Below are 72,089 nucleotides of genomic sequence, written 5' to 3' on the forward strand. Positions count from 1 at the left end.
CACCCTTCATGTCGACAACGTGCAAATCAAATTCCTGTAGCAAGAGAACCCATCTGATAAGTCTAGGTTTAGCGTCCTTCTTCTCCATGAGGTACTTAATAGCAGCGTGATTAGTGTGAATAGTGACTTTGGAATCAACTATGTAAGACCTGAACTTTTCACATGCAAACACGACTGCTAAAAATTCCTTTTCCGTAGTGGCATAGTTTCTTTGGGCACTCTTGAGAGTTTTACTAGCATAGTGAATAACATTCAACTTCTTATCAACTCTTTGCCCTAGGACAACACCAACAGCATAATCACTAGCATCACACATGATTTCAAAAGGTAAGTTCCAATCAGGTGATTGAACAATAGGTGTAGTTATCAAGGCCTTCTTAAGTATTTCGAAGGCTTCCTCACAATCATCGTCAAAAACAAAAGGAATATCCTTTTGCAAGAGATTGGTAAGAGGCCTAGAAATCTTAGAGAAGTCTTTAATGAACCTTCTATAGAAACCAGCATGACCAAGGAAACTTCTTATACCTTTGATATTTGTGGGGTATGGCATTTTCTCGGTCGCATCAACCTTATCCCTATCGACTTCAATACCTCTTTCAGAAATTTTATGTCCTAAGACAATGCCTTCATTAACCATAAAGTGGCACTTCTCCCAATTCAAGACAAGATTGGTGTCCTTACATCTCTACAAGACCCGATCAAGGTTGCTGAGGCAATCATCAAAGGAAGACCCGTAAACGGAGAAGTCATCCATGAAAACCTCAACAATATTTTCACAAAAGTCAGAGAATATAGCCATCATACATCTTTGAAAGGTGGCAGGTGCATTACATAAGCCAAAAGGCATACATATATAAGCAAAGGTACCGAAAGGGTACGTGAAAGTGGTTTTCTCCTCATCAGATTGTGCAACTAGTATTTGGGAGAAACCAGAATAACCGTCTAGAAAGCGGAAGTGTGTGTGTTTAGACAGTCTTTCTAGCATTTGGTCGATAAAAGGCAAAGGTTAATGATCTTTCCTCGTGGCTTTATTCAATTTCCTAAAATCGATCACCATCCTATAGCCAGTAATAATCCTATGTGGGATCAATTCATCCTTATCATTAGGGACAACGGTAATGCCTCCCTTCTTAGGGACGCAATGCACCAGACTCACCCAATCACTATGAGCAACATGATAGATAATACCTGCTTCCAGGAGCTTTAGTATTTATTTTTCTCACTACTTCTTTCCTCTTAGGATTTAATCTTCTTTGATGATCAACAACTGGTTTGGAATCAGGATCAGTTTTAATCTTGTGCTGGCATGGAGTGGGACTAATGCCCTTAAGATCATCAAGAGTATATCCAATAGCAACATGGTGCTTCCTCAGAGTTTTTAGTAACTTCTTTTCTTCATGCTCTGAGAGGCTAGCACTAATTATAGCAGGATATATCTCTTTTTCATAAAGATGAGCATACTTAAGAGTATCAGGCAACTGTTTAAGCTCGAACACAGGATCGCCCTTTGGTGGGGTTGGATCCCCAAGCAGTTCAACAGGCAAATTATTCTTGAGGATAGGATATTGTTCTAAGACAACTCTATCTATCTCATCCCTTTCATCCATATGCATATAATTTTCATGCTCAAGCAAGTATTGCTCTAAAGGATCAGTAGGAGGCACGCCAATAGAAGCTAAGGCAATAGTTTCATCCTTACTAGGCAACTCTTTTCATGAGGTTGTCTACCAAACTTGGAGAAATTGAACTCATATGACACACCTTCAAAGCCAACACTGACAGTTTGCTTCTCACAGTCAATATGAGCATTGACGATATTGAGGAAGGGTCTGCCAAATATGATGGGACAAAGGCTATCTTGTGTGGTAGCAAGAACGAGGAAATCATCAGGATACTTCGTTTTACCACACAAGACTTCAACATCCCTAACAATTCCCACAGGGCAGATAGTATCTCTATTGGCAAGCTGAATAGTGACATCAATAGGTTCTATATCAACATGTGCAATCTCGTCTTTAATTTCATCATATAAGGATTGAGGTATTGCACTAACACTAGCACCCACATCACATAAACCATGATAACAATGATCTCCTATCTTAACAGAAACAACAGGAGTGGCAACAATACGCCTTTGTTTATCTCTAGCGTGAGGTTTAGCAATTCTAGCAGTATCTTCACAGAAGTGAATATTATGTCCCTCAACATCATTGGACAGGAGTTCTTTGATAATAGCAATGCTAGGTTCAACTCTAATTTCCTCAGGGGGTGTAGGTGTTCTAATGTAGCCTCTACGTATCACAGTTGAAGCTTTAGAAGATCCTTTGTCCTAACAGGGAAAGGTGGTTTCTCAATGTAAGCACTGGGAACAATAGGATCATTATAGGCAATGACTTTCTCTTCAACTGGATTGGGTTGAACTACATTGACTTCTAAAGGACGATGATATTTAGACCAGTTCTCTTTGGGGAGATTAATATGAGCACCAAATGATTCACACAATGAAGCTACTATCTCAGGGTCAAGTCCATACTTAGCGCTAAAATCACAAAAGGTAATTGTTTCAAGAAAGGATTTAACGCAATCAAACTTGAATTCATACCTGACTCCTTACCTTCATCAAGCTCCCAATCTTCAGAGTTGCGTTTAATTCTCTCCAATAAATTTCATTTGAAGTCAATATCTCTCTTCATAAAAGAACCGGTACAAGAAGTGTCAAGCATGGTGTGATCATCATGAGAAAGCCGAGCATAGAAGTTCTGAATGATAATTTCTCTCGAGAGCTCATGGTTGGGGCATGAATATAACATTGATTTAAGCCTCCCCAAGCTTGAGCGATGCTTTCTCTGTCACGAGGCCAAAAATTATAAATATAATTCCGATCACGATGTACTAAATGCATAGGATAATTTTTTTGATGAAATTCCAATTTCAACCGATTGTAGTTCCATGATCGAGTATCATCACATAGCCTATACCATGTCAACGCCTTATCCCTCAAAGATAAGGGAAAGACCTTATTCTTGACCTCATCCTCGGGAAAACTGCAAGCTTAAATAAACCACAAACTTCATCTACATAGATTAGATGCAAGTCTGGATGTGATGTTCCATCTCCTGTAAAAGGATTAGCCAGCAGTTTCTCAAGCATACCCGAAGGGAATTCAAAGCAAATATTTTCAGTAGGTGCAGCAGGTTGAGGAGCAACTCTTTGTGCTTCCGTTCGAGATGAAGATACCCCGAACAAGCCCCTCAAAGGATTAGTTTCCATAGTGACAAGTGACAATAAATTTCCGCACACTATATGAATGTTTCCTTACCAAGTTCCACTTACCAAAGGCGCATCACTCCCCGGCAACGGTGCCAAAAAAGAGTCTTGATGACCCACAAGTATAGGGGATCTATCGTAGTCCTTTCGATAAGTAAGAGTGTCGAACCCAACGAGAAGTAGAAGGGTGTGACAAGTGGTTTTCAGCAAGGTAATATCTGCATACACTGAAATTATCGGTAACAAGTAGTTGTGTGGTGAGATGATTCGTAGCAAGCAACAAGTAACAAAAGTAAGCCTGGACAAAGTCTTATAGGAGGAAAAACACTCCCGAGGACACACGGGAATTTATGTCATGCTAGTTTTCATCATGTTCATATGATTCGTGTTTGTTACTTTGATAGTTTGATATGTGGGTGGACCGGCGCTTGGGTACTGCCCTTACTTGTACAATCATACCACTTATGATTAACCCCTCTCGCAAGCATCTGCAACTACGAAAGAAGAATTAAGATAAAGTCTAACCATAGCATTAAACCAGTGGATCCAAATCAGCCCCTTACGAAGCAACACATAAACTAGGGTTTAAGCTTCTGTCACTTTAGCAACCCATCATCTACTTACTACTTCCCAATGCCTTCCTCTAGGCCCAAATAATGGTGAAGTGTTATGTAGTCGACGTTCACATAACACCACTAGAAGAAAAAACAACATACAACACATCAAATTATCGAACGAATACCAAATTCACATGACTACTATTAGCATGACTTATCCCATGTCCTCAGGAACAAAAGTGAAATGACGTGGATGTCGCCTAGAGGGGGGTGAATAGGCACTTTAAAATAATTACGGTTTAGGCTTGAACAAATGCGGAATAAAACTAACGTTTAATTTGTCAAGCACAAAAGCTACAACAACTAGGCTCACCTATGTGCACCAACAACTTATGCTAAGCAAGATAAACAACTAAGTGATAGCAAGATATATGACAATAAACAATATGGCTATCACAAAGTAAAGTGCATAAGTAAAGGGTTCGTGTAAGAGATAACCGAGGCACACGGAGACGATGATGTATCCCGAAGTTCACACCCTTGCGGATGCTAATCTCCGTTGGAGCGGTGTGGAGGCACAATGCTCCCCAAGATGCCACTAAGGCCACCGTAATCTCCTCACGCCCTCGCACAATGCAAGATGTCATGATTCCACTAAGGGACACTTGAGGGCGGTCACCGAACCCGTACAAATGGCAACCCTTGGGGGCGGTCACCGAACCCGTACACGTGGCAACCCTTGGGGGCGATTACCGGTACCCGTACAAATTGCTCGGGGCAACCTCCACAACCTAATTGGAGACCCCGACGCTTGCCCGGAGCTTTACACCACAATGATTGAGCTCCAAGACACCACCAAGCTTCTAGGACGCCAAAGCATCCATGAAGAACAAACTCTAGGGTACTAAGTACCAAAAGGTAATAAGCTTCTCAAACTTCACTTCCATGTATCACCGTGGAGAACTCAAACCGATGCAACGAATGCAATGGCAAGAACACACGAAGTGGTCAAGTCCCTCACACTCAAATCCCTCCACAACAACAAAAGCTATGGAGAAATATGAGAGGAAGAACAAGGAGCTCACCAAGAACTCCAAGATCTAGATCCAAGGGGTTCCCCTCACATAGAGGAGAAAGTGATTGGTGGAGATGTGGACCTAGATATCCTCTCTCTTTTCTCTCAAGAACAAGTAAGAATCATTGGAGGGATTGAGAGTGAGCAAGCTCTAAGAAGGTCAACAATGAGGGAAGAACACGAGCTCAACGGATAGATAAGGCCAAGGGGGAAGAAGACCCCCTTTATATAGTGGGGGAAGGAATCAGACCGTCACCCCCATTTACAGCCCGAACCAGTGGTACTAAAGTCCTGGAGCGGTACTACCGCTAGGCCAGTGGTACTACCGCCAGCTCTAGCGGTACTACCGCTAGGGCCAGCAGTACTACCGCCAGCACTAGCGGTAGTACCGCTAGGTCCAGCGGTACTACCGCTCGCCACTGAAACAGCCATAACTTTCGCATACGAGCTCCGAATCGAGCAAACTCAAGCTTGTTGGATTCAGGAAATCTTAAAACCATGCAGATATGAAAATGCCAATGATATAGAGATGTGAGACCTCTATGAATGAAGAACCGGCAAAAACTCCAACATCGAAAACATCATAGTAGATGCATATGGACTCCGTTTTCGATGAACTCGAGCTTGTCATGAAGATGACCATAAGCTCTAAAACTCACAAAGAGAAACACCAAATAAGAACCAAGAAGTATGATGGAAGGATGGAACTGGTTTGAGCTCTCAACGAACGATACGATTGAGCTACTCACTTGAGAGCCCCCCTTGACAGAACGACAATCTATCCTAAAACAGAAAACCTATCAAGGGCAAACCTATACCTTGCACCTCGTCCTCTTGAGCTAGATGATGATGACCTTGGCTTCCTCAAGATGGACCACCTTTCTTGATTGCGTTGGCTTGATGAAGACTAATTGATTGCTCCCCCATACTCACTATGGGCGAGCCACTCTTCAACATATCTTCATAAGTCCATTGCCACCACAATGGACGGCAAGCTTCAAGCATGATATATTCGTACTGATCCACTTGAACTTGCACGCCGCAATCTTGATGACGATCACCACTTGACGTCATCCTTCATGGTTTATATGAGATATTCCTTTTGATGCAAGCCCATGGAAACACACCTAACCCCCCACATAGAACTCTCACGAAGACCACGGGTTAGTACACAAACACGTAATGGACAATGCTTACCATACCATGGGATCACTTGATCCCTCTTGGTACATCTTGTACGCTTTGTGTGTTCATTATCTTGATTTACTCTTTGTCTGAGATCTTTATCAACCTTGTGTCTCTAAGACCATTCTTTGGATAATGCCTTGAATACCATCTTGGTCATCATATAAACTCCTTGAACCCAACAGATGGACTTCAAGAAGTGCCTATGGACAAATCCTATAAATGTAACTTAAGGCAACCATTAGTCCATAGGAATTGTCATCAATTACCAAAACCACACATGGAGATATTGCTCTAACAAAAAGTAACTACTCACAAAGCATAATCATATTCATGACCAGAGAGGTAATGAGTATCATCAAGGATATGAACATAAACTCTTCCACCAAATAATCCAACTAGCATCAACTACAAAGAGTAATTAACACTACTAGCAACCTTACAAGTACCAATCGGAGTCGCGAGACGGAGTTTGGTTACAAGAGATGAACTAGGGTTTGGAGATGAGATGGTGCTGATGAAGATGTTGATGGTGACGAGTCCCCTCCGATGAGAGGAGTGTTGCTGATGACGATGGCGACGATTTCTCCCTCTGGGAGGGAAGTTTCCCCGACAGGATCGTCGTGCCGGAGCTCTAGATTGGTTGTGCTCAAGTTCCGCCTCCTGGCGGCGGCGAATCCTCCGAAAAGCCTCTTCCTGAATTTTTTCGGAACGAAGCCCTTCACATAGCAGAAGAGGGGAGCCAGTGGGCCAGCAGGAAGCCCACAAGCCCCCTAGGCGCGGCCAGGGGGTGGTCGCGCCTAGCAGGCTTGTGGCCACCTGCTGGCGCCCCTCTGGCACTTCTTCGGCCCAGTATTTTTTATATATTCCCAAAAAAATCCACGTTGATTTTCACGGCTTTTGGAGTTGCGCATAATAGGCATCTCAAACTTGCTCCTTTTTCAGGCCAGAATTCCAGGTGCCGGCATTCTCCCTCTTCATGTAAACCTTGAAAAATAAGAGAGAAAAGGCATAAGTATTGTACCATGAAGTGAAATAACAGTCCAAAAAGCAATAAATATCAACATGAAAGCATGATGCAAAATGGACGTATCAATACGTCTACAACGTATCTATAATTTTTGATGGTTCCATGCTATTATCATGTCAACTTTGGATGTTTTATATGCTATTTTATATCATTTTTGGTACTAACCTATTAACTCAGTGCCAAGTGCCAGTTTCTGTTTTTTTTCGTGTTTTTGACATTTTTCAAAAAAGAATATTAAACAGAGTCCAAACGGAATAAAACCCGCGGGATGATTTTTTCTATAACACAAGATACGCAGGAGACTTGAGAACCAAGGCAGGAGACCTCATGGGAGGTCACAAGCCCCCTAGGCACGCCCTAGGGGGGCGCACCTGGCAGGCTTGTTGGCCCCACGTGGCTCCTTTGCCCTACCTCTTTCGCTTCTAAATTCTCTAAAATCCCGAAATCAAAGAAGAGAGCCACGAAAATACTTTTCCGCCGCCGCAAGCCTCTGTCTCCGCAAGATCCCATCTGGGGACCGTTCTGGTGCCCTGTCGGAGGGGGATTCGGACACGGAGGGCTTCTTCATCAACACCATTGCCTCTCTGATGATGCGTGAGTAGTTCACCACAGACCTTCGGGTCCATAGCTAGTAGCTAGATAGCTTCTTATCTCTATTGGATCTTCAATACAAAGTTCTTCATGATCTTCATGGGGATCTATCCGATGTAACTTTATTTTGCGGTGTGTTTGTAGAGATCCGATAAATTGTGGATTTATGATCAGATTATCTATGAATATTATTTGAGTCTCCTCTAATCTCTTATATGCATGATTTCGTATCCTTGTAATTCTCTTCGAGTTATTGGTTTTGTTTGGCCAACTTGATCTATAATTCTTGCAATGGGAGAAGTGCTTGGTTTTGGGTTATACCGTGCGGTGTCCTCACCTAGTGACAGAAAGGGTAGCGAGGCACGCATCATGTTGTTGCCATCATAGCTTCGACAATATGATCGGTAAAGGCTTTGTTTTGGCTATAAGTGTGTGGAGAGTTTAACATGGATTGCATTAAAGAAATGCATTCAAACAATAAGCAACTACCATAATTGAATTCCTTGAAATCCACGGTAGTAATTTCATTACTACTCAAAGTTTTAACATCTTCTACTCCACTTTCAATGCTTTTAGCATCAAGATAGATGGACTCTGAATCGTTGGGGCACTTTTCAACCAAAGTGGATTCATATCCAGCCCCATTATTATTAGGTTTGACACAAGAAAACAAAGATTCAATGGGAGTCACACCAAGCACTTTAAGACCTTCGTGATTCTCATCACGAGAACACGCCTTTTTAAGCCATTCATGTCTACCACGAATTTGGGCGGTTCTTTCTTGGCTCTCAATCATGGAAACACGCATAGTTTTCAAAGTTTCATCCATGTTGATTTTGGGAGGATCACATCTAACTTTCAAAGCATCAACATCACTAGACATTCTATCAACGCTCTTAGCCAAATCGTCAATTTTGAGTAGCTTTTCTTCTATGGACGCATTGAAAATCTTTTGAGAGTTGATGAACTCTTTGATATTACTCTCTAGATCAGAGGGTAATCTATTGTAATTTCCATGAGTATTGTTGTAGGAGTTGCCAAAGTTATTAGAGGAGTTACTAGGAAAAGGCCTAGGAACATAGTTTCCTCTAAAAGCATTGTTGTTGCCAAACTTATTCCTACCAACAAAATTAACGTCCAAGCTAGCGTTGCTACTCTCAATCAAAGAAGACAAGCGCATATCATTAGGATCCAAAGGAGAACTTCTACTAGCAACCAAATTCATTAACTCATCCATCTTAGCACTCAATGAGTTAATTTATTCTATAGCGTGTACCTTCTTACTAGTAGGTGACCTTTCAGTGTGCCACTGAGAGTAGTTTGTCATGATGTTGTCTAAGAGCTTTGTGGCTTCCCCTAACGTGATTTCCATGAACGTTCCACCTGAGGCGGAGTCCAAGATATTTCTAGAAGCAAAATTCAAGCCAGCGTAAAAGATTTGAATAATCATCCAAAGACTCAAGCCATGAGCGGGACAATTTCTAATCATTAATTTCATTCTCTCTCAAGATTGTGCAACATGTTAATGGTCAAGTTGCTTAAAATTCATGATATCATTACGGAGAGAGATGATCTTAGCCGACGGAAAATATTTAGATATATAAGCATCTTTGCACTTGTCCGAAGAATCGATACTATTTTTGGGCAAAGAAGAAAACCAAGTTTTTGCGCGATCTCGCAACGAGAAAGGAAAAAACTTCAATTTAATCACGTCATTATCCACATCTTTTTTCTTTTGCATATCACAAAGCTCAATGAAGGTATTGAGATGGGATGCGGCATCTTCAATAGGAAGGCCAGAGAATCGCTCTTTCATAACAAGATTCAGCAAAGCGGCATTGATTTCGTATGACTCCGCAATAGTGGTGGGAGCAATCGGAGTACTAACAAAATCATTATTATTAGTATTCGAGAAGTCACAAAGTTTGGTGTTTTCGTTCATGGTGACTTCAGCAAGCAAGCAAACAAAGAGTAGGCGAGAAAAAGGGCGAACAAAAAGGCGAACGAAAAATGCAAACGAAAAAGGCAAATTGGTGAAGTGAGGGAGAGGAAAACGAGAGGCAACTGGCAAACAAAGTAAATGCAAGAGATGAGTTTGCGACACCTACTTGGATGAGTTCTTGACTTGATCTTCCTCCCCGGCAAGGACGCCAGAAATCCTTCTGCCACTTCTCAAACAACAGCACCAGAAATTGACACGTTGACGGAGACTGGGCTTGCGTTGGTTTTTCCCTTGAAGAGGAAAGGCTGATGCAGCACAGGAGCACTAAGGATTTCCTTCAGTTTGAGAACCAAGGTATCGATCCAGAAGGAGGGTCTCGTCAAGTCCAGAGTACCTGCGCAAACATAAACAAGCTTGCACCCAACGCTTCAAAGGGTTGTCAATCCCTTCAAGATTGTTTGCAAAGTGAGGTCTGAAGGCGGAAAGTGCAACAAAATAAAAAGTGTAATGCTGAAAATATGGTGTGGAGTAGACCCTAGGGGCCATAGTGTTCACTAGATGTTTCTCTCAAAATAGCAAATATCACGGTGAGTGAACAAATTACTGTCGAGCAATTGATAGAACCGCGCAAAGTCATGACGATATCTAAGGCAATGATCATACATATAGACATCACGTCCGAGACAAGTAGACCGATACTTTCTGCATCTACTACTATTACTCCACACATCGACTGCTATCCAGCATGCATCTAGTGTATTGAAGACAAGTAGATCATACATATAGGCATCACGTCCGAGACAAGTAGATCATGGAGAACTTTGTATTGAAGATCCAAGAGAGAGAAGAAGTCATCTAGTTACTAGCTATGGACCCGTAGGTCTATGGTGAACTACTCACGCATCATCGGAGAGGTCATTGTGCTGATGAAGAAGCCTTCCGTATCCGAATCTCCCCTCCGACAGGGCACCAGAACGTGCCCCAGATGGGATCATGCGGAGACAGAAGCTTGCGGCGGCGGAAAAGTAATTTCGATAATCTCTTGATTTTTTTGGTATTTTTAGGGAATTTATATGCGCAATCCCCTAGGTCAGAGGACGCTCAGGGGCCCACAAGCATGTGGGCCGCGGCCTCACCCCCTGGCCGCGGGGTGGGGGCTTGTGGGGCCCCTGAGGCTCCCCTGTCTTGGCTCCCAAGCTTCCCAGTCTTCTTCCGTTCTGGAAAAAAAATCTTTTCGGGGTTTTTTCTTCCGTTTGGACTCGGATTCAAAATCTCCTCTGAAAAGGGTCAAAAACATGGAAAAAAATAGAAACTGACACTTGACACTGAGTTAATAAGTTAGTCTCAAAAAATATATAAAAGGCATTCATAACATTCAAAGTTTGATAAGATAATAACATGAAACCATAAAAAATTATAGATATGTTGGAGACGTATCATGGTGCGACGACAAAATATGATAAGAGAAGGGTCAAGTATACAAGCAAACGATAAAGTAAAACGCACACATAAGCATGTGCTCGTGGACATGAAAAATTACAAAGAGAAACGAGGCGTCATGTGGTCCATCTGATGGCTAGGGATTTACCAAGCGTCATGCCGCGTGACGCAAGCCAGATGCGAGGCATGGCTGCTCGGTTTCCTTCGCCGGTTCGTCTAATCGTCTTCGTCCTGTTGACCCTAAACCGTCGGCCCTCCTGTCGCTCCGCGCTTAATGCCTGGCCGCCTCGACCGCCGCTGGTTGTCGCCGTTGTGTGTGCTGCACGAACAGCCCGGCCATCCGACGACAATACATATACATATGTGAGTGCACCACGGTAGTTCCTCTTCGGATGTTCCTGATCCATTCTCTCAAACTCCCCAATTTGAGTAGTTTGTTTTATTATTCTTTATTTAGTGTGTATGTATTCAACTATTCATTCATGATCTATCCTTCAATTTTAGTATACAAGAAGTTTTAAGATTTCAATGTATAATTTTTTATTTCAATCTTTCACAATATTCGATCATCTTATTGTTTTTGTCATTTTATGTACATGTCTAGGGTTTTAGTCATTCGATTTATAAATTCTTAATTCCTTATATGATATTTTCTTCATTATTTTAGGATATATGTACGGTTGAAAGTTATTTTTAAAAAGTTATATATACATATATTATACTAGCACAAATGCACGTGCGTTGTAAAGGGAGGCATTACTGATTTTTTTAAAAATACTTAGAATAATATGAGAAAAACACAATGATAGTTCATGTGATATTTAGTGGTTACCAAGATACATGGACCCATACAATACCAAGTTATATACTAATTCCAAATGCATTTACAGTGTGTTTAAATACAGCTATAATTCGTTATCATGTTCAAGTAAAAACATAATTGGTTATCTTTCATCTCCGTTTGAAATAAATTGCATGATGTTGCAGCTGTTGACGGCCGTGTCGTTGTCACACAATAATAACAACATACTCCCTCCATTCCTGTATATAAGGTGTATTAGTTTTTTGATAAAAGTCAAGAATGTAAGGTGCATTTCTTGTAAATCCTTGTAATTCCCTTATTAGCCCTCTAGAAAAAGGAAAGTATCTCTCTCAAGATTGCGTGTATCTTTAATTGTATCAGAAAAAGGAAACTATCTCTCTCTCGATTGCGTATATCTCTTACTTTCTAGATTCATTGATTTACTTGCCATTAATTAACAAATAAATTTGTCAAGGGTAAAATTGTCTTAACACCTCTATTATTATGTGCCTTGATCACCGTACCGAAAATTATACACCTTACATAAAGGAATGGAGGGAGTATAAAATAATAATGCTGAAATCCTGGCATCTTACACAAATAATTGTAGAAAACAAAAATAGTAGGTCGCAAGCTCTACATAGCCTAAAAACACGTGTTTCTATTGTGAAAGGATGATACATGTGTTATTCGCTTTTAAGGAGAAGATGTATTGATTTATCTCTATAAGTGAAATTAATATTAATTAAAAGCATAAACAATGAGATCACATGGTTGATGGACATATTAATATAATTTATGGAAGAAGATAATGGATACACTTTGGTTGACTCAATAGCATTTGTTTTTACCAAAACATGCCCGTGGAAAGAAAAAAATGCCACATGTCCCTAGTCCAAGCATAGTGTGTCCAAGTCTCGCTATTTCAACAGTTTCCATACATGTCGTTGTTTATTCTCTATCTTCGGCAACAAATACTTTCATGATCTAGTTGATGAGCAGCTCACACATAGAATATACTTGATGGTAGTTAATTTAGTAATCTACAATATAATAGGATTAATTATGCATACGGTCTTGTACTCATAGCAGACTAAAATTTGAAGGAACCAAGCATTTCATCTAGCTCATTATTTAACAACACCTAAGTACATAATTTCAACCTATCACAAAATACTGAGAATAAAGTATCACGCTGGTCCCAAAAACGAATAGAGGTGAAGGGTTTCAATTCGCCTAACCTAATCTACACGGTCTATGTGGTGGAACAATTGTGCTTCTTATCACGTGCTAGGCCGCGGAGGTTGGCTAGAAAAGCAAGATAAATGATAAACATTATTTCTAGCAAAAATAACTAAACATAAGTAACATTTTTTTTAGATGTAAACGAAAGTCAACTATGTATACTAAGAACATAAAATAGAATGAAGTTCTGTCGAGACAACATCCCAACCTGAAAAATCTGGGTCTAAGCTAATGGTGACATGCTTTGGTCCCGATCTGTCCACAAATAATCCGCAACAGCTATAACTTCGCCAATTCAATACGAAACATCTTCAGCATTTTATTAAACATCTTGCATGGTAGAACATTTCCAGCATGCAGTGAGCAATGATACACACTATCCCAGTAAAATTACTAGATCATCCTCTAGGCTTGCTGAACTTCTACTATGCAGCTAGCTTTGAGTCAAACTATGTAACTATGCAAGTAATCTATATTCATTAATAATAACAGAAACATATCAAATGATTGTATCCTGAATTCCTGATTAAAGAAACCAAATCAAGTCCCACAAAAGAACAAAGCTATAAAAGAACCATCTCCAAGGAGAGATCAGACCTATACCAAAGCACACCATCAGCTAAACCAAAATAAAATGTACCTACAAGAATCTATTTCGAATTGCTTACCTTTCATGCCAAAATTGCCCCGAGTTTTGAAGTGCACATCGATGTCTTGCATTTATAGGATAATGGTTGAGAACAATTATGCTAAAACTAAACCAGATAAATTAGAAGTACATAAGCAAATCTCTTGTGTTTTCCTAATACAGAAGCACATAATTAGTATAGCATTGCTATCTTTTAGTTTATAGAAAAGGATATATGGAGGAGTACATAATGCGGTCACTTCTCACGTATAATGTCGAACATCAGAAGGGCAAACCAGCCATGGGGCGTTCAATGGATATTTTGAGGACGAAGTAGAGCATTGCACAGAGTACTGCACTCGGATTAGCATAGACATGCAGGAGTAGCGTAGTTACATGCGAGACACCGTCCTGGGCTGGAGAGGACCCGCGCGCGATGTCGACGGCAGCGATGGATGGCCGGAGAGGCCGAGCACGGAGGCGGCGACAGCGACGGATGGCCGAAGAGGACAAGCGCGGCGGCAGATGGCCGGAGAGTCCGAGCGTGGCGGCGGCAGAAGCAGTGGCGGCGACAACGGCGGACAGCCGGGGAGGCCGAGCGCGGCGGCGTCGTACGCATAGAGCAACTCCAACCTCACCGCGGCCCCGCCAAGTGCCTCGCCAAGCAGCAATAGGACCGCTCAGAGTCTTCGCCTCCTTCACCTCGCCGCATGGTCACCTCTACCCCTCCTCCAGCTTGTCGCGCGGAGAGAGCTGAGCTGCCGCCCGCGAGCGCGTGTGGATAAGCCCGCCGGCGGAGCAAGCCCCTGCACAAGTCCGCCAGATCCCTCCCTAATGGTGACCGCAGGTCCGCAAGAACGGCGTCCACCACCAGCTCCTCCTTCCGCGCGCGTTCGCTCCCAGTCGCCGCGTCCGTCTTGGATCTCGGCGAGCGAGTAGGGATTGGTTGGAGTTCTGCGGGCGATGGCGAGAGCAGGGGAGGAGGCGGGGCAGTGGATAAGATAGAAGAAAGGAACGCGAACTAAAAATGAAACGATTTTTCCACTTAATGAAGGACCGTGGGTTGATTTTGAAGAAAAAGAGGGATTTTTTCGCAAAAACACGAGCAACAGAAGCGATCCTTGCTTTATTATTAGAGAAAAATATCACATATACATATATATATATATATATATATGACCTTAACACATAAGGACCGATGTCATCGAGTTTTCCGACGCCTTCGTGAACAAAGGGCTGGCCCTGATTGTATATGTTTGTCTACCATATGCGCCCATTCCTGGTCATGTTGCGTTTCATGCTTTGCGAGTGGCCTAATTGAAAATTGGCCCATTTGCTTCCGACGGGGCTCTTGTCCTGCACACCGAGGCCGCTGGATACCTTGCAGCCGTGTGCCCGCATATATATACGGTGTGGGCACTGCGCAGCTTGCATGTTTTTTCTTTTTTTTTTTGAACAGAAAAAAATTAGCTGTTTTGAAGACGGAGTAAAAAGTACGCGCGTCCAGCTTGCATGTTTTATTCTCCGTTTAGCTGTTTATTTCTGTTTCGAAGACGTCGGAAAAAGTAGGCGCGTCCGTCGGAAAATGAGGTAGATCGCAACGAAGCCGCTGGCCGTTGCAACCACCACCAGAAACCTCTCCTCATAAATCCTAAAAAAAAATCCCAACGTCCCCGTGCCAAAATTCAGTTCGGAATTGTCAGAAACGGGACAGCAACGGCGACCCATGTGTCTGGTTGGAACGGATAAAGCTGATGCGCCAAACTGGGGACAAAGCAACAGCCCCTTGATTAGTGTCCATCCGACGACCGACGGCAACGGCCAAAGCGTCAGCGACAGCGACCGCTCGATGGCCATCGATGGAAGCACGGCGGTCCGCCATGGAACGCGACCCGTGAGCCGCGAGACGTCCCGGGGAGGAAGCGATAAAGCAGCCCGGGGCAGGGGGGCTCGTTGCTCGCGGCACAGGGGATTCCTGGAAAGCTGCCGTGAGAAGTCGCCGTCGATCGTCGCCGGCGCACCGGGATCACGGGGGTAGAAGACGAGAGAGAGAGAGAGCAGGAGATCCTCTGCATTGCCACGCCCGTTCTGGGCGGCGAGCACAGGCAGTGGTATGAACGCGAGGGGTCGGCGGTCGCGCCTGCAATCGGAGAAGAAGCCAAAGCCTACTGGCTACTGGTGCGCGAAGGGGGGCCCGGCGCTGCAGCGAATCGCGGCAGGTGACAGCCAGCTAACCACTGACTTTGCCGTGGAACTCGACGTATCTTTGCCGAGAGCAGAGAGGTCTTCCCTGAACTGTACCCACCATCCGCTCGAAAGAAGCAAGCTGGCCGGGGCCCGGGGCTCCACTTTCGTGCGCCCTTTTTCTTCGGATGCAAATCATCGTTGTGCCCTGCTGCCTCTGCTCTTGTCCTGTTTTTGTTTCCCTTGTTTACCGAAGGGCTGTCAGTTTTTTACTTATTTAAAAAAAAGAAAATTACCTTTTTTATCAAAGACTAGTAAACATGCACGTGCAGTGCACGTGCAGTGCACGCATTATTATCAAGGTTTTAAATTACCTGTTATAGCATTGATATAGTCCATTATAATGGTTTGAATAGGATGACGCTAGCTACATAATATTCATATACAATTATTCATTAAAGTCATGAAATAGTTGATTATAGCCTTGTTGTAGCTAATTTGAAGCATCACTATTTGACGTAGCATGCTATTTAAAACTATGGTTATTGCATGGAAACGTGTTAGAGCCAAATAAAAACATAAGCCACCCAAGAAAGAAAACATAGCAATAAAGTAAAAAAATGTAATAATGTACTAACATAAGAGAGGCCATAGAGAGATGTTTAACAATGTTGTAATATAAAATAATGTTACTCAAAATAAATAATTGTTATCATTTTGTCATCAATCATGAGTGGACCAACTATTTTGAGTGATATTTTAAAAAAATTATCCTCGTTCTCTTGATCAAATCCTGTCGAAGCTAAGCGAGGCATGCTATGTTGGTCTTCTTTTATCACTTCGTAAAATGATTCGCTGGGAAAGCAAATAGTCGTTTTTCTTCCTTTCATGATGCAAACGGATTTGTCTAATTCGAGGTAAATAAAATGTGTTGCCAGGTGCTCAAAAGCAATTAGATTTAGGCCCTAGTTTCCTCCCATATTTTCTAGCTTCAGGTTGGGAAACTTTGCGAGATGCTTTCAGGACTTATTTTTCTTCAGGAGAGAAAAATGGAAAACTGAGAAATGAACGAAGTACCAATGAACAATAGTTAATTTACATATTTGATGCTCAATGTTATATATCAGCATAGAAGAACTTCAAGTGTATACAAATTAACGTGCTTCTTAAAACAAAACATAACACAAGCCATTGATAATAATTTGATAGGAAGCCAAGAGGCTGCTTTCTTCACAATCTTCCAAAGAATGGCGTCTTTTTTCTTAGAAAAATGAATGAAAGACTGATCTTGTTGTTTTTCCTGCTCTAAAATACCTGATAGTAACATTCCACCATACACACGAACTTTCGTGAGCCCTTTTTCTTCGGATGCCATCATCGTTGTGCCCTGCTGCGTCTGCTCTTGTCCTGTTTTTGTTTCCTTTGTTTACAGAAGCACCAAGGTGTGGTAGTTTTATTTTTTATTAAAAATAAATATCCTTCACCTCTGCATCACACATATGAATGCAGCCGCTTTATTAATAAATTAATTAAAATAGTATGCAATCCAAAACAAGCCAACAAAGAGTTGAAACAAATTTCAAAATGAAAACCGACGAAAATAAGACTGATGCATAACCCCCTATCCTATTACTAATCTATCACCTAAACCGGTTGTAGATATCCCGGATTACCATCTTTTATTGAACATACCCAATAATCAAAGGCATTCTGGTTTCCGCACGAGTAAGTAATAACCATGTATGGACGAAATATGTTACCCTATAGCTAACTTGCAAAAAAATTTATACCAATTTGTACGTTAAAACTATGTTATTTTTGCAGTTTCATGCAACCCAAAATAAAGCATATACTTTTATCAAATATGTCTTGTCATATTTATATCCACTCCATCTAATCACGTTTTAAAAAACGTGTGAACATTATCCAAGGATGTGACGTGAAAGGCTATATGAACTGATTACGAAAGTATGTTATTTTTTTAAGAAAAAACCATCATGACAAGCTTTATTAAAACTAAATAGAAATTACACTTTTACAAGTTCCAGGACTAGACAGGCAGGAGGCTCATCGATCCAAGCACTCAGATTCTTATTCCAAAAACGATAAGGCAAAAGCCGACAGTCAAGAAAGAAGGCGTGGCAGGGGTTTGAGCCGGTGGATCCGCCATTTGGGCACACGGTGCAGACGCGTGACCTGCCTGGTCGGTCGGCACGGCGAACTGGTCACGTGTTGGGCTCGTAGTACGTGCACGGCGCGCCATTGCGGCTCACGTTCTCTCCTGCAAGAACGACGGGTCCAGTGAGTCTCACGAACCCAGTCGTCATGTGCGTCATAAGGCGTTGTTCGGTTCCTTTATATTTGAAATTTATATTTGAAAGGGTTTAGAGGAAATTAAAAGGAATTAAATCCCGTACAAGTCAAATTTCATCTAAATCCTCTTCAATCCCCTTCTGAAAGGGATTAACCGAAGGCCTAAGGCCTCGTTTGGTTAAGGGGGATTGGGAAGGTTTTGAGAGGGAGGGATTTCAGGGGATTGGGTGAATCCCTTTGTTCCACCTAATCCTTTCAAATCCCCGGGGTTTTGTTTCCACTAGTCCTCCGAGGAGGATTTTGGAACACATAGATAGAAAGGGATTGAAGGGGAACGAAAGGGATTGGGCTAAGCAAACTCCTCCTATCAAATGGGCGCCCGAAGATCTGTGGGGTTTCTGGCCCTTCCGGAGATTTTCCTCTCAAACCTCCACAATCCCCCTTAACACCATTTTAGGGAATTTGTGAGGATTGTTTGGTACTAGTGTATTTTAGGGAATTTGTGGGGATTATTCCGGTCAAACCCCTCAATCCCCACACATCCCATAACACCATTTGGTTCTAGTGTATTTGACATGTTTCATCCCCATATTTTCCCTCAAATCCCCAAATTATATTGCATTTTTCTCAATACCCAATACACTACCCCTACCTAGTGTATTGGGGATAAAAGAGGATTTGAAGGGATTGGGTGGAACCCCTGGGGAATTATCCCCACCAGTCTCCTAAGAAAACACTAGTACCAAATAAGGCCTAAGGCCTTGTTTGGTACTAGTGTATTTTAGGGAATTTGTGGGGATTATCCCGGTCAAACCCCTCAATCCCCACACATCCCATAACACCATTTGATTCTAGTGTATTTGACATGTTTCATCCCCACATTTCCCCTTAAATCTCCAAATTATAGTACATTTTTCTCAATACACAATACACTACCCCTACCTAGTGTATTGGGGATAAATGGGGATTTGAAGGGATTGGGTGAAGGTTAGGGTTTCACCCAATCCCTTGGAGAATTATATCCACCAATCTCTTCAAAAACACTAGTATCAAACAAGGCCTAAAGGGGTCGACTGTTCCTACCCGGGAGATGCCGCAATCTAGTCAACCTTGCGTTCACACACGAGCTATCGCGTCATTGCTGCGTCCGGATTGAATTTGGGGTGCGGCGCGGCCCACAGGCCGCCGCGCAGCAACAGTGTCGGCCCGGCGCCATTTAAGACCACGGACGGACTCGAATGATTGGATGGACCTTCCCTGCAGCAAGCAAAGCAAGAGGCCACCGTTTCTCTCCATCACGCTGACGCTGCCCGGACGAGCAGATCGATGGGATCCCGCAGCAGCGCTGCTACAGTGTTGCGGCTGTTTTTGTTGTAGTAGGTCACGCTGCTGCGCAGGTCCTGCACCGGGCCACCTTGTCACTGTCTGGAGATCCGTGCCCCGATCCTACACGAGTCTCGTTTTCAATTTCAATTTCATTTTCATCTGATCCTTGTGACAATAACAATCTTTTCTAAAAAAAAAAGTAACAACACGGAAGTTTTTTTATTGAAACAAACATGCTGTAGTACACCAGCTTGTTTTCTGGGCCGGGCCTGCCATATCATCCATGGACATTTGACGGCCTGCCCGTTCAGACCCAAGGGCAGCCCGGCCGGGCGAGGCACACAAAATTCCTAGTGGCCCTCCCCCTAAAACAAAATAAAAATAAAAAAATCCTAGTGGCCCTCTTGCAGCGGTCGTCGTCGAGTCCTTTCCTTCTTCCCCGCGGAGGACGGAGCAGAGCAGAGCGACGCAGCGAGCGCAGCCGCCATGGACCGCGTGCAGCTCGTGCTCCTGGGCCTCCCCATCCTCCTCTTCTGCTCCGACGTCGTCACGCTCTTCGCGCCGCAGCCGCCGGCTGCCCCCAAGCCCCACCGCCACCCCCACCCGGCCTCCGGCGCCTTCCAGCCTGGCGACGCCTCCCCCGACGCCGCCGATCCCGCGCAGGTGGCGGTAAGTCTAATCTCCTCCTGGATCCAGTGCCAAATTGGTTCCCGATCTGAGTTAAGCGGGGCGACTCATGTGCCTTTCTTCGTCTGGCGTACGAACCGCAGGTGGATGGACCTGGCACCGGCACCACCGTCGAGTTGAAGTTCTGCGCATCCTGCTCCTACAAGTAAACCCACACATACTGTTGCTTCTGTGATAAATTCAGAGATCAAATCCGAGCAATTTTGTTGGATTTCTTTACCTGGACTGGTGGTTGTGGTACACATTGTGGCCGTTGACCATACTGAAATCTAGCGTTCCATCAGCACTGTCCAAATTGTGAGGCCCCCAAAGTAACCCATGTGTGAAATTTGGCTAGTGTAGAACACCCATCACATGACAACCGGTCAACCAAGCTCCACTTTGCTCGACTGCTGTCGAGACCTCAGATCTCAAAATCTCCGCAATGATGGTAACTGGCTACAATTATATCACACCTAAGCGATGTGAAACACCTTCAGAATTGAGATCAATATAACTGAAATTGTTAACGGGATATTCTGTAGCGTTTGCCTATTTCCTAGCTGCACGATTGTAATCGCTAATCTCATGTGATTTGTTATTATACCTGCCTTGTATGTCACACATATAATCTCTATAGCATGATGGAATAGTTGCATCCGCTTTGCTACTCTCTACGAGCGTCTATGTGAACATCCTCCAACCTTCGGGTTTTTGGGCTTTCGGGTGCCTGTGGTACCCTAACCTATCTGCCAGTGCCAACCAACAAGCTCTCACGTCAATTCACTGCTTGTGTCTTCCTTGGTTATCCTTCCTCGCACAAAGGCTATCACTGCCTCGAGCCCTCGACCTCTCTATTTCATCACATCATTATTTCTCGGCACATCTACTTTGATGAGTCTATTTTCTTTTATGCTACCACCCTTGATCTCCATCGACACGAGCGAGTTGCTCTACTTTCTTGTAGACTTTATCAACACCACTATTTCGGCCCCTCTTGTGCCCTCCTTGATGACTGCTGCTCCTCCTCCTCCAGATGCCCCCCTCCACCCACACAGAAGCAGCTGCGCCGGGCCACCCCCCCTTGCCCGCGCCATATCTGCCTCCTGCCGCTGCTGTTCCTGTCGCATGCCCTGTTCCTAGTCTTCACCACATGCTCATCTGCGCCATTGTGTCCACATCTACCCTTTTGTTCCATTCATTCGAGCTACCATAGTGCTCTCCTTGATCCTCTCTGGAAAGAGGTTATGCTCGCTGAGCTCCGTCCTAATCTTGACAACGATAAGTGGACACTAGTTTCTCCTCCGGCTGGCACCAGCCTAGTAAGTGGGTGTGTAAACACATATTCCATTCAGATTGCTCTCTCATCCACTACAAGGCTTGTTGGGCCATTCATGGCTACTCCTAGCAGCCCACCATCTGTTATTGCGAGTCCTTCTGCCTCGTCATCGAACTGTCTACCATACATGTCATGATGGGCATAGGTTAGTGAATACTTCGAAAATAACTGAATAAATTAGTGTCTGGGAAAAACAATTGTATCTTCAATTGGAGTGGAGAAGTTTGATGGATGACTTTTTAGGACCATACCCGGCTTTTGCACTTAAGTTTGGCCAAAAGTAACATATTTCAAAGATCATCTCTATCTGGTGTTTTGACTTTCAAATGAGTGATAAGGTGTAGCGACCGGAGTCTCTGTGCTTACTGTGCTAGTCCCTGGATCGACTTGCTAGCACACACAGTACTCGATGAAATAACAGAAATAACACACATCTTTATTACATCGATAGTCCTGGAATAAAATATTTGTTACAATAGTGTGGCCTAAGGCCAGGATAAACAAATACCGTGGAAGCAAATAAGTGTAACGAGTCCATCAACTCCACGAGCAAAGTTGAGTGTAGAACAACGAGCTATCGCACCTTAATCCTCGTCGGACAAATCTGCAACATGATAGGTTGCAGCCGTGTAGGTCAGTACGTGGAATGTACTGGCAAGCCACATCATAAGAGAGTAATGAATCTACTTGTACATGCAATTTGGCTAGCAGAAAACTCTAAGTTTAGTTTTGCGTAAAGCTGATTTTTCCTTAGCAAAAATGATCATACTACTTCCAAATATCACAAGACTGAGATGGAAACCCCAACTCAATCCATTCCCAAAGTTGTGTCAATTACCCAGTTGGTTAATTAAGAGTGATGAGATCTCTTGGCATTTTCCACTACTAAAAGCTCAAGTTGTCCGTAACCGGAGACACGGCTAATCGATTAGATTGACACTCTGCAGAGTTTGCACACTTTTTCTCACAAGACTCGACCACCTTCTTGATCGGACGATCGAGAAATAGTCTTTTGAAAGCATTCCCTCTAACCCACGGATAGGCCGGTACACCTACATCATCTACATCTGCTAGCCTATCCCGAAAGAGGTCACACCATCTACTCAACTAATCCAGAGCCCATATTGGCTTGTGGCTGCACACGGAAGCTTACAGACATGAAAATACGTTTGATCCCTTTGAGCCTGGGTGGACGGACCACTAGCGTGCACTCCCATGGATTCCCATGAATGCTCCCACTTTACTTCGCCACCATACAAACCAATTTTCACGGAGGTAGTTCATTAAAGTCTTGGTCCTGATTATTACCTTTTCACTCATATCTTAATGTGAAAACACTCTCCAATCCACGTCTACTTTGGCAAAGCATTAATAATTTAACACGGTGGCGACGAGTTGTATGGTTCAGACCTATCTCAAATGAACTACTGGGTGCAAGCAAAGCCATCATTCATAAAATTCCTACCATGCAATCCTACCACAAAGGACTATGTGCATATAAAAACATAGGTAAAAACAAGTATGATCAAGATGTAGACTTGCCTTGGCACTGGGAGTGAAGTTCTAGCGAATGATAGTATTCGGCTTCGCACTCCGGACAATCTAGCGCAAAAGTAGAATAATACACATAAACAAGCATTCATCCAATTCAAAGTAACATTCAACACAAAAATTCATAAAAGCAAAATAAAATCCAACACACGAAATTAGCATGAAAAATTTGTAAGTATAAAACCAAGTGTGAAAATATGGTTCAAAAAACGTGATATGCAGTGTTCCTATAAAGCATACTAGTAAAACTTATCGTGAACAAAAACTAATCGTGTAGAAAATATTGTGAAAAAGATCCCTGACATAGGATTTAGCTTGTGTGACGCAGCGCAAAAAGAATCATTTCAAACGGACATACGGTTTAGGAGTTATGGCCTAATGAAGTTCAAGTTCAAATTTATTTCAGATTTGAATTTGAGCTATTTCAAATTTATTTCAGATTTGAATTTAAACTTCATTAGGCCATAATTCCTAAACCGTATGTCCGTTGAAGTGATTCTTTTAGCACTGCGTCACACAAGCTAAATCCTATGTCAGGGATCTTTTTCACAATATTTTCTACACGATTAGTTTTTGTCTATGATAAGTTTTACTAGTATGCCTTGTAGGAACACCAGTGCATATCTCGTTTTTCGAACCATATTTCCACACTTGGTTTTATACTTAGAATTTTTTTTTTGCTAATTTCGTGTGTTCGATTTTATTTGGCTTTTATGAATTTTTGTGCTGCATGTTACTTTGGATTGGATGAATGCTTGTTTATGTGTATTATTTTACTTTTGCGCTAGATTGTCTGGAGTGCGAAACCGGATACTATCATTCGCTAGAACTTCACTCCCAGTGCCAAGGCAAGTCTACATATTGATCATACCTGGTTTTATCTATGTTTTTATATGCACATAGTCCTTTGTGGTAGGATCGCATGGTAAGAATTTTATGCCTGATGCCTTTGCTTGCACCTAATAGTTCATTTGAGATAGGTTCGAACCGTACAACTTTGTGGTCAGCGTGTTAAATTATTAATGCTTTGCCAAAGTAGACGTGGATTGGGGAGTGTTTTCACATTAAGGTATGAGTGACAAAGTAGTAATCAGGACAAAGACTTTAATGAACTATCTCTGTGGAATTTGGTTTGTATGGTGGCGAAGTACAGTGGAAGCATTAATGGGAACCCAGTGGTCCGTCCACCATTTAGACTCAAAGGGATCAAACGTATTTTCATGTCTATAAGCTTCCGTGTGCACCCAAAAGCCAATATGGTGGGCTCTGGCTTAGTTGAGTAGATGGTGTGACCTCTTCCGGGATAGGCTAACAGATGTAGATGATGTAGGTGTACCGGCCTATCTGCGGGTTAGAGGGAATGCTTTCAAGGCTATGTCTCGAATTTTCCGATCAAGGAGGTGGTAAGTCTTGTGGGGAAAAGTGTGCAACCTCTGCAGAGTGTCAATCTAATCGATTAGCCGTGTCCCCGATTACGGACAACTTGAGCTTTTAGTAGTGGAAATGCAGGGAGATCTCATCACTTTTAATTAATCAACTGGGTAATTGACACAACTTTGGGAATAGATTGCATTGGGTTTTCATATCAGTCTTATGATATTTGCAGAAGTAGTATAATCATTTTTGTTAAGGAAAAACCTGTTTTACGCAAAACTAAACTGAGCTTTTCACCAGCCAAATTGCATGTACAAGTAGGTTCATTACTCTCTTATGATGTGACTTGCCGGTACATTCCATGTACTGAATGTACTGACCTACATTACTACAACCTATCATGTTGCAGATTTGTCCGACGAGGATTAAGGTGTGATAGGTCGTTGTACACTCATCTTTGCTCGTGGAGTTGATGGACTCGTTACACTTATTTGCTTCCGCAGTATTTGTTTATTCTGGCCTTAGGCCACATTATTGTAACAAATATTTTATTCCTAGACTATTGATGTTATAAAGATGTGTGTTATTTCTGTTATTTCATCGAGTACTGTGTGTGCTAGCAAGTTGATCCAGGGACTAGCACAGAGACTCCGATCCTTACTGGGTCGGGTCGCTACATAAGGGCCTACTGCCTTTACATGTGTTGCATGTGTGTTTTAAGCGAATAAATAATGTTGAGAGAGAGAGAGAGTACTGCTGATGGAGTTTGAGAAGCAAATAAATAATGTTTTCGGGACCATATCCACTTCAGAATGCTTCCAACTCCTTCCTGACCTTATGTGCAGCCAATTATGCTGCTGGGTCATTATATGCTTTGGAAGGCAGATAAAACAGTAAATCAATTCCACGACTATTGGTTTGAGAGAAGCAAAAGGATGAAACAAGAATTATAGAAATTTGTGACTTATATCCAAAAAATGATTAGAGGTGACTTGCATAATATTTCTTTCTGGTCTCCTAATCAGCTAATCACAGCTTGTATGTAACTAAAAGGAAATGCAATGAAGATTTGCAATACCTATGCTGGATGTATATTCTTCAGACCTTACAAATGAAGCTAAACCAACGGGTGTTTCTGTGTATGTCGGAGCGAAAGGTTCTTATCCACATGGTTTAATGAAAATCCTACAGAGTAATGTCTTTATAATTTCGTTTCTGATGTCTATGTGGTCCCTTTAGCATCATACTTTGTTTTTCTAGCATACTCCGCTAATTATTTTTGAAATTGTCTTGTGGTCTCTGTTATGAATTAGTATGCAGACTATGGTATAATTGCAAACTAAATTCTGCAGGGGAAATGCGATGACCATGAAGCGCATGCTGGATACCTCATTTCCTGGGATTCATGTCGTCTTGGAAAACTACCCTCCACCCTTCCCAAAACGCGCGCTCGGCAAAATGGTGCCTTTTGTCCAAGTTGGAGCAATAGCAACATTAATGGCTGGTGATCAGATTTTCCCTAGATTTGGAATGGTACCACCTCCATGGTACTACTCACTGCGTGCTAATAGGTTTGGAACAATGGCATCAGTCTGGATGTTTGGCAATTTTGCTCAGTCTCTTCTACAAAGTTCTGGCGCCTTTGAAGTTTACTGCAATGGACAACTGGTATGTTTCTATGATACACCCTTTGTTGCACTTAATTGCCCTGCATTCTAAAATTGTGCAACTCATTGTGCATTATGGTTATGGTGTAGTGGTAGAAGCAATCAAGCAATCATATTAGATTAATAGGTTAGTTGCTACTGCACCGCTGAGCCGAGAATGAACTAAGGTGGGATCATCTAGTCAGTAATATATTCATATACCAGCTTGCTTTAGAATAAGTGACTGCTTGTATTCCCTAAAAGTGGACCGGGATGGTACTTGTTCCCTGAATATGAATGTACAAATCTTTCTCACGATTATTGCACCTATGCTTAATGCGATGGTCTTTCCAGGTTCTTCACAGCTGATATTCTTGTGATAGCCCCTTTGGATCCATTATGCTAATCCTAGTGAGCTACTTTTCACATTTTCAGGTCTTCTCAAAATTATCTGAGCAGAGGTTTCCTAGTGAGCTTGAGCTACGGGAGCTCATTGGCAACAGATTATCAGATTCTCAAATTGGGAAAAATCTGGAAAAAAGTCTTGTATTAGAGGATGATGTCGAGAGCACCGACGCCCATTTATCTGTATCCACATAGACATAACCAACTGAAAGTTCCACGTTTTACTGTCAAATCGCATACCTTTGTCTTTGAACTTTTTGGATACATGGCCTTTTTCTGTTTGTAAATATCATTTTACCTGCGCTGAGGGTGTTTTACCATGATATGACTGTAAATCTCTCATGACTATAACAGATTACTGTAGCTCCATGATTTGCTTAAAAGTGGAAACTAATTTCAGCTCCTGGTCTCTTAGCACGAAACCTTGAGTATTTGTTCCCTGAGTGTGATGTTTTGATTGCAGACTCCGAGTTGATAAAATATTTGCGTTAATGCGGCAATCAATCTATAAGTATTATATTTTTATTGCAAAGGATCTATAATATTTGAGTAATGGAGGAATAAGCAGCATTCACATGCACTCTGATAGACTAGAAACTGCATTGCAGTTTTAACAAATATGAAGTACAACCTCCGTCAGAAAATAACTGTTGCTGAAATGCTGAAAATGAGTGTATCTAGATGCTGAAACGCAAAATAAAATAAAATGCAACTCTGTTTTCAATCACAAAAGCATTGGAGTGTGCTAACAAATACAACTCTATTTTGATATGTAAAGCGTACGTACCATGTATCACAAGCATTCGTTGTTTTTTTTTCCTGCGGGAATCACAATCATTCATTCAAATCTTCATGCACATGAAGGCTGAAAACAAAGAAACCCCCCCTGTTCTTACTACTCCTGTCAAGCACGCTGGTTTATTTCCTTTCGCCTTGCTCTTTTTCCTCAGTCTTTTCTTCTTTTGCATTTCTTTTTCTTTCTTCTTTTTCATTGCCTTTTGTCGCCTCTTCTTCTTCTTCTTTGTCATCTCTGCCTTCTTGTCGTCGTTGAGTGCCACCGCGACCAGCTGCTCTATATGACATGTGCACAGGGCGAAATTCACAGACATGTCTAATCGTGGAGGTCAGGATTCAGGAAAATGCAGAAGTATGTCTTCAGGAATGGTAGCTGCTTTCGTGGAGTCGAGGAGGATGCTTCTTCCAGGGGAAAAAAAGTGCGAACAAAGAAGGGAAAGGAAATGAAAAACAAACTGGAAGAGAGATTCACTGGGCGAGGCGAGGCATTTTATCCGCGACTGCGGAGTGAGAGAGTAGTGTTGTTTTGGTAACACGTTAGGGGAGGCTATATAGGCCTGTTTGGATAGGGTTAAAGTTAGATTGGGTTAGAGTTGAGCTATCTAACCCTCAAAAATCCAAACAGGTAGGGTTAGATTGAGTTAGATGCATCTAACCCACCCAAAAACTCTAACCCACTCAAGAGGTGCTTTTTTGGGTTAGAGTTAGGTGAGGACAAAAAAAAAAGAAAAAAAATCACTTGCTACTACATCCAGCCCGCACCAGATCCCACCAACCCCCCGTCCCTCCCGTCGCCCTCCCTCCTCACCATCCCAGCCGCCGGCCGCTGCGCCCTGCCGCGGCCAGCCCCGCCCCACCCCGCCGCGCACCGCCGCAGGGCCTCCCCGCCCCGCCGGGCCGCGCCCCGCCGCGCCCTGCCGTCGGGCCGCCCCGCAGCGCCCCGCCGCCGGGCCGCCGCGCCCCGCAGCGCCCCGCCGCCGGGCCGCCCCGCAGCGCCCCGCCGCCGGGCCGCCGCGCCCCGCAGCGCCCCGCCGCCGGGCCGCCCCGCAGCGCCCCGCCGCGCACCGCCGCCGGGCCGCCCCGTCCCGCCGCGCCCTGCCGGCCACACAACGATCGGCCACACCAAATTCAGTAGTGAATATGAACAAAAGTAACCAAATGATTGAGAAAGGGCAGTTATTGTCAATCTAACCTCTCATCCAAACACCTCTTGAGTTAGAGTTAGTTTAGGGTTAGTTGAGGGTTAGAATCTAACTCTAACCTCTAACCCGGTTAGAGTATCCAAACAGTGCCATAGCTCGAGAGTGCAGTGCGGGATCGCGGGGGTCGGGCCGTGCGGGATCGCGGGGCAGGTGCGGGATCGTTAAGAATATTTAGCATTGCTCGCACAACGTTAAGAATTAAGCATCGATTGAGAGTCCGACCCACATATATAAAATAGTAGTATATACCAGATCAAGACATCCCACTGCCAGCGTCTCTCGTTCCTGGCTCACTGCACCCTTCATTGACTCGTTGCACGTACGATGTCCTTATTTTAATTGCTTGAATGATTTGGCTTTCCGGTGCCCAGTAATTTTTATTTGACGTCGGAGGGATCGGTGCCAAATGTTCAGAAAACACACTACTTGGCATCATTTTTGACCTACATGGCCTTACTTTTTTGTCGAGAGAAATTTCCGGGCAACTTCCAGTCCTTGACGCGTATTGGTCAGCCAGCATAGAGCCCCACGCCCCGCTTCTCTTTAACTACGCGCGCCCGCAGCAGCCCCCTGGAGCACGGCCTTGAGCTTCCCCTCCTCCTCCATCCTCGTCGCCTCGGCAGCGCCGCCGACGTGCTTGCTCCGGACGAACACGGGGGGCACGCGCAACTACCGCCCGCCCAGCAGCAGCCGCAGCTCCATGGGCACGTCCCGCTCCATGACCTTCACAGCCGTGCGTAGCCCTGAACGACGCCGGGTCGGGGATTCCCTTCTCAATGATGGCGCTGGCCTGTACCCTGCTTGGCCGGGCGCGGGAGAGGCACGGTCCGAGGTGGCGGCGCGACTGCCTGCCTAGGCGCCGGGGGCGGTGGACGGCCTTACCGGTGAGGCCGTCTGGCACTCTGGCTCTGGCGGCGGGGATCGGCGCTGCTGCGTCTTTGCTCTTGGAGCACACGGGGAGAGGAAAATATGGCTCAACCTCTCCAACCCGTCTCAAACAACCGGTCAGTTTGTTATCTTACTCAATGTCATAAAAACTTAATCTAGACAGTCTTTTTAAACGAATCTTAAATGTTTCGGCCGACACCCTTATATCGACTTCAAATATTAAACGGACATGCGTCCATCATATCGGTCTGACGGCACGGCATAGACCCATATGAAATCAGTGGCTCGACGGACACCTCCTCCTCTGATGAAGAGGAGAGGGGTGGGGGGGTACGCCGCGTGGTGCCGGTCCTACTCGATGTCCCGGACCAAATCAGGCTATTTAAGCCGATCAACGTTCCCTAACCCTATTCCATCCACCTCCCTCTCCGTGCACCAGCCCATCCATCTCCTCTCTCTCTCCGACGCTCTTACCATGCTCTCCGACGATGCCATGGTCCGGACGAAGATCATCACGTATGCCATGCTTACGCCGAAGCGCCGGTACCAGATCGAGCAGGAGATCTGGGAAAGGCGCGTCACCCGCGTTGCTATCAGGTTGCCTCCAAACTCGTCGGAGCCGGAGGAGGGAGATGAGCCAAAGAAGGAGGAGGATGCGCATGTGGAGGAGGAGGAGGGAGAGGAGCTGCATCCTGCTCCAATGGAGGTAGAGCAGCCGGAGCAGGAGGTGACGCCGGCTCCGACCTTCGCCATGGCTTAAGCGGAGGAGATGGCAGGGCAGTGGGCCATCCTGGAGTCCATCCATGATGAGGCCTATGTGAAGGCTAACCGAAGCTTCATCCGGCAGGACTGGAAGGCGATCGGTGCTCTTTTCGACGAACTCGATGCGGAGGCCAACGTGAAGGTGCTCGAGGAGCCGCTGGAGCATGATCTGCAGTTGCCACCCATGTATTCGGAGTCGGGCACGAAGATATATAATCGACATCTTTGACGACGAGTAGGATAGATGATCTTCGTAGTACATGGATTTTTTGCATGCTTTTGCATGGATTTGAGATTTATAGTATGAGGTATCTGGATGCAGACAACAAAATTTGAGGCGTCCATGGTTAATGCTCGCGCACGTGCCCAGACATGTCCGTGGGCGTTTGAGGTCTAAGATTTGACCGTCATGGTGTGTGGATGCTCTAACAAGAGCCCAAACTATTTTTTAATTCTTTTTTGTTTCCAATGACAGGTGAACCCCATACATCCACACATGATGACAACGATTAGCCAACCTCATCGTTACATGTGACATGTTAAGCGGTGTCATGATAGGCTTATTATTTCAGATTATAAAAGCTATATTTATTATTCATGCTATATTTGTATAATCATCTCTTCACCGAACTAATGCATCTAAATAACTTATCATTGTATTGAGTGTGTTAGGGATACACAATTTTTTATATATGATTGCAGCTTTGTTTCAGAGAGGTCATCTTCATCCTACATCTTTGATGAATTGATAAATTTTAGGTCATTCATTTGCTTGAGAAAAATTTGCTGCTGTCTTACAAAACTCTGCGTTTGAAGGCCCAACCAAGTCCAGAGGAAGAAAGTTGCATAGTAGACATCAAGCTATTTGTGGCGCCGTTGTCAGGGAGGTGTTTTGAATGTATATCTTTAGATCTTGTAATTGAATATTTTGGTTTATTGTTTATTCACTAGTTTGGTTTATAAAAAACCTATATAAAAATGGAATTGAAGTTGCATCAAATTCTTTATCTTTATAAAGTCTTTTTTGAAAATATGGATTCCAATAATTGCTATGAATTCTTAAAATAAGAATTTAACACAATGTTTGGTGCGAGTTCCGTGAATGACAATAATGACTGCAATGTTGTCAGTATGTCTTATTTGAACATCTGTAATGCTAATGATATGCAAGACCATAACCTCCCTCATGTTTGATAAGGAGAGGGCATGCTATGGGAAAAGAATGGATTGGTGCTAGCCACGCCTAGCTGGAAGAGAAGGCCCTCTTTCTCGTCCGCGACGCTGTTTCATCCATCTGCGTCGGAGATCAAGCACCACGAGTGCAGGGTGAGCGACAGCGAGATGAGGATGGGAGGGATAAGAAAGGGATGTGGACGGATGGGAGATAGGGAGAGAGAGGGGAGGAGGAGGGTTCTACCTCTACAACGATGAGGATGCCCGTCAGCAATGTGGACACAGATGACAGTGCTGCGAGATCCACTTCTATCGCAGGAGATGGAGGGGAGCGAGGAAAGCACGCCCGAATGAGTCGGGTGTGAGCGAAATCCTATCCCCTGGCTCGGGTGTCGGGTGGGTGCAAGCGCGCGTGCAGGCTCGCGGAAATGGCCGAAACATGTGTTTTCCGTTGGGAGCCTCTTTTTGCATGCGTCAGGCCTACCCAGTTAGACGTGTAGGCTACCAAACATCAAGAATACTGCATGGTGGCTTGGTGGGTGCGAGCCAAGTGGGGAGGCCCTAATCGATGCTGTAGGCGCCCGATCAGGAACTGGCGCCTGCTAGCTCGGTTTTGAGCCGACCTAGTTACATGAGCGGCGCACTCGTCCGCTCCGAGCGCTCGACTCGTTCCTCGTGGTTGCTCGCACGACACCAGTTTCAACGTTGACTTTTAAAAAATAGATAAACAAATAAATAAAAAAATTCACAAAAAAGGAAAAAAAATGAGAGTCCCAAACGGTTCACGAATTTTGAAGTAGTTCATTTAAATTTTAGAAAAGTATAGCGAATTTGACAAAAAGTTCATCAATTTTCGAAAAAGTTTATCGATTTTGAAAAAAAATCATCGAATTTTGGAAAAAATTCATCGATTTTGAAAAAATGCACTAGTTTAGGACAAATGTTCATCGAATTTGAAAAGAGTTCATCAAATTTGGAATTTTTTCACTGATTTTGAAAACATTTCATCAAATTGAAAAAGAGTTCATCAAATTTGAAAAAAAGTTCATCGATTTTGGGAAAAAAATCATCAAATTTCAAAAGAAGTTCTAAAATTTGAAAAAAGTTCATCATTTTAAAAAGAACAAATTCGATGAACTCTTTTCAAATCGTTGAACCAGGGCAAAGAAAAAAAAGAAAAAAATCGTTGAACCAGGTCAAAGAAAAAAAAAGAAAAAGGAAAAAGAAAAAAGAAAAAAAGGGAGAATGAAAGAATAAAACATAGAAAAGTTATTAATTTATCAGAGACTGCTTGGAGGTGGGGTGGTTGCCTGAGCATGTCTCTATGATGGAGGTTCAAGGTTCTATGATGGAGGTTCAAGGTTCAAATCGCGACCAACACGTTGACTTTTTGCAAATTAAAAAATGGGAGAAAACCTTATATGGGCCAGCCCAGCGCGGGGACGCTGCACATGCTCTTTTCCTGCATTGTCTCACCGAAATCGCCTATTTAAGGGTGGACACACCTAGCTATCTCCACAATATAACAGACCCGCAGGTGGCGAAGCTTTGTGGGACAACCTTTCCTCGCACATGAAGCAGGGAGTGGCCGCCCTTGTCGTTGCCTAGTAGAGCCGCCGTGCATGGTGGATCGAGGCCATCTTGTCGTCCAGCTCGCCTGAGGCCTCCGACGAGGATGAGTACGACACCACGATGGAGACGAGCTCCGATGACACCGCCCCGGCTCCCACGCCTCGTGTGCACTCCATCTACACCATGCCACCAGCGCAGATGTACCACAACACCGCCATGATGGAAGGGCATCCTGCGCCGATGCGTACGCAAGCAATACCGGCTCGCGTTGGGTCAGATCGACGGCGAGCATGCGAGCGAGGAGGCCCTGGCGGCCATGGTCGCGATGAACCCGAACTTCGTCGCGGAGCGACGTGCTATCTATGATGCCATCCGCGCTCAAGGCTCCGCTCACGAGGAAGCGGCCGCCATGGAAGCGTAGTTCCAGGCGATCACGGAGGAGAACAACGTGAGTTGTGCCTCCTACGCGCTGTCGACAAACCATTAGGCGGCCCGGTGGGACGACGACAATCAAGGCACCAACATTTTCCTCGTGGACCTCACGTCCACCGCGAGGGACATGGCATGAACTCATACGAGGATGAATACAACACGGAAGGCGGCAATGCCTGATGTCCCATGTGGGTGAGCCCGCCTCCCATGTTCTACTCTTCCTCGTCGGAGACCGCACCTTCATTTTATCGGTCTTATTGCTGATGTTCATGGAGACGACGGATGAAGGACGAGAAGGACCTGGACGCCGGGCGCCGCTGCTGTATGATAGGTTTAGGGGCGAGACTTTTTTTCTGTTCTAAGTGCTCGAAATGTAATAAAAATCTGCCATGTTTTTATAAAATCCGTCATGCTTGCACGAAATCGGGCCATGGTTGCTTAAATTTCGTTCGATTAGTTCAAATTGTTATCAAAATCTATGCATTCACGGTTGGATGTCTCCTCCCGCATCCATGTTCAGAGACGGCCCCCCCTTATTCACGAACGAACGTGGAAAGAAATGTGTGGGTTGGCGTTGGAAATACTCTAACCACATGCACACATATTACACATTATTTTTCTTTTTTATGTGAATTCTTTCTCTTGTAAACCATATAACTTTTTCATGCATTTATACAGGCTTGTTCGTTTCTGAGTTAATTTGCACTTTTATGTAGTTACATTTATTAAGCAAAAGCTTATTTTACTCTTGCTGAAGTTTGTACCATCCTTTTTGTTTGAAACGTGTACCATCCTTGTTTGAGCCATCTACATTGTCCTTTGATTCCTTGCCTCCTGCCGTGTCCAATACCTAGATCCATTCCTCCAATTCCGTGTGCAAGCTACCGCTGCACGTTCAAACGACACAAGGGCTAGCCGTCCGTCCATCTGCCGCCCTCATTGATGGCACACGGTTGTCGAGGCGTCTACTTCGACATCACCCGTCCATCCATATGACGTCCGCTATTACTATATAAACTGTTGTCCGACCATAGCCGCAGTCATCAACTTTCAATTCCTCGCCCAGCATGGCTTTCTCCCCCGCCAAAGCTCTCTGGGACGGGCCCGCTGGAGCAGAAGAAGGACATGGCCGACATTGCTGCCCGCTGGCAGGCCAGCAGGCAGCCGAAGGGCGTCTACGTCCCAATGGAGGACGCGTCCGACAACGACCCGACGCCACATTCGTCTTCCTCCTTCGCCGCACCAATCGCCTCCTCCGCCGTGCCTCCCTTGTCGGTGCACTACACTATAATCATTGGTGAGGCACGTGTCCATTACATGGACATGGTACGAGATGAGTGGTTTCGGGAGGCGCAGGTCGCCGCCGCCTGCAACCACCACCTCCTCCAGGAGCAGCTCCTTGTTGGCAGCGCGCCCCCGCCCGACACGGACCTGGCAGGGCAGGATGCGCTCTTGGAGTCCTTCTGCTCCGCTCGCTAGATTCGCCTCGACCGTTGGCGATACCGACAACGGGTGGTGGAGATGGCGGCAGTGACCAAGGAAAAAGACAACGAGGAGGGCGTGTCATCGTTTGGCGGGACCGATGAGGAGGAGGAGGACAACACCGAGTCCAAGCCCAATGAATCGGGCACGTCCGCAGGCGCCGTCGATAGGGACAAAGAGTAGTGCACGAGAGGTCGCTGCTCGGCTGGTCCGAGGAAGGCACCACTCCTCCCCTCCCGTCGATGCCAAGCTTGGTGGGATGAACAACTTTGGCCGATTAATCGCTTGACGACGACGTGAAGATGTAGTTCTGCGCTTGCCGGGTCTCCGGAGAAGGAGGTTACGGAGGCGGGGCTAGAGAGCGTCGAGGCGAAGCTGGAGAAGGCGGAACTTCAGTTCTCGGGGTTCATTGCCGGACACGGGGAACAAGCACCGAGGACAATTTTGATTTGGTATTAATTGTACCTCTAGAGCCGGACGGATGTAATTGTAATGAAATCTGTTATGTTTACATGAAATTTGTCGTGTTTGCATGAAACTGGTCGTGTTTGCATGAATTTCATGTGATTGATTTGAGTTATTGTCAAAATGTATACAACTACGGTTGGATGTCGTCCTACCGCATCCGTATCCACAGACTGATCCCTCTCTATCCACAGAAAAATGTGGAAGGAAATTTGTAGGTTGCTATTGGAGATGCCCTAAGAGACCAGCTAGGCAGATTGGTCTGTGGGTTTCACATCTAGCACATATCTCCATAGCCAACTTTGACAATCATCCCTTTTCGATATTAATAAATTAGTCTATCTACATTTAAAACAATACAGATTTATGATTTTCTAGAAAAATATCTGAAAATGTTATTTTTAATTCAACCGTGTGAGTGATCTATCTATATAGCTTTAGTCACAACTAGATAAGTTAACCGTATGCTCTTAGGCTATGTGTTGCTGGTTGGTCCTTCTGTGCACATGACACAAGGATTCTGAATTATGCATTACCATACTTCTCTTTATTTGCTGTACCTTTAAAAATACAAAATACTAAAAAATGGCATCTTTCAGAGAAATACTATTTTATGGACTCTAGGTATCTAAATCAAACGGGATACTTTCCTCCTTTTAAGGCGATACATATCATTTAGCTGAATTCGGTCTTCATCGTCACCGTCCACCTCAAAGAAAGTATGAGGTGTTTAACTTTATACATTCATCCTTTTGAAGTGTCATCATAAGAATATCATCATTGCTTGTATGGTATTTCATAATTTTATTCGTGTTAGCATGTTGACTGAATTTTTGTTTGATAAATATGATGTCGGCGATGGATATGTATCTCAAGTGTTACAACAAGAGGTGGCACCAACACAAACAGGTCCGGTTGAAGAGGAGGTGAACGAAGATACCAGATATAATATTCGTAGTAGGATAGCTGATACTCGTGTAGCGATGGCAACATAAATTAACTATGTCGATGAAGGTCATCATCATGTGAATCATATATGTTTTATATGATGCATGTGTTTTGTATAATATTATGGGATCACTATCTATTTAAATGCATACAACATCAAAGTGTGGTTGTTGAATTACGTATTTGTTAACTATGAATTGCCTACATTGTCATAATTTATTTTCTAAAATGATCGTTCTACCCTTCTCCAACAAGCGTTCTACCACGCGGCGATTGATTACCGCTTTCCGTCTCAATCCGTTCCAGACCAAGCCCCTTCTCTGATCGGGGGAAGGTCATTTAAAAACATAAGATCTCCCATTGATGCTGGGAATCAAAAAGTTATCCGCCTATAATATATGAAAGGTACCAAAAGATTGGATGCGTCAACGAGAGATTGTATGTCATTTCTCTTTCACGTTAAGCAAGAAAAGCTACGAGTTGGAGGGCTATTTCATCGACCGTCAGTTCTCCTTTGTATCTGCCGAAGACGCAAGTAGCCCAACGACATGCTTGTGTGGAGTTGAATGACAACACGCAGAGGTCTTTTGGCGAAACTGGGGACTCTTTGTCTAAAGGAAGGTGCAAATGTACATATCATTGATTTACCATCAGTTAGCATATAAACATATTTAATGTGCCCTAAGGGCATTACAGACAATTCACCAAATTTACCTTTGTTTTCATCAAACAACCCTCAGCTTTTTTCATAACAATTATTTTAAAATCTACAACTCAATCAAACACAGACTTAGGCCCTGTTTGATAACGAAGAATTTTCGTAGTATTTTTAAAATACTGCAGTTTTGGAAATTATCATAGTTTTATTTACAATGAGGTGTTTGGTTGCCTCTAAGAATTGTGATTTTAAAACTGCAGTATTAGAAAAACTGTGGTTTTTTCTCTGCATAAAAAAAAAACCCAGACCTCTTTTTAAAAAACAGAGAAGGCAAAAAGAAGGACTGCTAGCAACGGCTAGCTAGCTAGCTACGAATGCATGCACTATCAAAGGCTAGCTGGTAAATTTTACACTAATATGTGGCGTAATCAAACGGTTTCTTTATATTGTGAATACTGCAAAAAAATGTTGTTATATTAAAACCATGGTATTTTCTATCTACACGTAAGATTACTGTAGTTTTTAATACTTTAGTTTTTTTACTACTTTGTTATCAAACAGGGCCTCAGTGTGCGCGTAGGTGGCACCCAAAATGCTGAATTCTCCTGCTTCCTCATTTTAAGGTGATGCATCAGAAGCATATACCAACGTTGGATTGCCAAGCAAAGAACACCCCGACTACACGTAACCGCAGCACAGGTGGTAAAAACAATTCCAAAATCAGGGAGGAGGCAAGGAATCCAACCGCAGCTTCTTCTCTTATAGCCTCTGCATCGACATGATCAATCAGCTCAGGTGCTCTGTGTCTCCACGATCAAGAGGTCCAAGAGGGTGAAGAGTACGTAGAAGAAGCTACTGTGGGTAGGATAGGAATAGGATGGACCCAACGTTGCACAAGGCGGCGGTGCAGGGGAGCGTGGCAAGCCTGACGAAGCTGGTGGCCGACGACCCTGGCATCCTTGGTTCCAAGACGCCCCAGCAGAACACCGCGCTGCACATCGCCGCCGAGCTCGGCCATGCCGGTTTCGCCGAGGCGGCCCTTGGTGTGGACGACAAGCTGCTCGTCAGCAAGAATGCTGACGGCGACACGCCGCTGCACCTGGCGGCCAGGGCGGGGAAGTTGGACGTTGCGGACCTGCTCATCGGCCGAGCCAGCGCATGGCCGGCGGAGCATCCTCGCTACTCCCCCGCCGCACAGAATGGGAAGACCGGGGAACCTTCCCGGAGCTCCCCTGGCACCGCGCAGGGGCCTCTGTTCATGGCCAACAATGTCGGCGACACCCCGCTGCACGAGGCGGTGAAGCACGGCAGGAGCGCCGTCGCGCTCAAGCTGCTGGAGGCCGAGCCCGGCCGCGGCCACGCGCTCAACGTGAAGCAGCAGTCGCCGCTGCACATCGCCGCACGGGAGGGCCTCGCCGACGTCGTGGCCAAGATCGTCAGCCAACCCTGGGTCCACGAGAAGTTCGTCCCCTCTGACTCCGTCAGCGGCACCGCCCTGCACCAGGCTGTCCTCGGCGGCCACGCACGTAAGTGACCTGCCCGTCGCCTTCTTTTCTTTTCGTTGTCATGCATGCCGTGACTAGTACAACTGGTGGCGATGCAATGATGCAAGCAGGCGTGGTGGAGATCTTGCTTGACACGACGCCGGCGGATCAGATCGGGCTGACGGACTCGGGCGAGAACAACGCGCTGCACTACGCGGCGCAGAAGAACAACGCCCGCGTGGTGAAGCTGCTGCTGAACCGGAAGATGGACCTGGCCTACAAGCGCAACCGTGAACTGCAGTCGCCGCTGCACGTGGCCGCCTACTACGGCTCGACGGAGGCCATGGTGGAGCTGCTGAAGCAGTGCCCCGACGTGGCGGAGATGGTGGACAGCAACGGCAGGAACGCCTTCCACGTCGCCATCACCAGCGGCAAGGTGGACGCGCTCAAGCGCCTGCTCAAGCACGTCCGCCCCGAGGAGATCGTCAATCGCGTCGACCGCGCCGGCAACACGCCGCTGCACCTCGCCGCTTCCCTGTCGCGCATCCAGTCGGCGCTGCTGCTGCTCAAGGACCGCCGCGTCAACCCCTGCGTCCTCAACCGGGACGGCCAGTCCGCGCGCAGCCTCATCGAGAAGCGCGCCGCCACGGAGGAGATGGACACGTACGAGATGTACCTGTGGAAGACGCTCAAGAAGCACGAGGCCTCCAGGTGCAAGAAGGAGCAGCTGCCTCCGATCGCCACCTACCAGTCGCTGCGCAGCCGGAGGGCTGGCCACGACGAGTACTACGAGCTCAGCGTCGGGACCTACACGCTGGTGGCCACGCTCATCGCCACCGTCAGCTTTGCCGCTACCTTCACCATGCCGGGAGGTTACAGCCAGACCGACGGCACCGCCCTCCACGGCCACAAGGGGGCCTTCAAGATCTTCGTCATCTCCAACACTGTGGCCATGTGCAGCTCCATCGTCGTCGTTTTCTGTTTCATCTGGGCGTGGCGGGATCCCGTCAAGTTCAAGCTCGATCAGCTCATGTGGGGCCACAGGCTCACCATCCTCGCCTGCCTCGCTATGGTCGTCTCGCTCATGACCGCCGTCTACATCACCGTCGCACCCACGGCCATGTGGCCTGCGTACGTTGTCATCGCCATCGGAGTCAGCACTCCCGCTGTGGTGTTCCTCATCCTTGGGAAAGAGGCATTGTACGTCCCACTATAAGTGCACCATTTTGGCGCTCGAGCTCCATGGAGCTGGTTCATTTAGGAGTAAAAAAATAAATCAATCAAATTCAAAGTTCCAAACGATTCTTGAAAAAATTATGTAAACCGGTCAGCGTCCCTGCCCTAACACATCCACCTCTCCCCTCTCTGCGCCACCATCCGAGCCTGTTCGCCTCCTTTCCCAAAGCCCTCTCACGCTCTCCAGTGTTGATATGGTCCGGCGTAAGACCCCGACCTACATCATGTTCACCAGAGCGACAGATGCAGATCGAGACAAAGATCCGGGCTAGGCGCGTCGTCGACATCACTGCGGGTCTGCCTTTGGACTCACCAGAGACGGAGGAGGAGGAGGTCGAGCAGCCGAAGCCGATGGAGGTGACGGATTTGGAGGAGGACGAGCCAGCTTCCGGGTTCAACATGACGGAGGCGGATGATAATTTCGTCGTCGCCCAAGCCGAAGAGATAGCGTAGCAGCAGGCCATCCTGGAGTCCATCCTGGATGAGGCGGAGATGGAGGCCAACCGGGCGCTCAACCGACAGATGCCGGCGCGCTCTTCCACGAGCTCTACGTAGAGATAGCGGCGAAGCAGGCCGGAGCAGAGCAGCCGGAGGGGGCGAAGCTACAGATGCCGCGCTTGTATCCATCGATGGGCACGAAGATCGTCGACATCTTCGATGAAGGGTACGTAGCTACATAGATTTTTTAGTTTACATGCTTTTGTATGAATATAAGAATCTAGTATAAGATGTCGGGCACCGCTACGGATCAGACTACTGATCCCTAGTGTTGCATCATACCAGCCGAACACTGTAGGATGAGGTTGCTTCTGCCCGTTAGATTAGTATAGGTGCGTCAAACCTTTGCTAGGTAGTTTTCTAGTAATCAGCTTCATAGAATTAATTGCTCCCAGAAATCACGGTTGGACACAATCTATAACGTGGGTCCATCTTTGTTTCCCTGTACTAATTTTGTTCCACAAATTAATCACGTCCAAAAATCAAGGAGGGAATCCCTCAAAAGAAAGCAAGTAAGTATCACCTTATTTTCTACTGAACTGAAATCTTTTCCTACTAAACTTAGCTTCCAGTACATGTTAAATTTGCTTCCATATCCAAGAAAAAACTTTATGTCCAATGTAACAATTTATTATTATTTAGAGAAAAACTTTGCATAAATTTGCTATTATTTTTTGTCTTCCGGTCTTACTCCACGTTACTTCCAACCACCATAGAAGTTTGGTTCAATCTAATTTGTTTCAACTTAATTTGGAAAATATGCTTCCATAACATTTATAGATTTTCTCTAATCACGCTGCTGCCATATGCTTCCGATATTCGCTCCATGTCCATACAATCACAGGAGTTTTCATATATGCATGATGCTTCCTTTTACTCCATATTCGTTTCCATCATATGCTTCCAGCAATACATGACATGCTTCATAATTCATGGTCACATTTTCTCCGGGCATTGTCATGATTTGTTTTCTGCTATGAAGCACACGTGTTTGTATTTTGAAGCGCAATTTTATTTGGTTGAAAGCATGAAATGTAGTTCCAAGTTCCTTATACCATCACAATGTTAGTGTAAGAAAAGAAGCACGCGTCATTGTATTTCGAAGCACAATTTTATTTGGTTGAAGCATGAAATGTAGTTTGAGAGTTACTTTGTTGCAATGAGCCATCGGAAACATAGTTTGAGAGTTACTGAAGCTTGAACAAAATGTTACAAATTTACCATGTTTGTATAAACAACAAAGCAAATTAACACGTAAATGCTTCGATACATGCTATATATGATACCGAAGCAGATATCTGAAACTAAACCGAAGGAAACACATAAATAGGTAGTATGACAATGCACAAGATCTGAAGCATTGCCTCTTTGACAATGAAGCACGTCACTCCCACTATTTAGAGCCAGAGACGTCGAGGAACCGGAAGCATCGATGGCAGGATGTATGAGAGATGATGCCAACTTGAACATCGATTAGGAGTACCATGGATGCAAAGTCGCCGGAGAAGAGGCCAACATGGCGGCAAGATGATTGTGCCATATCCTATGACGTTCAATGTCCCCGCTGCCCGTTGATTCATGATTGTGTCGTATCCTATCTCGTTCAATGTCCCCGCTGCTCGTTGGTGGTATTTGGAAGAAGCGTCAATCTCTTGCAATCTCAAGATAACATAATAGTATAGAAAAACGAAAGCATGTCTAGAATGTCGCAAACTCTATACAGCGAAGGTGCACGAGAATGACGCATATGAAGCATGAATATTTGGATGCCAGGGAATAGCCATGAACTTGGTGCAAGCTTCACTCAGCTTCTTGAAGCCGTGTCGGTCGGGCATGGCCAGCGTGGCTGCCACAGTCTTGATGTCGAGGCTCTTGCACAGGACACGCTCGCAGATCGCCCTTAGCCTGCCCATGCTGTACCTCTCGACGGCGATAAGGAGGTGTCGGATCATCGCCTTGCGACTGGCGCCATCAAGGCCACCCAGGACGGGCAACATGTCCGTGTAGGCGAACTGGATCAACACCCAGACCGACGGTGCCGGCATGTTTGTGTCGTCCACGGAGATCTGCACCTTCCCGTCGCTGCACATCGTCGCCGTGTGGATGTGGCGCTTGAGAAAGCCAGGCGCCCGGGCGTCGAGGATGCAGTAGTGCGCGCCGATCGTCCCTCCTTCGAGTTGTATGATCACGTCCGGCTCCCCTTTGCCGTAGCCGACTTGCTGGAAGAGCGGCAGGATCGATCCATGCCAGGATGGAGCACCAGTGTTGTCGCCCGGGGGTCGCATCGGTGTAGAAGAAGATGTCGTTTGGACAAGCAGCGGGCGGAGCTGACCGGCGGGGCGGCCGTGCTGCTCGAGGGCGGGGAGAGTAGGAAGGGGCTGTATGCGAGGCGGGGTATAAGGAAATTTGGGCGAGGCGCTCCGGGCGGTGTGTGGGGGCTGGACGAGCTCGATCCGGTGTGGTTGCAGCTGGAATATAGGAGAGATTAATTAGGAAGAGATTAGCGGATGATTTATGGTGGGGCTACGTGTAGTTAATTCCCTGCCGATGTCTTATTTTTTTACAAAAGCAACATGGTTTGTGAGGCGTCAGATTTCAATTGAGTGGATGGCATTAGAATGGTCTGATGCTGGACTTCTTTCAGACTATAGATAACAAGCGTTTACCTTCATGTCTCAATGGAGAGGTGTTAATTTGAGACGTGTACGGTTATTTTTCGTGAACGCGTTCAAACGCATCTGCGGACATTTAAGGTTCATATTTGTCATGCGTAGTTGTAGATGCTTAAACATATGCATGTCCATAGCACGGGCAAAATTTGCTCGGTCCCCACCTAGTGTCCCCGACTTTGAAATGCGGTTTTGGAATTTGGAGTCCGGAGCAGTTTGGAGTCGATGAGCCAGGCCGTGACGAAATCCACTAAAATATCAAACATAGTAGCGATAATTCACTCCTGAGCCCGGCCTCACATCAGCCCGGTGAACAGTACCTCGTATTGAACTAAAAAACATTTTTAAAAATTTTAATTTTTTTGTGGTGCGAGATGTTCTGTGCGTGAACTCCGTATAAAATTTTGTGAACTTTGAATATTTGAAGAGCTCATGGAAAAAAGACAAAATCAGACATAAATAGTGTGATTTTCACAAGTTTCTCACACATTCGAAATTTGTCTTTTTTACCACGAGCTTATCGAATGTCGAAAGTTCATAAAATTTTGCACGTAATTTATACACAGGAGCATCTTGCAGCACAAAAAAAATTAGATTTTTTTCTTTTTCAAAATAAGGCACTGTTCATGTCCGGGCTCATCTGAACCGGGAGCCGAATCGCCGGGTCCACATAGTAGTGTTTACTCAATATATTCACACTCACCGGAAATTGCTTTGGGAGGCCGAGCTTCATGAAGGCCTACAAATTCAATCTTTAAATTTTGTGAAAAATCGTATTTTAACATTTTTAAAAATTCTGAAAAAAATACATAGATAGATGAAGATATAATATACAAGTGTGTAAATTTTCAGAACTAAATACGTTAAAATGAGGGGTATGCAAAAAAGACAAATCTGAAGCTTTTTAACACATTGCACTATTCATATTTTGAGATCATGATTTTGTTTTTTTTGTACAGGTCACGTCTTAAAGCATTTTGGCCTGAAATTTTACACACGCACACGGATCACACACTTGTTTAGTTGTAAATTTTTCAGATTTTTTGAAATCAAAATTTTCGAATTTTGATTTTTCAAAAATTTCGACCTCCATGCACCGGGTGCCAAAACGCCATTCTCCGCACTCACACACTATATTGTTTTAGTGGCCACTATAAAATTCAGGAGGTCCAATATACTAGTACCGCTTATAGTAAATATACATATAGCATTTTGGCCTAGGTGTGGTCCTAGCGAAACACAATCTTGCCTGATAAGGAAGTCATGGTGAGACAAGACAATTAAATATCTTTATTTTCACTAGCAAAAGGGCCCATGCGTTGCAACGGGAGAAAGAAATACCACACGGCACACGCTCTTAATTTATAAAAAATGTCTATAATTTAAGAATTTATAGTTACGATACAAATAAAGATGGTCTTATCCTACAAAAATGCAATTTAAAATTTCACGGGTCTTCTATTTTAACACGGCTTGCATGTAGATTTAATACGTACAAAGAATCAGTCAAGTGACCTTCAGTTTCATCTCTAATCCTGATTTTGTTGACGTATTCATCCCCAACCCGGATGAGTACCGGTATGAAAGAAAGACGAAATTTATTTATTAAGATTGCACCCTAGATAGTATTTTTATTAAACATTTAACAGATAAAATAATATCATATTTAAATTCTACATATTTTTCTAATCAAATTCCATGTATAATATGTTAAATTTGGAGTTACGGTTTAAAAGATATGAGTATTTAAAAATATATTTAATATATACTACGAGTTTAATGTCATAAACAGTAAGAGCTTTTTTATAAAATCACCTCGGTGGGTTTTTCGACGGAAGCGATAGCCTCTTTATTATTAGGTAAAGATTACACTTATGTGTGTAGTGATGGTCAACTAGTAGCCACCAAAAAATATTTCCTACATGTTTGGTCACTACTCACTAGCAGGATGGTATAACATCCAAATCTAGTGCCTCATAAGGGTGAAAGCGTCGATCTTGTTATGATCACTGTGACTACATGGAAATGACATGATTTTTAACGGTATCATTTCATGTTCGATGCAGATTTTATATCTACCTATGTAGGAATTGCTTCTTTAGAGCATCTTCAACAGTCCGTATGTTCAATCGTTGATATAAGTGTCCACATCATCAACCAACAACACATCATACAAGCTCTTTAATAGAGTGTATGTTAACCGTATGTAAAATAACTAAGTGGGTCCATTAAATATTGAAGAAATAACCATGTTTACCTCGGAGCTTGTGCATGAACCGTTGCTTCAAGTTCATACGGTTTCATTCTCTCTCCTCTTTTATTATATGCTATGTCATCAAAATCATCTATGTTGCAATTTTACCAACAATGATCATACGACCATTGGAGATGCCCTTAGTTGTCCGCTCTATAGCCAGGGACGATTCTAGGGGGGACAAGGGGGGGCTAGACCCCCCCCCTAAATAAATTGATTTTTCCACTATAATAATGGTTGTTCTAGCTTTTTTTTACTTTATATGAACTTTGCCCCCTCCATGAACAAACTTGCCCCCCCCCCATGCTTGCATGTTGGCTTCGTCCCTGTCTATAGCCATTGGTTTATGGCATTGTGTATAGCGATTGGTGTAGGTGATTAGGAATGTTTTTACCCCCACATGGATGGTGGCATAGTTTAGGCTTCCTCCAATACAAAGGTTCTAAGTGAGGTGCTAAGAGCATTAAATATGTTAAGCAACTATAATCTTCAATGATTGGTGCTTAGTTTGTTGTTGCTAAAGTTGTCTCATTTAATTGTTTAGGAACTAAAGTCTTGCATGCATAGGCTAGTTCCCTTCATTTTTAATGTTTTGCATAGGTTCCCGTGACTACCACTATTTCCTCCCAATGACACTAAACTTCTCTCTCTTCTTAATTAGATTGCCACATAGGATTTTTTGCCTTGTTGGCATGCTTAGCACCTATCCAAAGTGGAGCATTGGGTGCAGCCTTAGGCTGCCCGTAATTGTACTATCATAGGTAGTATCATGCATGCCAACTAGGCAATTTCGATGAGGTGACATAGAATTAAATGAAGAAAGAGAGGGTTGAGTGTCATATCATGATACTGTATCATATTAAATGATGTGCTATTATGTGTCTTGCATGACAATAAATGAACTATCCTATGATACTAACATATGAGACTATGCATTACGGATATGGTATCATACACTAGTATCATATGCATGATACTAGTATATGATACTACCCATTACAACCAACCTTAGAGTTACATCCTGCACCCGCCTCGTCGCCTCATGTATGGCCTCGATCTATTACAAGTTTGTAGGTGTTGGTGTTTATTTTAGTTTATTTTGTTTTATTGTCATGGGGATGAGCTAATGTTGGTTGTGTGTATCATAATAATGTGAAAGTGAGTTGTATGCTCGTTATGTTTTGTAACTTAAGATGCTACATTTGTGTTAACAAAATTAACTTTTTAGAAAGGAAAAATAAATTCCATTTGATGTTTTTTATATCTCTGCCTAATAATAATAAAGCAGCTATTGCTTGTGCCATACGTCGTGGATATTTTGCAAAAACGCCCCCTTGTTTTTTTGAAATCAACCCGCGGTCCTTCATTAAGTGAAAAAAAATGTTTCGTTCGCCCTGTCCTCCACCACCGGCAGCTTATATGTTCGCGTTCTCCACCACCGGTAGCTTGCGAACTCGGAGCTAGTCGTTCGCGTCGCGGCGGCCGTTCGTTGCGGCCCACATGGGCGAGGTGAGGGACGACGGCGCTCGTCGTAGGGGAGGACGGGGGCGCGTTGCGGCGGGCATGAGCGAGGCGAAGGATGGCGGTGCCGGTTCCAGGGGAGGAGGGGGCGCCGGTGCGTCGTGGCGGCCGTTCGCTGCGGCCCACATGGGCACCGGCCGCCCAAGTTGTTCCTCGGTGACGGCACCATGGAGGTGCTTGAGATCTCCATCCCCACCGGCACGGTGCGCGTCAAGAGCAGTATCATCGCGCTGTCACCGGTAGTAGGGGCACCAGGCAAGAAGGCCAACGGCGCAGCAAAGTACCACACATGAAGGTCAACGCTTGTGCCACTTACTGCCCACTAGCCCAGGAAAGGGCCAACCTTTTCAGTTCCCCCTGAACAAGGAGTGCTCCGGCATTGGCTGCTGCAGTGCTGCCATCCCCAAAGGCTACACTTCCTATAGCATCCAGGTCCACGCCCCCGACAATGTTTCTGAATTTGACGCGAAATCTTCAGTGTACATCGCCGAGGAGGGGTCTTATAATGTCACACACCTGATATTCGAAACCGTAAACACTCTCCTAGTCTTGCTGGACTCGGTCATCAACAATTCAACATGTGGTAAGGAGCTTCCTGGCACGCCTGCGTCTGGGTGCCGCAGCGACAACAGCTCCTGTCAGAACTGCACAAGCTTTGCATACAAAGGGTACCGCTGTAGCTGCTCTGCATGCTACGAAGGCAACCCTTATGTTGTCGATGGATGCCAAGGTATGCAAGTTGATTTGACCTGGTTTTATTACACAGTTCTTATGCAAATTAGGTTGATTTGAGGACAACTTAGTGCCTACCCGCCGGCGCAGGGCTCCACTTGCCCCTACACATGGACGACATCGAGTTGAGGCCGATAAATAGTCCCACATCACTGATTTACATCCAATCTATCTCATTTATATACGTCTTTTGTCCTGGGGATCAGGAAGTCTCTTAGATGATGATCAACGAGGAAGGAAAGAGGGGCTACTGACATACAAGAGAAATAAAAGAAGGAATGAGGGGCTACTGACATACATGAGAAATAAAAGAAGGAAAGAGATATTTACAAGAGAAAATAAGAAGGAAAGAGAGGCCATATGTGTGGGGTGGGTTATTAAACGGATGCTTGAGAAAGAGATATTTATACAATAATTTAAGGAGGACACCATATGACAGAAATAAGGAATGCAAAGAGAGGAAAACACTGTTTATCTCATCGAGATAGACGACTACGTAATAAAGCAAACTACGTTTTGTGCCAAAATGATGAGACAAAAGAAGATAAGCTGCTCAGGACACATGATTACACTACATTGCAAGTTGAAAAAATGTGCAAAGTGGAATTTGTTACTAAAGCAAATTGATCTTTTTGATCTGCAAACAAATTTCAGTCATAATATGTGCCATTCAAAGTGGAAACTTAACTGTTAAGAATATTATAATTGTTCACTATTTGATTGTTTTTTGAGTGATGAACTCCATGTTAATTGCCCCTTTGTATAATCAGAATATCAGAGCATCACTTTATTTTGTTTCATCACAGAAAATGGATCACGGCTTTCAATCAATCACCGTTGCCGTGGAAACTAGATATATGAATTAGAGAAATTCATGTTAAGCATTGATCCACAGATTGGATGTTTGAGCCACTAACTTAAATGTATAACTGTGATATTTTTGTCCCGTTGCAATGCACGGGCATTTATCCTAGTTGAACTAAAGGTTGGTGCTAGTCGGCAAGCGGGACGTCCTACCCACCGTATCCTAGTCGTTTGATTGGTCAAAACATCTCACGACTAGTGCCTATTTGATTCATCTCATTAGTGTGCAGCTATCATCTCCAACAAGCGCACTTGCGACACAACACTTATTGAGGCTGCTGTTGAGGAACGTTGTATGGAAAACAAAAACTTTCCTACACACACGAAAGACCTTTCATGGTCATGATCATCTACGAGAGAGGAAATCGAATCCACATACCCTTGTAGATCGCTAAGCGAGAAACGTTAAGAAACGTGATTGATGTAGTCGAACGTCTACACGATCCGATCATGATCCGTCCCACGAACTCCGTCCCGATCTAGTACCGAATGGACGGCACCTCCATGTTCAGCACACGTACAGCTCGATGACGATCTCTGCCTTCTTGATCCAGCAAGAGAGACGAGGAGGAAGCTGATGACCCATAAGTATAGGGGATCTATCATAGTCCTTTCGATAAGTAAGAGTGTCGAACCCAACGAGGAGCAGAAGGATCTGACAAGTGGTTTTCAACAAGGTAATATCTGCAAGCACTGAAATTATCGGTAACAAGTAGTTGTGTGGTGAGATGATTCGCAGCAAGAAACAAGTAACACAAGTAGCAACGGTGCAGCAAAGTGGCCCAATCCCTTTTGTAGCAAGGGACAAGCCTGGACAGAGTCTTATAGGAGGAAAAACGCTCCCGAGGACACATGGGAATTTCTGTCAAGCTACTTTTCATCATGTTCATATGATTCACGTTCGTTACTTTGATAGTTTGATATGTGGGTGGACCGGCGCTTGGGTACGGCGCTTACTTGGACAAGCATCCCACTTATGATTAACCCCTCTCGAAAGCATCCGCAATTACGAAATAAGAATTAAGACAAAGTCTAACCATAGCATTAAACTAGTGGATCCAAATCAGCCCCTTACGAAGCAACGCATAAACTAGGGTTGAAGCTTCTGTTACTCTAGCAACCCATCATCTACTTACTACTTCCAAATGCCTTCCTCTAGGCCCAAATATGTTGGGGAACGCCGCATGGGAAACAAAAAATTTCCTACGTGCACGAAGACCTATCATGGTGATGTCCATCTACGAGAGGGGATTTCCGATCTACGTACCCTTGTAGATCGCACAGCAGAAGCGTTAAGAAACGCGGTTGATGTAGTGGATCGTCCTCACGTCCCTCGATCCACCCCGCGAACCGTCCCACGAACCGTCCCGCGATCCGTTGCACGATCCGCTCCGATCTAGTGCCGAACGGACGACACCTCCGCGTTCAGCACACGTACAGCTCGACGATGATCTCGACCTTCTTGATCCAGCAAGAGAGACGGAGAGGTAGATGAGTTCTCCGGCAGCGTGACGGCGCTCCGGGGGTTGGTGGTGATCTAATCTCAGCAGGGCTCCGCCCGAGCTCCGCAGAAACGCGATCTAGAGGTAAAACCGTGGAGGTATGTGGTCGGGCTGCCGTGGCAAAAGTTGTCTCAAATCAGCCCTAAAACCCCACTATATATAGGAGAGAGGGAGGGGAGGAGGAAGCCTCAAAACCTAAAGGTTTGGCCGAAATTGGAGGTGGAGGAGTCCTACTCCAATCCTTCTTGGAGTAGGATTCCACCTTCCCACTTGGAAACTCTTTCCACCTTGTGTTTTTTCCTTCTCAAACCTTATGGGCCTTAGTGGGAACTTATTCCAGCCCACTAGGGGCTGGTTTATCTATTCCAATAGCCCATGAGACCCCTTGGGGCGTGACACCCCTCCTGATGGTCCCCGGCACCCCTCCCGGCACTCCCAGTACACTACCGATGAGCCCGAAACTTTTCCGGTAATGCACGAAAACCTTCCGGTAACCAAATGAGGTCATCCTATATATCAATCTTCGTTTCTAGACCATTACGGAAACCCTCGTGACGTCCGTGATCTCATCCGGGACTCTGAACAACATTCAGTAACCAACCATATAACTCAAATACGCATAAAACAACGTCGAACCTTAAGTGTGCAGACCCTGCGGGTTCGAGAACTATGCAGACATGACCCGAGTGACTCCTCGGTCAATATCCAATAGCGGGACCTGGATGCCCATATTGGATCCCACATATTCTACGAAGATCTTATCGTTTGAACCTCACTGCCAAGGATTCATATAATCCCGTATGTCATTCCCTTTGTCCTTCGGTATGTTACTTGCCCGAGATTCGATCGTCAGTATCCGCATACCTATTTCAATCTTGTTTACCAGCAAGTCTGTTTACTCGTTCCGTAATACAAGATCCCGCAACTTACACTAAGTCACATTGCTTGCAAGGCTTGTGTGTGATGTTGTATTACCGAGTGGGCCCCGAGATACCTCTCCGTCATACGGAGTGACAAATCCCAGTCTCGATCCATACTAACTAAACAAACACCTTCGGAGATACCTGTAGTGCATCTTTATAGTCACCCAGTTACATTGCGACGTTTGATACACACAAAGCATTCCTCCGGTGTCAGTGAGTTATATGATCTCATGGTCATAGGAACAAATACTTGACACGCAGAAAACAGTAGCAACAAAATGACACGATCAACATGCTACGTCTATTAGTTTGGGTCTAGTCCATCACATGATTCTCCTAATGATGTGATCCCGTTATCAAGTAACAACACTTGCCTATGGCTAGGAAACCTTGACCATCTTTGATCAACGAGCTAGTCAACTAGAGGCTTACTAGGGACAATGTTTTGTCAATGTATCCACACAAGTATTGTGTTTCCAATCAATACAATTATAGCATGGATAATAAACGATTATCATGAACAAAGAAATATAATAATAACTAATTATTATTGCCTCTAGGGCATATTTCCAACATTCTCCCACTTGCACTAGAGTCAATAATCTAGTTCACATCACCATGTGATTTCCACGAATCCAACACCCATATAGTTCCGGGGTTTGATCACGTCTTGCTCGTGAGAGAGGTTTTAGTCAACGGTTCTGAAACTTTCATATCCGTGAGTTCTTTACAAATCTTTATGTCATCTTATAGATGCTGCTACTACGTGCTATTCGGAGATGCTCCAAATATCTACTCTACTATACGAATCCGTTTCACTACCCATAGTTATTCGGATTAGTGTCAAAGCTTGCATCGACGTAACCCTTTACGACGAACTCTTAAACCACCTCCATTATCGAGAAAAATTCCTTAGTCCATCAGTTACTAAGGATAAATTTTGACCGCTGCTAGTGATTCAATCATGGGTCACTTTCTGTACCTCTCAACAGACTTTGAGTCAAGGCACACATGAGGTGCGGTACCCAGCATGGCATACTTCACATTCTACGGCCAAGGCATAGAAGACGACCTTCGTCTATTCTCTTTATTCTGCCGGGGTCGGGTTTTGAGTCTTACTCAAATTCACACCTCACAATGCAGCCAAGAACTCCTTTGCTGATCTATTTTGAACTCCTTCAAAAAGTTGTCAAGGCATGCATCTTGTTGAAACTTACATTAAGCGCTTTCGATCTATCTCCATAGATCTTTGATGCTCAACGTTCAAGTAGTGCAATCCAGGTATTCCTTTGAAAAACTCCTTTCAAACAACCTTGAATTCTTTACAGAAATTCTACATTACTTCTGATCCACAATATGTCAACCACATATACTTATCAGAAATTCTATAGTGCTCCCACTCACTTCTTTGGAAATACAAGTTTCTCATAAACCTTGTACAAACCCAAAATCTTTGATCATCTCATCAAAGTGTATATTCCAACTCCGAGATGCTTGCACCAGTCCATTGAAGGATCGCTGGAGCTTGCATACTTGCTAGTATCTTTAGGATCGACAAAACCTCCTGGCTGTATCACATACAATGTTTGCTCAAGGAAACCGTCGAGGAAACAATGTTTTGACATCCTATGTGCAATATTTCATAAATAATGCATCAACCACTAACATAATTCTAACAGACTTTTAGCATCGCTACGAGTGAGAAAGTCCCATCATAGTCAACGGTTTGATCTTGTCGGAAACATCTTTGCGACAAGTCGAGCTTTTCTTAATAGTGACTTATCACCATCATCGTCTGTCTTCCTTTTAAAGATCCATCTTTACTCAATAGTCCTATGACCATCAAGTAGTTCTTCCAAAGTCTACACTTCGTTTTCATACATGGATCCTCTCTCGGATTTCATGGCTTCTAGCCATTTGTCGGAATCCAGGCCCACCATTGCTTTCTCCATAACTCGTAGGTTCACTGTTGCTCAACAACATGACCTCCAAGACAGGGTTACCCTACCACTCTGCAGTAGTACGCGACCTTGTCAACCTACGAGGCTTGTAGTAACTTGATCCGATGCTCGATGATCACCATCATCAGCTTTCACTTCAACTGGTGTAGGCGCCACAAGAACAACTTCCTGCGCCCTGCTACACACTAGTTGAAGTGATGGTTCAATAACCTCCTCAAGTTCTAAAACCCTCCCACTCAATTCTTTCGAGAGAAACCTTTCCTCGAGAAAGAATCCATTTCTAGAAACAAACACTTTGCTTTCGAATCTGAGATAGGAGACGTACCCAACTGTTTTAGATATCCTATGAAGATGCATTTATCCGCTTTGGGTTCGAGCCTATCAGACTGAAACTTTTTCACATAAGTGTCGAAGCCCCAAACTTTCAAGAAATGACGGTTTAGATTTCTCTCAACCTCAGTCTATACTGTGTCATCTCAACGGAAATACGCGGTGCCCTATTTAAAGTGAATGTGGTTGTCTCTAATGCATAACCCATAAACGATAGTGGTAATTCGATAAGAGACATCATAGCATGTACCATACCAAATAGTGCGTGGCTATGACGTTCAGACACATCATCACACTATGATGTTCCAGGTGGCATGAACTGCGAAACAATTTCCACATTGTCTTAACTGCGTACCAAAACTCGTAACACAGATATTCATTTCTATGATCATATCATAGACAATTTATCCTCTTGTTACGACGAACTTCACTCTCAAACAGAATTGAACTTTTCAATATTTCAGACTTGTGATTCATTAAGTAAATACTCTTGTATCTACTCAAACCGTCATTGAAGTAAGAACATAATGATATCCACTGCGTGCCTCAGCACCCATTGGACTGCATACATCAAAATGTATCACTTCCAACAAGTTACTATCTTGTTTCATCTCAATGAAAACAAGGCCTTGCTCATGTGGTATGATTTGCATGTCACTAGTGATTCAAAATCAAGTGAGTATAAAGATCCATCAGCATGGAGCCTCTTCATGCAATTTATACCAACATGACTCAAGCGGCAGTGCCACAAGTAAGTAGTACTATCATCATTACCTCGTATCTTTTGGCACCAATATCATGAACATGTGTAACACTACGATCGAGATTCAATAAACCATTGAGGGTAATTATTCAAGCAAATAGAATAACTATTATTCTTTTAAATGAATAATCGTATTGCAACAAACACGATCCAATCATGTTCATGCTCAACGCAAACACCAAATAACAATTAGTTGGATTTCACCACCAATCCCGATGATAGAGGGAGCGTGCGACGTTTTGATAATATCAACCTTGGAAACACTTCCAACACGTATCGTCACCTCGCCTTTAGCTAGTCTCCGCTTATTCCGTAGCTTTCATTTCATGTTACCAATCACTTAGCAACTGAACCGGTATCCAATACCCTCGCGCTACTAGGAGTACTAGTAAAGCACACATCAACATCATGTATATCAAATATACTACTTTCGACTTTGCCAGCCTACTTATCTACCAAGCATCTAGGGTAGCTCCGCCTTAGTGACCGTTCCCCTCATAACGGAAGCACTTAGTCTCGGGTTTGGGTTTAGACTTGGGTCTCTTCATTAGTGCAGCAACTGTTTTGCTGTTTCACGAAGTATCCCTTCTAGCCCTTGCCTTTCATGAAACTTAGTGGTTTTACTAACCATCAACCATTGATGCTCCTTCTTGATTTCTAGTTTCGCAGTGTCATACATCACGAATCTCTCAAGGATCATTGTATCTATCCTTGATATGTTATAGTTCATCACGAAGCTCTCACAGATTGGTGGAAGTGACTTTGGAGAACCATCACTATCTCATCTGGAAGATTAACTCCCACTTGATTCAAGTGATTGTCGTACTCAGACAATCTGAGCACATGCTCAACGATTGAGTTTTTCTCCTTTACTTCATGGACAAAGAATCTTGTCGGAGGTCTCATACCTCTTAACAAGGGCACAAGCATGAAATCACAATTTCATCTCTTTAGAACATCACTCATGTTCCATGACGTTTCAAAACGTCTTCGGCGCCACGCTTCTAAGCCATTAAGTATTTTGCACCGAACTATCGTGTAGTCATCAGAAACGTGTATGTCGGATGTTCACAACATCCACACACGACGCTCGAGGTCCATCACACTGAGTGGTGCATTAAGGACATAAGCCTTCTGCGCAGCAACGAGGACAATCCTTAGTTTTACAGACTCAGTCCACAAAGTTTGCTACTATCAACTTTCAACTAAATTTTCTCTAGGAACATATTAAAAACAGTAGAGCTATAGCGCAAGCTACATCGTAATTCACAAAGACCATTAGACTATGTTCATGACAATTAGTTCAATTAATCATATTACTTAAGAACTCCCACTCAAAAAGTACATCTCTCTAGTCATTTGAGTGGTACATGATCCAAATCCACTATCTCAAGTCCGATCATCACGTGAGTCGAGAATAGTTTTAGTGGTAAGCATCTCTATGCTAATCATATCAACTATACGATTCATGCTCGACCTTTCGGTCTCATGTGTTCCGAGGCCATGTGTGCACATGCTAGCCTCGTCAAGCTTAACCCGAGTGTTCCGCGTGTGCAACTGTTTTGCACCCGTTGTATGTGAACGTTGAATCTATCACACCCGATCATCACGTGGTGTCTCGAAACGAAGAACTGTCGCAACGGTGCACAGTCGGGGAGAACACAATTTCGTCTTCAAATTTTAGTGAGAGATCACCTCATAATGCTACCGTCGTTCTAAGCAAGATAAGGTGTATAAAGGATTAACATCACATGCAATTCATAAGTGACATGATATGGCCATCATCATGTGCTTCTTGATCTCCATCACCAAAGCACCGGCACGATCTTCTTGTCACCGGCGTCACACCATGATCTCCATCATCATGATCTCCATCAACGTGTCGCCATCTGGGTTGTCATGCTACTCATGCTATTACTACTAAAGCTACGTCCTAGCAATATAGTAAACACATCTACAAGCACAAACGTTAGTTTACCGACAACCCTATGGCTCCTGCCGGTTGCCGTACCATCGACGTGCAAGTCGATATTAACTATTACAACATGATCATCTCATACATCCAATATATCACATCACATCGTTGGCCATATCACATCACAGGCATACCCTGCAAAAACAAGTTAGACGTCCTCTAATTGTTGTTGCATGTTTTACGTGGTGACCATGGGTATCTAGTAGGATCGCATCTTACTTACGCAAACACCACAACGGAGATATATGAATTGCTATTTAACCTCATCCAAGGACCTCCTCGGTCAAATCTGATTCAACTAAAGTTGGAGAAACTGACACTCGCCGGTCATCTTTGAGCAACGGAGTTACTCATAGCGATGAAACCAGTCTCTCGTAAGCGTACGAGTAATGTCGGTCCGAGCCGCTTCGATCCAACAATACCGCGGAATCAAGAAAAGACTAACGAGGGCAGCAAAACGCACATCACCGCTCACAAAAACTTTTGTGTTCCACTCGAGATTATATCTACGCATGAACCTAGCTCATGATGCCACTGTTGGGGAACGCCGCATGGGAAACAAAAAATTTCCTACGTGCACGAAGACCTATCATGGTGATGTCCATCTACGAGAGGGGATTTCCGATCTACGTACCCTTGTAGATCGCACAGCAGAAGCGCTAAGAAACGCGGTTGATGTAGTGGATCGTCCTCACGTCCCTCGATCCGCCCCGCGAACCGTCCCACGAACCGTCCCGCGATCCGTTGCACGATCCGGTCCGATCTAGTGCCGAACGGACGGCACCTCCGCGTTCAGCACACGTACAGCTCGACGATGATCTCGACCTTCTTGATCCAGCAAGAGAGACGGAGAGGTAGATGAGTTCTCCGGCAGCGTGACGGCGCTCCGGGGGTTGGTGGTGATCTAATCTCAGCAGGGCTCCGCCCGAGCTCCACAGAAACGCGATCTAGAGGTAAAACCGTGGAGGTATGTGGTCGGGCTGCCGTGGCAAAAGTTGTCTCAAATCAGCCCTAAAACCCCACTATATATAGGAGGGAGGGAGGGGAGGAGGCAGCCTCAAAACCTAAAGGTTTGGCCGAAATTGGAGGTGGAGGAGTCCTACTCCAATCCTTCTTGGAGTAGGATTCCACCTTCCCACTTGGAAACTCTTTCCACCTTGTGTTTTTTCCTTCTCAAACCTTATGGGCCTTAGTGGGAACTTGTTCCAGCCCACTAGGGGCTGGTTTATCTATTCCAATAGCCCATGAGACCCCTTGGGGCGTGACACCCCTCCTGATGGTCCCCGGCACCCCTCCCGGCACTCCCAGTACACTACCGATGAGCCCGAAACTTTTCCGGTAATGCACGAAAACCTTCCGGTAACCAAATGGGATCATCCTATATATCAATCTTCGTTTCTAGACCATTCCAGAAACCCTCGTGACGTCCGTGATCTCATCCGGGACTCCGAACAACATTCGGTAACCAACCATATAACTCAAATACGCATAAAACAACGTCGAACCTTAAGTGTGCAGACCCTGCGGGTTCGAGAACTATGCAGACATGACCCGAGTGACTCCTCGGTCAATATCCAATAGCGGGACCTGGATGCCCATATTGGATCCCACATATTCTACGAAGATCTTATCGTTTGAACCTCACTGCCAAGGATTCATATAATCCCGTATGTCATTCCCTTTGTCCTTCGGTATGTTACTTGCCCGAGATTCGATCGTCAGTATCCGCATACCTATTTCAATCTCGTTTACCAGCAAGTCTGTTTACTCGTTCCGTAATACAAGATCCCGCAACTTACACTAAGTCACATTGCTTGCAAGGCTTGTGTGTGATGTTGTATTACCGAGTGGGCCCCGAGATACCTCTCCGTCATACGGAGTGACAAATCCCAGTCTCGATCCCTACTAACTCAACAAACACCTTCGGAGATACCTGTAGAGCATCTTTATAGTCACCCAGTTATGTTGCGACGTTTGATACACACAAAGCATCCCTCCGGTGTCAGTGAGTTATATGATCTCATGGTCATAGGAACAAATACTTGACACGCAGAAAACAGTAGCAACAAAATGACACGATCAACATGCTACGTCTATTAGTTTGGGTCTAGTCCATCACATGATTCTCCTAATGATGTGATCCCGTTATCAAGTAACAACACTTGCCTATGGCTAGGAAACCTTGACCATCTTTGATCAACGAGCTAGTCAACTAGAGGCTTACTAGGGACAGTGTTTTGTCTATGTATCCACACAAGTATTGTGTTTCCAATCAATACAATTATAGCATGGATAATAAACGATTATCATGAACAAAGAAATATAATAATAACTAATTATTATTGCCTCTAGGGCATATTTCCAACAAAATAATGGTGAAGTGTTATGTAGTCGATGTTCACATAACACCACTAGAGGAAAAACAACATACAACACATCAAAATATCGAACGAATACTAAATTCACATGACTACTTATAGCATGACGTATCGTCGTCTTTGGTGCTCAAACCATAAGTAGCGTGATCACTTATCATCTCAAGGTTTCAATATTTCTTGCTAGAAGATTCACCACTACTTTTAGGAACAAAAACAGACTTGGTGATTTTATTGTGGGCAAAATTTGGAGTATTCTGTAGAGCGGCAAAAGCGGAACCCAAGTTGGTTATAACATCCTCTAGTTTGCCAATCCTAGCGGAATCATGACCTAGCTTTTCGTTAACTGTGGGTTCCTTCTCCTTTAAATTTTTCAAAACCATTCCCACCTTGGATCCGTACTGAGTGATTTGATTGTGGATCTTTTTATCCAAATTCTCAATGAGTTCAATCGTAGCAACTTTATTTTCTATAACGTCCAACCTACGCATCACATGTTCCAGAGTTAAGGTAGTTCCATTAACCATGAGTGGGGGTGAGCCTACCAAATTTATCCGTAAGAACCAACGGTATGGCTATCCAAGAAATTTCCACCTACGATGGTGTCAAGAATATACCTATTCCAAGGAGAAACACCCACATAAAAACTGCGAAGCAAGACGGTAGTGGATTGCTTATTAGTAGATCTACTCTGAGCATTGCAAATCCTATACCAAGCGTCCTTTAAGTTTTCCTCCTCAATTTGTTTGAAATTGAGAACCTCGCTCCCGGGAGTATCGTCCGAAGTGGTGGATCTAGCCATGAGAACGGGTAGACTATCCCACACAGACGAACAGAGAGTAAGCGAGAGAAAAGGGCGAATGAAAAGGCAAACGAAAAAGGCAAATTGGTGAAGTGGGGGAGAGGAAAACGAGAGGCAACTGGCAAACAAAGTTAATGCAAGAGATGAGTTTGCGACACCTACTTGGATGAGTTCTTGACTTGATCTTCCTCCCCGGCAACGGCGCTAGAAATCCTTCTGCTACTTCTCAAACAACAGCGCCAAAAATTGACATGTTGACGGAGGCTGGGCTTGCGTTGGTGATGCAGCACAGGAGCAGTAAGTATTTCCCTCAGTTTGAGAACCAAGATATCGATCCAAAAGGAGGGTCTCGTCAAGTCTAGAGTACCTGCGCAAACACAAACAAGCTTGCACCCAACGCTTCAAAAGGGTTGCCAATCCCTTCAAGATTGTTTGCAAAGTGAGATCTGAAGGCGGAAAGTGCAACGAAGTAAAAATTATAAGGCTGAAAATATGGTGTGGAGTAGACCCTGGGGGCCATAGTGTTCACTAGAGGCTTCTCTCAAAATAGCAAATATCACGGTGGGTGAACAAATTACTGTCGAGCAATTGATAGAACCGCGCAAAGTCATGACGATATCTAAGGCAATGATCATACATATAGGCATCACGTCCGAGACAAGTAGACCAATATTTTCTGCATCTACTACTATTACTCCACACATCGACCGCTATCCAACATGCATCTAGTGTATTGAGTTCATGACGAACAGAGTAATGCCTTAAGCAAGATGACATGATGTAGAGGGATAATCTCAAACCAATGATGAAAACCCCATCTTTTTACCCTTGATGGCAGCAACACGATGCGTGCCTCGCTACCCCTTCTGTCACTGGGTGAGGTCACCCCACGGTATGAACCCAAAACCAAGCACTTCTCCCATTGCAAGAATCATAGATCTAGTTGGCCAGACAAAACCCACATCTCGAAGAGAATTACAAGGATATGAAATCATGCATAAGAGAGATCAGAAGAAACTCAAATAATATTCATAGATAATCTGATCATAAATCCACAATTCATCGGATCTCGACAAATACACCGCAAAAGAAGATTACATCGGATAGATCTCCATGAAGATCATGGAGAACTTTGTATTGAAGATCCAAGAGAGAGAAGAAGCCATCTAGTTACTAGCTATGGACCCGTAGGTCTATGGTGAACTACTCATGCATCATCGGAGAGGTCATGGTGTTGATGAAGAAGCCCTCCGTATCCGAATATCCCCTCCGACAGGGCACCAGAACGTTCCCCAGATGGGATCTTGCGGAAACAGAAGCTTGCGGCGGCGGAAAAGTACTTTCGATGATCTCCTGATTGTTTTGGGATTTTTAGGCAATTTATAGGCGCAACCCCGAGGGCAGAGGGCGCCCAGGGGGCCCACAAGCCTGTGGGCCATGACCTCCCCATGGCCGCGGGGTGGGGGCTTGTGGGGGCCCCTGAGGCTCCCCTGCCTTGGCTCTCAAGCTTCCCGATCTTCTTCCGTTCCGAAAAAAATCTTTTCGGGGATTTTCTTCCGTTTGGACTCCGTTTCAAAATCTTCTCTGAAAGGGGGTTAAAAACATGGAAAAAACATGAACTGGCACTTGGCACTGAGTTAATAAGTTAGTCCCAAAAAATATATAAAAGACATGCATAGCATCCAAAGTTTGACAAGATAATAGCATGAAACCATAAAAAAATTATAGATACGTTGGAGACGTATCAATCAACTCCCCCCAAGCTTAGAGCTCGCTTGTCCTCAAGCGAAAGCCTAGATCAATAAACACGCCCACATGTTTAGGGAGAGAGGTGTCGACAAAACAAGATACGAACATGCAGGCATCATGATCATGATCAGAACAGCAATGCCATCATATGAACTCTTATGCTAAAGTGACAATTCCTTCACAAGGTAAAGCATGGATCAAGAACCTTACCGAGAATTAACAACCGATAGCCTTTAGTCACTGAAGCAATTGCAATTTATCATAACATCGGAAAGAGTCAAATAAGAGCTTGTAAAGCAAATCCACATACTCAATCATCTTTTTGTCTTCTACAATTACTACAACTCACGTGGTACTCATGAGATCAAAGTCTCAGTCGGACACAGGGAAAGATAGGGGCTTATAGTTTCGCTCCCAACCATTTACCTCAAGGGTAATGTCAACAATAATAATTCATTAATACTTACTTCCAAGTTGACACATGAATATAGATCTTTCCCTAGCACATGCTGTTAGCCAAGATAAAGGTGAAATAAGGAATTGGTGAAGATCACCATGACTCTTTCAGGGGCAAAAAGTAAAGGTACAAGATAGGCCCTTCGCAGAGGGAAGCAGAGGTTGTCATGCGCTTTTGAGGTTTGTATGTGTGTCCGCTTAGTGTGGAGGAACGTCACTTTATATTGCCTCGTGTGATAAAGAACTTTATTATGCAGTCTGTCGCTTTTATGCCTTCCTCATCACAGGTTCGTACAAAGCTTATTTTCCACACACTAATAAAACATACATATTAGGGAGCAATTTTTATTGCTTGCACCGATGACAACTTACTTGAGGGATCTTATTCAATCCATAGGTAGGTATGGTGGACTCTCATGGCAAAACTGGGTTGAAGGTTTGTGGATGCACAAGTAGTATCTCTACTTGGTGCGGGAGTTTTGGCTAATATGAGGTGGAAGCAATCGTCACATGCTAAGGGATCTCTAGTCATATAACATTGTTCGGAACCAAGCAAACATAATTCATTATATTGTCTTCCTTGTCCAGCATCTACTTCTAAGAATGCAATAGTGTAGTGAGTGTTCACAATCATAGATGGTGTCAAAGATGATATATTTATATGTGAACCTCTCCTTCTTTATCACTTCCTATTAATTGCCACAATGACCAAGGTCTACGTTTGTCTACCCTCAACAAGTTTCAATCATCATCCTTTTTACATGTGAAGCCATCACTGACCATAAGATAATTGCATGATCTTTCATGCTTTTGTTCTTTTCTCACTCTTTTGATCATGGCAAGAGGCAAAGCCTTCAACTAAGACACTCTTTATTATATGGCTCACGAGCTCGAATACATCGGGGGTGACACAAAGCAAAACTCAAGCCTAAAACACTAAGACCTTTAATCTACTAGAGAAAGAGAAAACTGAAAAGCAACAAACGAAAACAAAGGTAAAGGCAAAAGAGGTGATGGTGATACGATACCGGGGCAACTCCCCCAAGCTTGGCACAAGCTAAGGGGATTGCCCATACCCATGCTTAGTTGTCTTCCTTTGGGGGTGATGGTGGTGGAGTTGTTGCGGAGGTCTTGAACTTGTTTAATTTCCACTTGAGCATAAAATTCTGCTCCCTCAGATCATCATTTTCCTCTTCAAGCCTCAACACCCTTTAGCATAATTCCTGCTTACTCTCCTGCAAGAAACGAGAAGGAATAAACAAAGTCTTAGGCTTCTTCCTTGAGTCAGGGAGGCTCGACTTCTTGAACTCCACATGCGTGTGTCCAAGTTGAGGCAGAGGAGCCTCCTCCTCCTCATCGGAACTTGTTTGTTCCTTCCCCTTGGGATCATAATCTTCTTCCTCATCAGTGGTCCAGCCATACGGATCCAAATCCCCATAGACCTTGGGGTTAGCAAGGTAATCGGCCACATAGCTCTCCCCCTCTGAATCTTTAGAAGACATCTTGCCCTAAATCTGCGGCAGAAAACAGGCTCGAAACAAAAACAGAGGGAATTTGCGTGATACGAGGGTCAGACTTTACGGGAGAATATATAATGATTTTTTTCTGACCAGAAGGAGTACCCCGCAAGAAAATGGAGTCGAGGAGGCACACGAGGTGGCCATGAGCCCCCCAGGCGCGGCCAGGGGGGTGGCCCGCGCCTGGCAGGCTTGTCGCCTCCTCGTGCACTTTCCAGACTATTCCAATTTTTCTATTTTTCTAAATATTCCAAAATGGAGAAAAATTCCTACTGGAAAAGTTTTGGCGTCTGTTTACTTACCGAAACACATACCTCTTCGTTTTTGGAGTCTGAAACAGGCTGATAAATATCCCTTAGGTATTCCTCCGGAGTTATGGTATTGATAATATTGCTTTCAACATTTATTGGAGTACCTCAGATATAATGCTTGATTCTCTGCCCATTTACCTCTCTCGGACAATTACCTTCCGTGTTGTTGATCTTGATAGCACCGGAACGATATACTTCCTCAACAATATAGGGACCTTCCCATTTAGAGAGAAGCTTGCTTGCAAAAAATCCTAAACGAGAATTATATAGCAAGACATAATCACCTACATTGAACTCACGCTTTTGTATCCTTTTATCATGCCACCTCTTAACCTTTTCTTTGAACAACTTGGCATTCTCATATGCCTGAGTTCTCCATTCATCAAGCGAGCTAATATCAAATAACCTCTTCTCAACAGCAAGTTTGAAATCAAAGTTGAGCTCTTTGATTGCCCAATAAGCCTTATGCTCTAGGTCAAGAGGTAAATGACATGCTTTACCGTACACCATTTTGTACTGAGACATGCCCATGGGATTCTTATAGGCAGTTCTGTAAGCCCACAGTGCATCATCGAGCTTCTTAGACCAATTCTTTCTAGACCTGTTGACAATCTTTTGCAGAATCAGTTTAATCTCTCTATTGCTTAGCTCTACTTGACCACTGGACTGAGGGTGATAGGGAGACGCAATTCTATGGTTGACATCGTACTTAGCAAGTGTTTTACGGAAAACACCATGAATGAAATGTGAACCACCATCGGTCATTAGATATCTAGGGACTCCAAATCTAGGGAAATAACTTCTTTAAGCATCCTAATAGAGATGTTGTGATCAACACTACTAGTGGGGATAGCTTCTACCCACTTAGTGACGTAATCAACAGCAACTAGGATATGAGTATACCCACTGGATTTTGGAAAAGGTCCCATATAATCAAAGCCCCAAACATCAAATGGTTCAATAACGAGTGAATAGTTCATAGGCATTTCCCGACGTTTACCGATATTACCTATTCTTTGACATTCGTCACTAGACAAGACAAACTTACGAGCATCCTTGAAGAGAGTGGGCCAATAGAAACCTGATTCCAATACCTTGTGTGCAGTTCTATCTCCCACATGGTGTCCTCCGTAGGCCTCGGAGTGACACTTCTGTAGGATCTGTCCCTGTTCATGTTTAGGTACACAACGTCTAATAACACCATCTATTCCTTCCTTACAAAGGCGAGGATCATCCCAAAAGTAATGTCTCAAGTCAAAGAAGAATTTCTTCTTTTGCTGGTATATGAAACTAGGTGGTATATATTTGGCAATGATATAGTTTGCATAATCAGCATACCACGGTGCACTACGTGAAGTATTGATGACATTCAATTGCTCATCAGGAAAGCTATCATCAATAGGTTGTGGGTCATCAAGAACATTCTCCAACCTAGACAAGTTATCTGCTACGGGGTTATCAACACCCTTACTGTCGACAATGTGCAAATCAAATTCTTGTAGCAATAGAACCCATCTGATAAGTCTAAGTTTCGCGTCTTTCTTCTCCATGAGGTACTTAATAGCAGCATGATCAGTGTGAATAGTGACTTTGGAATCAACTATGTAAGACCTGAACTTTTCACATGCAAACACGACTGCTAAAAATTTCTTTTCCGTAGTAGCATAGTTTCTTTGGGCACTGTCTAGAGTTTTACTAGCATAGTGAATAACATTCAACTTCTTATCAACTCATTGCCCTAGGACAACACCAACAACATAATCACTAGCATCACACATGATTTCAAAAGGTAAGTTCCAATCAGGTGGTTGAACAATAAGTGCAGTTATCAAGGCCTTCTGAAGTATTTCGAAGGCTTCCTCAAAATCATCGTCAAAAACAAAAGGAATATCCTTTTGCAAGAGATTGGTAAGAGGCCTAGAAATCTTAGAGAAGTCTTGAATGAACCTTCTATAGAAACCAACATGACCAAGGAAACTTCTTATACCTTTGATATCTGTGGGGTATGGCATTTTCTCGATCGCATCAACCTTAGCCTTATCAACTTCAATACCTCTTTCAGAAATTTTATGTCCTAAGACAATGCCTTCATTAACCATAAAGTGGCACTTCTCCCAATTCAAGACAAGGTTGGTGTGTTTACATCTCTGCAAGACCCGATCAAGGTTTCTGAGGCAATCATCAAAAGAAGACCCATAAACAGAGAAGTCATCCATGAAAACCTCAACAATCTTTTCACAAAAGTCAGAGAATATAACCATCATACATCTTTGAAAGGTAGCAGGTGCATTACATAAGCCAAAAGGCATACGTCTATAAGCAAAGGTACCGAACGGGCAGGTGAAAGTGGTTTTCTCCTGATCAGATTGTGCAACTGGTATTTGGGAGAAACCAGAATAACCGTCTAGAAAGCAGAAGCGTGTGTGTTTAGACAGTCTTTCTAGCATTTGGTCGATAAAAGGCAAAGGGTAATGATCTTTCCTAGTGGCTTTATTCAATCTCCTAAAATTGATCACCATCCTATAGCCAGTGATAATCCTCTGTGGGATCAATTCATCCTTATCATTAGGGACAACGGTAATGCCTCCCTTCTTAGGGATACAATGCACCGCACTCACCCAATCACTATGAGCAACATGATAGATAATGCCCGCTTCCAGGAGCTTTAGTATTTCTTTTCTTACTACCTCTTTCATCTTAGGATTTAATCTCCGTTGATTATCAACAACTGGTTTGGAATCAGGATCAGTCTTAATCTTGTGCTGGCATAGAGTGGGACTAATGCCCTTAAGATCATCAAGAGTATATCCAATAGCACCACGGTGCTTCCTCGGAGTTTTTAGTAACTTCGTTTCTTCATGCTCTGAGAGGCTAGCACTAATTATGACAAGATATATCTCTTTTTCATCAAGATAAGCATACTTAAGAGTATCTGCCAACTGTTTAAGCTCGAACACAGGATCACCTTTTGGTGGGGGTGGATCCCCAAGCAGTTCAACAGGCAAATTATTCTTAAGGATAGGATATTGTTGTAAGACAACTCTATCTATCTCATCTCTCTCATCCATATGCATATCATTTTCATGCTCAAGCAAATATTGCTCTAAGGGATCAGTAGGAGGCACGACAATAGACGCTAAGGTAATAGTTTCATCCTTACTAGGCAGCTCTTTTTCATGAGGTTGTCTACCAAACTTGGAGAAATTGAACTCGTGTGACACGCCTTCAAAGCCAACAGTGACAGTTTGCTTCTCACATTCAATATGAGCATTGACAGTATTAAGGAAGGGTCTGCCAAATATGATGGGATAAAAGCTATCTTGTGCGGTAGCAAGAACGAGGAAATCAGCAGGATACTTCGTTTTACCGCACAAGACCTCAACATCCCTAACAATTCCCACAGGGCAGATAATATCTCTATTGGCAAGCTGTATAGTGACATCAATGGGTTCTATCTCGACAGGTGCAATCTCGTCTTTGATTTCATCATATAAGGATTGAGGTATTGCACTAACCCTGGCACCCACATCACATAAACCATGATAACAATGATCTCCTATCTTAACAGAAACAACAGGCGTGCCAACAACAGGCCTATGTTTGTCTCTAGCGTGTGGTTTGGCAATTCTAGCAGCATCTTCACATAAGTGAATGTTATGGCCATCAACATCGTCGGACAGGAGATCTTTGATAATAGCAATGCTAGGTTCAACTCTAATTTGCTCATGGGGTGTAGGTGTTCTAATGTAGCCTCTACGTATCACAGTTGAAGCTTTAGAATGATCATTTATCCTAACAGGGAAAGGTGGTTTCTCAATGTAAGCACTGGGAACAATAGGATCATTATAGGCAATGACTATCTCTTCAACTAGATTGGGTTTAACTACATTTACTTCTAAGGGAGGATGATATTTAAACCACTTCTCTTTAGGGAGATCAATATGAGCAACAAATGGTTCACACAATGAAGCTACTATGTCAGAGTCAACTCCATAGTTAGCGCTAAAATCACAAAAAGTATTTGTTTCAACAAAGGATTTAACGCAATCAAACTTGAAATTCATACCTGACTCCTTACTTTCATCAAGCTCCCAATCTTCAGAGTTGCGTTTAATTCTTTCCAATAAATTCCATCTGAAGTCAATATCTCTCTTCATAAAAGAACGGGTACAAGAAGTGTCAAGCATGGAGCGATCATAATGAGAAAGTGATACGTCCATTTTGCATCATGCTTTCATGTTGATATTTATCGCTTTATGGGGTGTTATATTACCTTGTGGTACCATACTTATGCCTTTTCTCTCTTATTTTGCAAAGTTTATTTGAAGAGGGAGAATACCGGCAGCTCGAATTCTGCATTGGAAAAGGAGCAAGTCTGAGTCCTCTATTCTGCACAACTCCAAATGCCCTAAAAATCAACGTGGAATTTTTTGGGAATATATAAAAATACTGGGCGAAAGAAGTACCAGAGGGGAGCTACCAGGGCCCCACAAGCCTGGTAGCCGCCACCCCCCTGGTGGCGGCTACAGGGCTTGTGGGCTCCCTGACGTCCCACTAGCCCCCTCTTTTGCTATATGAAGGGTTTCGTTCCACAAAAATCAAGGAGGAGCTTTTTCGTGGATTCTCCGCCGCCACGAGGCGGAACTTGAGCAGATCCAATCTAGAGCTCCGGCAGGACGATCCTGTCGGGGAAACTTCCCTCCCGGAGGGGGAAATCGTCGCCTTCGTCATCACCAACACTCCTCTCGTCGGAGGGCAGGCATCTTCATCAACATCTTCATCAGCACCATATCCTCTCCAATCCCTAGTTCATCTCTTGTAACCAATCTCTGTCTCGCGACTCCGATTGGTACTTGTAAGGTTGCTAGTAGTGTTGATTACTCTTTGTAGTTGATGCTAGTTGGATTACTTGGTGGAAGAGTTTATGTTCAGATCCTTGATGCTATTCATTACACCTCTGATCATGATTATGATTATGCTTTGTGAGTAGTTACTTTTGTTCCTGAGGACATGGGATAAGTCATGCTGATAATAGTCATGTGAATTTGTTATTCGTTCGGTATTTTGATATGTTGTATGTTGTTTTTCCTCTAGTGGTTTTATGTGAATGTGTACTACATAACACTTCACCATATTTGTGCCTAAAGGAAGGCATTGGGGAGTAGTAAGTAGATGTTGGGTTGCTAGAGTGACAGAAGCTTAAACCCCAGACTATGCGTTGCTTCGTAAGGGGCTGATTTGGATCCACTAGTTTAATGCTATGGTTAGACGTTGTCTTAATTCTTCTTTGGTAGTTGCGGATGCTTGCAAGAGGGGTTAATCATAAGTGGGATGCTTGTCCAAGTAAGGGCAGTACCCAAGCGCCGGTCCACCCACATATCAAACTATCAAAGTAACGAACACGAATCATATGAACATAATGAAACTAGCATGACAGAAATTCCCGTGTGTCCTCGGGAGTGTTTTTCCTCCTATAAGACTTTGTTCAGGCTTGTCCCTTGCTACAAAAGGGATTGGGCCACTTGCTGAACCGTTGCTACTACTTTTTACTTGTTACTTTTCGCTTGCTACGTTTCACCTCGCTACACCATCACTTGTTACCGCTACTTTCAGTGGTTGCAGTTATTACCTTGCTGAAAACTGTTTATGAGAGCCTTCTGCTCCTCGTTGGGTTCGACGCTCTTACTTATCGAAAGGACTACGATTGATCCCCTATACTTGTGGGTCATCAAGACTCTTTTCTGGCGCCGTTGTCGGGGAGTCAAGCGCCTTTGGTAAGTGGAATTGGGTAAGGAAACATTTATATACTGTGTTGAAATTTATTGTCACTTGTCACTATGGAAACTGTTCCTTTGAGGAGTTTTTTTGGGGTATCTTCACCACGAACGGAAGCACGAGGAGTTGTTCCTCAACCTGAGGTACCTACTGAAAATATCTTTTATGAAATTCCTTTGGGTATGCTTGAGAAACTGCTGGCTAATCCTTTTACAGGAGATGGATCTTCACATCCAGACTTGCATCTGATCTATGTAGATGAAGTTTGTGGTTTGTTTAAGCTTGCAGGTTTGCCCGAGGATGAGGTAAAAAAGAAAGTCTTTCCTTTATCTTTGAAGGATAAGGCATTGACATGGTATAGGCTATGTGATGATACTGGATCATGGGACTACAATCGGTTGAAATTGGAATTTCATCAAATGTTTTATCCTATGCATTTAGTACATCGTGATCGGTATTATATTTATAACCTTTGGCCTCGTGACAGGGAAAGCATAGCTCAAGCTTGGGGGAGGCTTAAATCAATGCTATATTCATGCCCCAATCATGAGCTATCGAGAGAAATTATCACTCAAAACTTTTATGCTCGGCTTTCTCATGAAGATCGTACCATGCTTGATACTTCTTGTATCGGTTCTTTTATGAAGAAGGATATTTACCACAAGCAGAATTTATTGGAAAGAATCAAACGTAATTCTGAAGATTGGGAGCTTGAAGAAGGTAAGGAGTCAGGTATGAATTTCCAGTTTGATTGCGTTAAATCTTTTGTTGAAATAAACACTTCTAGAGATTTTAGCGCTAAGTATGGACTTGACTCTGAGATAGTAGCTTCTCTATGTGAATATTTTGCTGCTCATGTTGATCTTACCAAAGAGAAGTGGTTTAAGTATCATCCTCCTGTAGAAATCAACATAGTTAAACCCAATCTAGTTGAGGAGAAAGTCATTGCTTTTAGTGATCCTGTTGTTCCTTGTGCCTACTCTGAGAAACCACCTTACCCTGCTAGGAAAAAGGATTATTCTAAAGCTCCAACTATGATACGTAGGGGTTAGATTAGACCACCTGCACCCCCTGAGGAAATTAGAGTTGAACCTAGTGTTGCTATTATCAAAGATCTCTTAGCCGAAGACATAGACGGGCATGTTATAAAATTCTGTGAGGACTCCGCAAGAATTGCTAAACCTCACGCGAAAGACAAATACAGACCTGTAGTTGGCCTGCCCGTTGTTTCTGTCAAGATAGGAGATCGCTGTTATCATGGTTTATGTGATATGGGTGCTAGCGTTAGTGCAATACCCCGTTCCCTATATGATGAAATCAAAGATGAGATTGCACCTGCTGAGTTAGAACCCATTGATGTCACTATTACGCTAGCTAATAGAGACACTATCTGCCCTCTGGGAATTGTGAGAGACATAGAAGTCATGTGTGGTAAGACGAAGTATCCTACTGATTTCCACGTCCTTGCTACTGCACAAGATAGCTTTTGTCCCATCATGTTCGGTAGACCCTTTCTCAACACTGTCAATGCTCACATTGATTGCATTAAGCAGTCTGTCACTGTTAGTTTTGAGGGTGTGTCTCATGAATTTAACTTCTCCAAGTTTGGAAGACAACCCCATGAAAAAGAGTCGTCTGGTAGGGATGAAATCATTGGTCCTGCCTCTATTGCCGTACCTCCTACGGATCCTTTAGAGCAATATCTGCTTGAGCATGAAAATGATATGCATATGGATGAAAGAGATGAGATAGATAAAATTGTCTTAGAACAATATCCTATTCTCAAGAATAATCTGCCTGTTGAACTGCTTGGGGATCCCCCCCCCACCGAAGGGTGATCCTGTGTTCGAGCTTAAACAGTTACCAGATACTCTTAAGTATGCCTACCTTGATGAGAAGGAGATATATCCTGTTATTATTAGTGCTCTTCTCTCGAATCACGAAGAGAATAAGTTACTAAAAACTTTGAGGAAGCACCGTGCGGCTATTGGATATACTCTTGACGATCTTAAGGGTATTAGTCCCACTCTATGTGAGCACAAGATTAAAACTGATCCTGACTTCAAACCAGTTGCTGATCATCAAAGGAGATTAAATCCTAAGATGAAAGAGGTCGTTAGAAAAGAAATATTAAAGCTTCTGGAAGCAGGAATCATTTATCCTGTTGCTCATAGTGATTGGGTAAGTCCAGTACATTGCGTACCTAAGAAGGGAGGTATCACCGTCGTTCCTAATGATAAGGATGAACTAATCCCATAGAGGATTATTACTGGCTATAGGATGGTGATAGACTTCCGGACACTGAACAAGGCAACCAGGAAAGACCATTATCCTTTGCCGTTTATCGACCAAATGCTAGAAAGGCTATCCAAACACACACACTTCTGCTTTCTAGACGGTTATTTAGGTTTCTCGCAAATACATGTTGCACAATCTGACCAAGAGAAAACCACCTTCACATGCCCCTTTGGTACCTTCTCTTATAGACGTATGCCTTTTGGCCTATGCAATGCACCTGCCACCTTTCAAATATGTATGATGACTATATTCTCTCACTTTTGTGAAAAGATTGTCGAGGTTTTCATGGATGACTTCTCCGTTTACGGGTCTTCCTTTGATGCTTGCCTCAACAACCTTGATCGAGTCTTATAGAGATGCAAAGACACCAACCTCGTCTTGAATTGGGAGAAGTGCCACTTTATGGTTAATGAAGGCATCGTCTTAGGACATAAAATTTCTGAAAGAGGCATTGAAGTTGATAAGGCTAAGGTTGATGCAATTGAGAAAATGCCTTGCCCCACAGATACCAGAGGTATACGAAGTTTCTTAGGTCATGCTGGTTTCTATAGAAGGTTCATTAAAGACTTCTCTAAGATTTCTAGGCCTCTTACCAACCTCTTGCAGAAGGATGTTCCCTTTGTTTTTGATAAGGATTGTGAGGAAGCTTTCGAAATACTTAAGAAGGCCTTGATAACCGCACCTATTGTTCAACCACCTGACTGGAACTTGCCCTTTGAAATCATGTGCGACACTAGTGATTATGCTGTCGGTGTTGTTCTAGGACAAAGAGTTGACAATAAGTTGAATGTTATTCACTACGCTAGTAAGACTCTAGACAGTGCCCAAAGAAACTATGCCACTACGGAAAAGGAGTTTTTAGCAGTCGTATTTGCATGTGAAAAGTTCAGATCTTATATAGTTGACTCCAAAGTCACTATTCTCTCTGATCATGCTGCTATTAAGTACCTTATGGAGAAGAAGGACGCTAAGCCTAGGCTAATGAGATGGGTTCTCCTGTTACAGGAATTTGATTTGCACGTTGTTGACCGAAAGGGTGCTGATAACCCTGTAGCAGATAACTTGTCTAGACTAGAGAATGTCCTTGATGACCCACGACCTATTGATGACAGCTTTCCTGATGAGCAATTAAATGTCATCCGCGCTTCACA

At 43.9% G+C, this 72,089-nt stretch overlaps 3 protein-coding genes and 1 long non-coding RNA gene across 4 annotated transcripts; 3 read left to right on the forward strand and 1 right to left on the reverse strand.

Moving 5' to 3' along the window:
* Positions 1 to 19,964: 19,964 nt before the first annotated feature.
* Positions 19,965 to 26,988, forward strand: LOC123444984 (selT-like protein). The gene is made up of 4 exons (XM_045121891.1): positions 19,965 to 20,254; positions 20,356 to 20,417; positions 25,868 to 26,183; positions 26,597 to 26,988. Exons 1-4 carry the CDS (start codon positions 20,072 to 20,074, stop codon positions 26,759 to 26,761), a joined length of 726 nt encoding a protein of 241 aa, XP_044977826.1. The 5' UTR covers positions 19,965 to 20,071; the 3' UTR covers positions 26,762 to 26,988.
* Positions 26,989 to 29,023: 2,035 nt separating this feature from the next.
* LOC123440560 lies at positions 29,024 to 31,213 on the forward strand. Its single transcript, XR_006630327.1, has 2 exons — positions 29,024 to 29,567; positions 30,973 to 31,213. It is a non-coding gene; the product is annotated as an uncharacterized LOC123440560 (long non-coding RNA).
* A 6,533-nt stretch (positions 31,214 to 37,746) lies between these two features.
* On the forward strand, positions 37,747 to 39,718 carry LOC123440561 (ankyrin repeat-containing protein At5g02620-like). The gene is made up of 2 exons (XM_045117123.1): positions 37,747 to 38,469; positions 38,559 to 39,718. Exons 1-2 carry the CDS (start codon positions 37,821 to 37,823, stop codon positions 39,641 to 39,643), a joined length of 1,734 nt encoding a protein of 577 aa, XP_044973058.1. The 5' UTR covers positions 37,747 to 37,820; the 3' UTR covers positions 39,644 to 39,718.
* A 2,158-nt stretch (positions 39,719 to 41,876) lies between these two features.
* On the reverse strand, positions 41,877 to 42,833 carry LOC123442014 (BTB/POZ and MATH domain-containing protein 1-like). The gene is made up of 2 exons (XM_045118145.1): positions 42,828 to 42,833; positions 41,877 to 42,629 (listed from the first exon to the last, which is right to left on the reverse strand). Exons 1-2 carry the CDS (start codon positions 42,831 to 42,833, stop codon positions 41,877 to 41,879), a joined length of 759 nt encoding a protein of 252 aa, XP_044974080.1.
* Between the last annotated feature and the right edge of the window lie 29,256 nt (positions 42,834 to 72,089).

Source organism: Hordeum vulgare, chromosome 3H (assembly GCF_904849725.1).
Source record: "Hordeum vulgare subsp. vulgare chromosome 3H, MorexV3_pseudomolecules_assembly, whole genome shotgun sequence".
Lineage (NCBI taxonomy): Eukaryota > Viridiplantae > Streptophyta > Magnoliopsida > Poales > Poaceae > Hordeum > Hordeum vulgare.

What these genes read in the sequence shown, in the direction of transcription:
- LOC123440561 (XM_045117123.1), top strand. Translation starts at nt 37,821, where the DNA reads ATGGACCCAACGTTGCACAAGGCGGCGGTGCAGGGGAGCGTGGCAAGC. An exon ending in TGTCCTCGGCGGCCACGCAC is followed by an intron (nt 38,470 to 38,558) that starts GTAAGTGACCTG and finishes TGATGCAAGCAG; the next exon opens with GCGTGGTGGAGATCTTGCTT.
- LOC123444984 (XM_045121891.1), top strand. Translation starts at nt 20,072, where the DNA reads ATGGACCGCGTGCAGCTCGTGCTCCTGGGCCTCCCCATCCTCCTCTTC. An exon ending in CCGATCCCGCGCAGGTGGCG is followed by an intron (nt 20,255 to 20,355) that starts GTAAGTCTAATC and finishes TACGAACCGCAG; the next exon opens with GTGGATGGACCTGGCACCGG. An exon ending in TGCGCATCCTGCTCCTACAA is followed by an intron (nt 20,418 to 25,867) that starts GTAAACCCACAC and finishes TAAATTCTGCAG; the next exon opens with GGGAAATGCGATGACCATGA.